We start from the raw sequence: 72,089 nt of genomic DNA, 5'->3' as shown, positions 1-72,089 counted from the left end.
TCATGACATCGGCTACATCATCGTGTCGGACATATCGGTTGAGGTTTGAGACATCGGCTACATCATCGTGTCGGACATATCGGTTGAGGGTTCAGACATCGGCTACATCATCGTGTCGATCATATCGGTTGAGGGTTCAGACATCGGCTACATCATCATGTCGATCATATCGGTTGAGGGTTCAGACATCGGCTACATCATCGTGTCGATCATATCGGTTGAGGTTTGAGACATCGGCTACATCATCGTGTCGATCGTATCGGTTGAGGGTTCAGACATCGGCTACATCATCATGTCGATCATATCGGTTGAGGGTTCAGACATCGGCTACATCATCGTGTCGATCATATCGGTTGAGGGTTCAGACATCGGCTACATCATCGTGTCATACATATCGGTTGAGGTTTGAGACATCGGCTACATCATCGTGTCGATCATATCGGTTGAGGGTTGAGACATCGGCTACATCATCGTGTCGATCATATCGGTTGAGGGTTCAGACATCGGCTACATCATCGTGTCGGACATATAGGTTGAGGTTTGAGACATCGGCTACATCATCGGGTCGATCATATCGGTTGAGGGTTCAGACATCGGCTACATCATCGTGTCGGACATATCGGTTGAGGGTTCAGACATCGGCTACATCATCGTGTCGATCATATCGGTTGAGGGTTCAGACATCGGCTACATCATCGTGTCGATCATATCGGTTGAGGGTTCAGACATCGGCTACATCATCGTGTCGATCATATCGGTTGAGGGTTGAGACATCGGCTACATCATCGTGTCGATCATATCGGTTGAGGGTTCAGACATCGGCTACATCATCGTGTCGATCATATCGGTTGAGGGTTGAGACATCGGCTACATCATCGTGTCGATCATATCGGTTGAGGGTTCAGACATCGGCTACATCATCGTGTCGGACATATAGGTTGAGGTTTGAGACATCGGCTACATCATCGGGTCGATCATATCGGTTGAGGGTTCAGACATCGGCTACATCATCGTGTCGGACATATCGGTTGAGGGTTCAGACATCGGCTACATCATCGTGTCGATCATATCGGTTGAGGGTTCAGACATCGGCTACATCATCGTGTCGATCATATCGGTTGAGGGTTCAGACATCGGCTACATCATCGTGTCGATCATATCGGTTGAGGGTTGAGACATCGGCTACATCATCGTGTCGATCATATCGGTTGAGGGTTCAGACATCGGCTACATCATCGTGTCGATCATATCGGTTGAGGGTTGAGACATCGGCTACATCATCGTGTCGGACATATCGGTTGAGGGTTCAGACATCGGCTACATCATCGTGTCGATCATATCGGTTGAGGGTTCAGACATCGGCTACATCATCGTGTCGATCATATCGGTTGAGGGTTCAGACATCGGCTACATCATCGTGTCGGACATATCGGTTGAGGGTTCAGACATCGGCTACATCATCGTGTCAGACATATCGGTTGAGGGTTCAGACATCGGCTACATCATCGTGTCGGACATATCGGTTGAGGGTTCAGACATCGGCTACATCATCGTGTCGATCATATCGGTTGAGGGTTCAGACATCGGCTACATCATCGTGTCGTACATATCGGTTGAGGGTTGAGACATCGGCTACATCATCGTGTCGATCATATCGGTTGAGGTTTGAGACATCGGCTACATCATCGTGTCGATCATATCGGTTGAGGGTTCAGACATCGGCTACATCATCATGTCGATCATATAGGTTGAGGGTTCAGACATCGGCTACATCATCGTGTCGATCATATCGGTTGAGGATTGAGACATCGGCTACATCATCGTGTCGATCATATCGGTTGAGGTTTCAGACATCGGCTACATCATCGTGTCGATCATATCGGTTGAGGGTTCAGACATCGGCTACATCATCGTGTCGATCATATCGGTTGAGGGTTCAGACATCGGCTACATCATCGTGTCGATCATATCGGTTGAGGGTTGAGACATCGGCTACATCATCGTGTCGATCATATCGGTTGAGGTTTGAGACATCGGCTACATCATCGTGTCGGACATATAGGTTGAGGGTTCAGACATCGGCTACATCATCGTGTCGATCATATCGGTTCACAGTTCAGAAGAGGGGGATTAAAGAGAGAAATGTGCAGGGAGGGGGAGGATGAGCAGCAGAGATGGAAGAAACATTTCAGGACAATTTGTGTTATAGTCTTGGTAAGTGTTGGGTGTTTTAAGAGGGAGTGTCCTTACCTATCTTCCCTGACTATTTCATGAGACTCACTTGGCCCCAGTCTCAGTGCCCCAGTCTCAGTGCACCAGTCTCAGTGCACTAGTCTCAGTGCCCCAGTCTATGTGCCCCAGTCTCTGTGCCCCAGTCTCATCTAAGGACATCAGCTCCTTCAAGAGTATCAAGTGTCTTTTTTTGATTCAGTAAGTTGTTGCTAGGGCAATTGAATTCAAGTTACGATCCTCTATCTAGTAGCCTACTTAATAATTGTTGTTTGAGCTGTCTGATTGGTCAGTACTTGTGACTGTTGCTGTGGACATAGATTAGTTTTCAGGCCTGTTTATGTAATTGTCGTGCTAATTTGTAGGCCTGTTGTCATCTAGGGGGTATTTTTCTTCACCTCTGCTAGGTAATCGGCAATTAGACTGGGTACTTAGTGTCTCCCTTGTTTTTTCAGCAGCAGCTGTAAGCGGCGGTCTTGTCAAGCGGAGGTGTTGTCACCAAAACTAAGACTGTCTCCGAAACAAAAATGTTCTGAGTTATTCAAAGACGTAAAGAGTTATTCAGAGGAAGGAAAGAGAGGAAGGCTCTCTCACTTGAGTATCTTCGTTATTTTTAGTATTGTAGCTTTGTCAACTATGTGTGTGTTTTCTATCTCTGTTCGTTCCTCTACTTGTAGGTTTTGCAGACGTCCATGGCGCCCCACTGCCCGTGACTGCAACCCTTCTAATTTAGTGTACCCTGCGCGCACACAGCCCATGTGGAATTCCTGGCCTCCGGCAGTGTTTAGAACTGTCGATCTGCGGTCATCTGCAGTCATTTCAGACAGAGACGTGTATTACTTAAATGGAGATGATCTTTTCCCTCTCTCTCCTGTCCATCTCCTCATTTGAATTCCATGCTGTCACTGTAACTCAGCCCCTACCCACTCAGACCCTACCCACTCAACCCCTAACCCCCCGGCCCCTACCCACTTAGACCCTACCCACTCAGACCCTACCCACTCAACCCCTAACCCCCCGGCCCCTACCCACTTAGATCCTACCCACTCAGACCCTACCCACTCAACCCCTAACCCCCGGGCCCCTACCCACTTAGCCCCAACCCAGATGGACATGTGCCATCGCAATCTTTGCGCTCTCTCTCCCACTACTCTCCTCTATCCTATCATCTCTCCCTTCTGCTAAATCATTCTCCCTCCTATCTCCTGATTCTGCTCCTTCAACCCTACTCTCAATCAAATCAAATGTTTTATTCGTCACATGCTTCGTAAACAACAGGTGTGGACTAGCAGTGAAAAGCTTACTTACTTGCTCTTCCCAACAATGCAGAGAGAAACAACAGGTGTGGACTAGCTGTGAAATGCTTACTTACAGGCCCTTCCCAGCAATGCAGAGAGAAACAACAGGTGTGGACTAGCCGTGAAATGCTTACTTACAGGCCCTTCCCAACAATGCAGAGAGAAACAACAGGTGTGAACTAGCATTTTAGAGTGGCCTTTTATTGTCCCCAGAACAAAGTGCGCCTGTGTAATAATCATGTTGTTTAATCAGCTTCTTGATATGCTACACCTGTCCGGTGGATGGATTATCTTGGCAAATTCTCACTAACAGGGATGTAAACACATTTATGCACAAAATGTGAGAGAAATAAGTTTTTGTGCATATGGAACATTTCTGGGATCTTTTATTTCACCTCATGAAACATGGGACCAATACTTTACATGAAGCGTTTCTATATTTGTTTCAGTATAATAGTCAAGTCATAGTGTAAAAACAGTTGAACTGTTTCTAAACAGGTGAGCTGGTTAAAGTTTCTGGTGTTTTGTGTTGGAAAACGGAGTGGGTTGAGCATAACACATCAACCCTGTTACCCATAGATATACAGGCTAGAAATGTTTTAACAATTTCAACTACAAAAAATGTGTTGCTTGCATTCAATTGCCACTCCCTGTTACACACAACAAGCTTCACAAGGGGATTTATGGCTGATTTAAGATGAAATCGTCAACCCTGTTAGTCAACTCTTTTACAGTCAACCCTGCTACAGTCAACCCTGTTACTTTATTTGGCACATAGTAGGCACATACTATAGTATTTTTTTTATTTAACCTCTTGAGATTGGAAAACGTGTTTTTTATTAAGTTGAACATGTGCTTTTTATGACAGAATGTTAAAGCCCACATGCAGTATTTTTTATTTTCAAATCATCATTGTGTTTATTTAACGAAAATAACTCCAAATACATTTAAATGTTTTAATGATGCATCTTTCCAACAACCGCCGAAGATGTAAAAATGCGTTTCACAAAACACCACGCAGAGAGAACGGTCGCTAAGTGCGTCCTTGGAGCATGTGGATGTGTGTGGATACTGATAAAAGATCGGAAGAAAGGGAGCACTGCTCTCGGATCAGTTTTCTCCATTCAAATCTTACCTTTACATGACAATTATTTCACAATACCGACGACGGATCGGCTACTAGAGAGGTATTTCCACCTATGGCTGCACATTTTGATGTGGCTTATTGTAATCCTTACCCAATAAAACGGCACTAAATCACCGATTTGGCACATCATTGCGCACAGGTTAGGTTACCCGTCATGAAATAAATTGAGACAAATTACAGACAGTAGCCTACAAGTAGCAAAATATAACTCAATTAATTGAACATGAAGTGTATGTCAATATGATTGAAATAGGCCTATTTCCGCACACTATTTATATTGAATGCAGTCATCTCGTTTTTCATTTGAAGCGTAATTTCATATGTTGTTTGTTTGTATTAATTGAAAAGACATTGCCAACTTTGTATTTGTAGTCAACTTTGTTGTGGAGTTATCATCGGTCACAGAGAAACTGATAAACGATGATTCTATGTTTACCCGAGATGTGTATAAAGTGATGCAGAAGGGTAAAATAAACCCATCGAACGATGCAATTAGCTGTTGTTCCAGTGTTCGGAGGCAGTCGTTATATTACGAGTATTTTCAAGTGCAACGTCAATAGCGATGATTTTGGGAAACAGCTAGTAGATTTAACGACGCTCCTACGAAGGTTATAACGATGAATTTAGCCTTTAGATGCTTTTGGAAAACCTGGCCCAGAACGATATGTGCCGTGATAGCAATGATACAGTCATGTTCTCAAGACCGTCATGGCTGCGCGACATACGATGCGATCATTGTGGAACTTAACTAAATCGTTCTGGGATAATATTATATTTTTACAAAGTTGTTTGGAGGTTATGGTAATTTTCAGCTCAGATCGTATGTGAAACGGCTTGAAGACCGTTTTAATGGTTTGTCACGTCACCACTGTTGCAGCAGCCTAAAGCTGAGGGGAGGCATTGTAAATAATAATTTGTTCTTACCTGACTTGCCTAGTTAAATAAAAAAAGAATGCAAGTTCTTGCACTTCTTCTTTTTATTAGGGGTCATGGTTCCATCTTCTATTTGGGGGGTGGGGGGGGGGGGGGGGGGGGTAACTCAGTCTGTGTCAGAATAGACGCTAATATCACCCATTTCATTCATCACACCTTCACTGATATCTCTTCAAGTAGGTTAAGTTTAAGTCACCACGATAATACAAACAACAGGTATCCTGAATGATGCCCAAACTTAAACTGTCAGTTATGGGGAGGATGTGTTTGAGTGTGTCTGTTGGTCATGGGAAGAACACACCTGTAGTCCTGGGAGCTCCATGACTGGAGGTGGAGGGGGTCTGGGAGGGGGGTCTGGGAGTGGAAGGGGGTCTGGGTGGGGGTCTGGGAGTGGGAGTGGAAGGGGGTCTGGGTGGGGGTCGGGGGGTCTGGGAGAGGGGGGTGGAAGGGGGGCTGGGAGAGGGGGCTGGGAGGGGGTCTGGGGGTGGAAGGGGGTCTGGGGGTCTGGGAGAGGGGGTGGAAGGGGGTCTGGGAGAGGAGGCTGGGAGTGGAAGGGGGTCTGGGGGTGGAAGGGGGTCTGGGAGGGGGCTGGGTGGGGATCTGGGAAAGGGGGGTGGAAGGGGGTCTGGGAGAGGGGTCTGGGAGGGGGTCTGGGAGAGGGGGCTGGGGGCTGGGAGTGGAAGGGGGTCTGGGGCTGGAGAGAGCACAGGGTCTTGGTGGGGCGCTGGGTAAGGCTATTTAAACCTATCAAAAGCATATGCCTGACAAACCTGACTAACTTGAAAGGGCGGTTTACCAAACACAAGTTAAGCCTAAAAATAATTTTCAATGGAGATTTGTCCATTAGTTACTACAGGAGGACCCCCAGGAGACTGGTCACACTGGGTACCAGGTCAGCCCACAGCTCCCCCACCTGGAGAGAGAGAGAATTACAACAACACTCAGTCAATAACACAGTCATATTCTATTCTATTCATGCGTGTGTATATAGTAAAGATCATATATAGAATTTAATGGCAGGTTGTCGTTATAGGTGATATGTGTGTGTTTGTACTGAACTTTGTTGCTGTTTTTAATACTGTTTTTTTTAAATGTGAGAACTCAAGAGGGGTATACTACTTAGCAGGATTAATGATTTAACAACCAAAAACGCAAATTGAAGTTTATCTTTCTTAATTAACTTGAAAATCAGTCGGTCTTTTTGCTTATCAAAGTTAGCTGGCTAACTCATTGATTCTGCTGTGTAGTAGACCCCTCAGAGGTCTCACATTATATACAAATATATTAAAACAGCTCTCATATAGACCCCTCTGGTGATTGAGGTTTATAATGTATTTACTTCTTTGTCCAGAGTCCTCCTCTTCTTCCTTGACTGATCTCTCTTCTTCCCCTTCTTTCACTCCTCTCTCCTCCACTGCCTTTGTGACTCCTCTCTCCTCCACTGCCTCTGTGACTGCTCGCTCTTCCACCTCCTCTGTGACTGCTCTCTCCTCCACCTCCTCTTTGACTCCTCCCTCCTCCACCCTCTCTGTGACTCCTCTCTCCTCCTTTTTGAGTGCTTTCTTCTCAAACTCCTTTTCTTCATCTCCTGTCTCCTCCTCTCCAGACGTGTTAGTCTATGAGTTGGATCTGTAGCTAGTATGATCAAAACAAGACCAAACAGTAATATGAATTCCATATAGCTAGTTAGCACAAACTACTTTACAGAGTGGTTTTTTGAAGTTGTTCGCTACCTAGCTATGTGGTAGCTAGCTAGTAAAAGCTACATTGCATCACGGGTTGGAACCAGTTCGGTGAACAGAGCCGAAATTCGGAAAATAAATACATTTTTTGAGGAACAGAAAACAGAAACGGAAGTGATCTATAATGTTTTTCAATAGAACTGTTATTTTAAAAGCGTGTGAACCAGTTAATAATTTTTTTTTTACAGTCCCACAGAAAAACATGACAAAGTAGGCCTACCGAGTGGTGCAGCAGTCTAAGGCAATGAAATGCAATGAACTGGGCCTGGCAGAAGGTGAAACTCGTAGTAAACTGCTGATTAGTGTAAAAAGGGGGTGAATCTACTTCAACATTCTGGTCAATAACCTTAGTAATATCCGCAATGTGAATTTCACCACTAGTAGGCAGGAGGGGAACTCTAATCGTTATGGAAGTGTATATCTGCCAAAAATCTATTGGATAATGCAAATTGGCTAATGATAAATCAATATCACATTTGTAATTTCTTTTCCCATTTATGTGCGCATAATCTCGGTTAAACCCAGAACTAAAATGTAGCGTTATTTTGTCAGATGATCGTTAACCATTTTAAGGTCGTCTGTCCACGAGAGGTTAATGTGTGCCTAATCTGTGACAAAATTCAAATGCAAAATTCCTGTTTCCTGAGAACTTTTTTCTGAGAAGTGTTCCCTTTTAAATTGTTACCATGGTTTTGCCTATGCTTCTCATATTTTTTTTCTTTTAGAAACATTTAGATTTGGGCATGTCTATAGGGGCCAATTCCTCCAAGTGTAAAGAGTTAAAACTATAATTTTGATGTTTTGGATGGTCAGTCTTTACATCCATAGCTGTCTATGAATTTGAGAGTGGTTACATTTCATAGAGGCGCGTTGGGAATGGACAAGCAAAATACTTTGTGCCCCTGCCTTTGACAAAGTTGGCACTGGTTATCAAAGGGCGACATCAGAGCTCACCTAAAATGCCCATATGGCACTGGTTGAGAGAAATTGTCATGGTTTTTGGGCAGAATTATGTTTTATGTGTTGTTGGAGGTACGTCTTGGTCAGTTTAGAAAATGCCGCCCTGGTCAATCTGCCAACATAGGCAAACGCCTAATCCTGCCTAATGAGTGGGTCGGCGGTGGGATTAATTTAAATGTGATGTAAAGGAATCTGTTACTTTATTGTAACTATTCCCTATTCATTTGATATCGGTTAGATTTGGGGATGTCATTTTAGGTGAAAATTTAAGAAAAAAAGGGTCCGATCCTAAGAGAAGATAGATTGAGAAACGTTTTGTTTTGTAGGCAGTATATAGTCTTCATTTCTATTGCTGCTATTTAAACATGACATTTCTTATGTTGACTCGCCAAGAATCACCAGTCATGTGTCAGTGGGTGATAACTAAGTAGTGGATAAATGTGGATATACATTTTTTTAAATGATTAAACTTGTATTTAATGAGCAAAAAGCATTCAGTCGTGTCCACTTTGATCTGCGTGTAATCTAGATTTCTGACTGTTTCAGGAAGGAAAAGAGTTCAAAGATGCAGACATCTATGAGATGAACCCCCCTAAGTACGACAAGATTGAGGACATGGCCATGATGACCTACCTGAATGAAGCCTCTGTGTTGTATAACCTCAAAGAGCGTTATGCAGCATGGATGATCTATGTAAGAAACCTGCACATACAAACACACACATACATTAACATGAGATATACAGTGCATTTGGAAAATATTCAGACCCCTTGACTTTTTCCACATGTCTTTATGTTACAGCCTTATTCTAAAATGTATTCAATTGTTTTTCCACTTGTCAATCTACACACAATACCCCATAATGACAAAGCAAAAACAGGTTTTTAGAAATGTATTACAAATGAAAAACTGAAATATCACATTTACATAAGTATTCAGACCCTTTACTCAGTCCTTTGTTGAAGCATCTTTGCCAGCGATTACAGCCTCAAGTCTTCTTGGGTATGACGCTACAAGCTTGGCACACCTGTATTTGGGGAGTTTCTCCCATTCTTCTCTGCAGATCCTTTCAAGCTCTGTAAGGTTGGATGGGGACCGTTGCTGCACAGCTATTTTCAGGTCTCTCCAGAGATGTTTGATCGGGTTCAAGTCCGGGCTCTGGCTGGGCCACTCAAGGACATTCAGAGACTTGTCCCGAAGCCACTCCGCACCACTCATTGTCTTAGCTGTGTGCTTAGGGTCGTTGTCCTGTTGGAAGGTGAACCTTTGCCCCAGTCTGAGGTCCTTAGTGCTCTTGAGCAGGTTTTCATCATGGATCTCTCTGTACTTTGCTTGGTTCATCTTTCCCTCGGTCCTGACTAGTCTTCCAGTCCCTCCCGCTGAAAAACATCCCCACAGCATGATGCTGCCACCACCATGTATCACCGTAGGGATGGTGCCAGGTTTCCTCCAGACGTGACGCTTGGCATTCAAGCCAAAGAGTTCAATCTTGGTTTCATCAGATCAGAGAATATTCTTTCTCATGATCTGAGAGTCCTTTAGCGGCCTTTTGGCAAACTGTCCTGTGCCTTTTACTGAGGAGTGGCTTATGTCTGGCCACTCCATCATAAAGGCCTGATTGGTGTAGTGCTGCAGAGATGGTTGTCCTTCTGGAAGGTTCTTCCATCTCCACAGAGGAACTCTGGAGCTCTGTCAAATCAAATCAAATCATATTGTATTAGTCACATGCGCCGAATACAACAACCTTACAGTGAAATGCTTACTTACAAGCCCCTAACCAACAATGCAGTTAAAAAAAAAATACAAATAAGAATAAGAAATAAAAGTAACAAGTAATTAAAGTGCAGCAGTAAAATAACAATAGCGAGACTATATACAGGGGGTACAGAGTCAGTGTGCGGGGATAATTGAGGTAATATGTACATGTAGGTAGAGTTATTAAAGTGACTATGCATAGATAATAACAGAGAGTAGCAGCGGCGTAAAAGGAGGGGGGGGGGGCAATGCAAATAGTCTGGGTAGCCATTTGATTAGATGTTCAGGAGTCTTATGACTTGGGTGGTAGAAGCTGTTTAGAAGCCTCTCGCCATGTTCCGTTCAGCTGTTACTGAATGTTCCAACTTCAATTAGTTATTCTCAAATATGCTTTAAGATACAATTGTCAAATATATGTCAACAATCCTTCCTCCAAAGGACCCATCTGTGGATGGAATGTCATGAAAATCCATTTTTGTTCAAGTTTCGTGATGAATAGCTTTCTAATAGCTACAATAATGTGGCATACAGACAGGCTTTCTAGCTAACCTTCCTTTCTCAAGTTGTTAATGTTTCCTCTTTCAGAACCTATTCATAATCCACTTCCCTGCCAGTGACAAGCATACCCATAACATGATGCTGCCACCACAATACTTAAAAAATCCAAAAGGGATCAACATCATTGCATTCACTACACTCGCATTAACATCTGCTAACCATGTGACCAATACAATTTGGTTTGATTCACTCCATGTTACTGGCCTGATAAAGTGAAAAGGAAGAAGCGTGTGTTAAAGAATCCACTCCCATTCTGTTAGCAACAGGGCTGTTAAGTAATACTGCAAGACAAAACTTTTTGGCATAAATTAAAAACTACAGGGTTGGGTCAAATCCAATCCAACACAGACTGAAACAGTCTATTGTTAAGTATTGTGGTGGCAGCATCATGTTATGGGTATGCTTGCCGTTGGCTGGGAGTTGGGAGTTTGTCAGGATCCAATGAAATATGAAAGGTAAAAAGTTAGAGGAAAACCAGTCTCAGTCTTCTGAAAACCCTGGGATAGAATAAAACTCTTCAGCCAGACAATTACACAAATGTATTTTCCAAAGATACACCAAAATGGATTTCCAAGTGGTGTTATAAGTGTTCTGGAATCGTCTAATCTCAATCCTGATTTAAATTTGCTTAAAAATCAGAGACTAGGTTTGAATACTGGAATCCATCAATGATTCCCAACCAAATTTAATGAGCTTGAGCAATTTTGACAAAAACAATGGATATATGTAGCCCTAACAGTTGTGAAAATTTGGTCACATCTTATTCCAAATGATTCACAGCTGTAATGGCTGACAAAGGTACTTCCAACAAGTATTAACTCAGTGGAGTGGAGACTTATCCAATTACTATACATTTTTCTTCTTAATTTGGAAAATGGTATATCCTTCTTTCACTTTGAAAATGTGGAGTAAATCTGTAGGAAGAAGTATCTAATTTAATAATATTTCAGATTTAATTTTAAAGGCACCAAACTGAAAAAAGTTAAACGGGGAATTCAGGGCACAGCGAGCACTGCAGAGCAGCTAGCTAGCTAAAAGCTAGGCTAAGTTGAAGATACCATTGTAGCTAGCAACCTCCACCTAACGATCATCATCAAAACATTAACATCATTACTATCACAATAAACATCATTACTATCACAACAAACATCATTACTATCAAAACAAACATCATTACTATCACAACAAACATCATTACTATCAAAACAAACATCATTACTATCACAACAAACATCATTACTATCACAACAAACATCATTACTATCAAAACAAACATCATTACTATCACAATAAACATCATTACTATCACAATAAACATCATTACTATCACAATAAACTTAAACGGGAGGCGACAGTCATAATATAATTGGCTTAGCAGCCAATGTATATTATTTAACATTAGTAATAAAATAGTACTCTTATAGGAATGGGTAATTGTTTACAAGTTTCTAGCTATCCCATAAAGCCATCACTGAAAACCAGATATTTTAATCTTCTCTGTTTTGGTAACTTCCTGTTCTTCAACGGACTCTGGCTGGACTGAAGACAACGTCAAGTTTGAAAAATGTCAACGTATGAAGTGTCCGTCTCACAGCGGTACCTTGAACCACAAGGCGGGGTTGCGTTTTCACTCCGTTGTGGACATCTCCATTAAAATGCATGACATCCGGGGAAATGTAACGGAGTGTTTATGGGTGATGTGAACGAGGCTTAAGTTCCATCGCTATCGGGAAACCGGGCCCAGACTGATTACCACTGGAATCCGCATAGCGAAACAAAATGTAACCTTGCGAGACTTCCGCATGGTTGTACGACATTAAGCAACCTTTGCAGTGGCAGGCAAGAAAGGCTTCTTGCGTAGCCTCTTCTAGCCTGGGTGTTTATTCACCTTTATTGGAGAATAGTGATACTACATGTTGATTGGATATTTGCTATACACGGTTGTTTGGATATTTGCGATACACACCTACGTATTTATTTGGACAGTGAAGCTAAAACGTTTAATTTGTCTCTATACTCCAGAATTTTGTTTCATATGAGGTGACAGTACAGAATGTCACCTTTTATTTGAGGGTATTTTCATACATATATGTTGTACCGTTTAGGAATTGTCGTGGAAATTACCACCAGGGACACCTGAAGTCAATCTTAAATGAATCATTCTTTACTTTCAGCAAGCTGGAGAGGTTCCAACAAACTTAATGTACCATAGTACACATGACGATCAGGAGCTCCCCCGGGGCAGTCCCGTTAGTTCTCTTATATACTGCTTACACAGACAAGTTATATTTGCATGATTTAACTTATTCATTACTCATAATTAATTCATCATTAACATTTGGTTCATGTATGTGACCGACCATTACCTCACGAGGCCTCTTCGCTCCAAGCTGAGACCTTGAAACTAAGACATCTCTTTCAGTTGGCAAAACAATGTTATGGGCGTGCTGCCAAATTGCTTATACTGATAGTGAGGATTCCTCCCAGCCACGATCAATCAGTCACTTGCATGAACCCAGTCAAATTGGTTATTAGAAAACCACAAACATAAAATGTTCCTTCACAAAATGAAAGCACTTTATGTATCTAGTCCTCCCATTTGAAGGTGTCATAAGTATTGGGACAACCAGCATGGCTACCACAGCATTCTGCAGCAAAACGCCATCCCATCTGGTTTGCGCTTAGTGGGACTATAATTAGTTTTTCAACAGGACAATGACCCAAAACATACCTCCAGGCTGTGTAAGGGCTATTTGACCAAGAAGGAGAGGGATGGAATGCTACATCAGATGACCTGGCCTCCACAATCACCCGACCTCAACCCAATTGAGATGGTTTGGGATGAGTTGGACCGCAGAGTGAAGGAAAAGCAGCCAACAAGTGCTCAGCATATGTGGGAACTCCTTCAAGACTGTTGGAAAAGCATTCATACTGAAGCTGGTTGAGTGACTGCCAAGAGTAGGTGTGTTCAAACTTTTGACTGGGACTGTATGTTTTAAACTTTAATTCATAGGCCAGGTTGTAGCAACCTCACAATGGGTACAGGGAAAATGAGTATCATGTAGTAGCCTAAACCTATAGATGTTACATTCAACTGGGTGAATGGAATATGAATGACAATATCATGTAAAAGGCATAAACAAATCATCCTGTAATAGAAATAAGGCTCATAAAAAAATACAAATTATAATCATCCTCATCTTAAACAGCACCGACCGCCACTGCCTTACTTACAGTATAGCCTACCTGTAAAGCACCAGAAATAATGAACCTTCAACCCTCCATAATAAACTAAGACAGGAGACTGAGCTTAGTAATTGAAATACAATATGTTTATTAATTTTTGGTTATATTCCCGCTAATTAGAAGTTATTGTTGCATACATTTTTTTGTGACTAAATTATATAATTTTTACAAAAAAGAAAAAGAAAAAGTGATTATAGAAATCCAACTAGAATATATAATGTCTGATTACTGGGGATTCTCTATGGACAGATATTAGCTATGGATTCCACAATGGCAAATACATCTTCACTGAATTGTCCGCTGTGGCTGCTGAAGGTCTGCTGGTGTAGAAAGTATTGCCCAACAAGACAGCTGTATAGTGGAAATACTGACATTGACAGGACATGTCTGTTAAGCACCAACAAAATAAACACTGTTTCTGTCAAACTGCCTTTTCTCTGCATTTCTGACTTTTTGGTTTCCTGAAAAAGTGATATGATGATAATGGCTTATTGTGAACATACCAGCTTCATTTCAATAAACAATATTCAAACAACTCCAGAACACGGTAAGTCTTCTCTACAGTGGGAGTTAAATGCTGTGTCTTCAAATGTGATGCCTGACTGAAGCTTTCCACACAGACAACATGTTCCACACTCCTTTGCAAGTTTTAACCCCCTTTAAGTAACCAGGTAAGTTATTGTTAGTCATAATTAGTTGGTGTTATATTTTATTAGTATAAACTGGTGAAACTATCCCCATATTGACAGCAGAGTGTAGGCTTCTCCCCTATGTGAATAAGCTAGTGTCTTCAGCTTTGACGACACAGCTTTCTCCTGAGTGAGTTCTCTGATGTTTCTTCAAAGTTGATGACTGGCTGAAACTCTTCCCACACTGAGAGCAGCGGTGAGGCTTCTCTCCTGTGTGAGTTATCTGATGTGTCTTGAGAGTTGATGAATGACCAAAACTCTTCCCACACTGAGAGCAGCGGTGAGGCTTCTCTCCTGTGTGAGTTATCTGATGTGTCTTCAAAGTTGATGAATGACTGAAATTCTTCCCACACTGGGAGCAGTGGAATGGCTTTTCTCCTGTGTGAATTAGCTGGTGTTTCTTTAGGAAATATGAACTGGTGAAACTATCACCACATTGAGAGCAGTGGTAAGGTTTCTCTTCTGTGTGTGTTATCTGGTGTGCCTTCAGTTGATATAACCTGGTGAAACGCTTCCCACATTGAGAGCAGGGGTAAGGCTTCTCTCCTGTGTGAGTTAGCTGGTGTTTTTTCAGAGTTGATAACTGACTGAAACTCTTTCCACATTGGGAGCAGTGGAATGGCTTCTCTCCTGTGTGAGTCCTCTGGTGCGACTTTAAGTCTTTTGGATGACTGAAATTCTTCCCACATTGAGAGCAGTGATATGGCTTCTGTCCTGTGTGAATTAACTGGTGTGTCTTTAGATGGTGTAACTGACTGAAACTCTTCCCACAATGAGAGCAGCGGTAAGGCTTCTCTACTGTGTGGGTTAGCTGGTGTCTCTTTAGGTTTCCGACCAGACTGAAACGCTTTCCACACTGCGAGCAGTGGTAAGGCTTCTCCCCTGTGTGAGTTATCTGGTGTGTCTTCAGGCTGTGTAACCAACTGAAACTCTTTCCACACTGAGAGCAGTGGTAAGGCTTCTGTCCTGTGTGCGTTCTCTGGTGTGTCTTTAGTTGGTTCGACTGACTGAAACCCTTCCCACAAACAGAGCAGTGGTATGGCTTCTCTCCTGTGTGAGTTCTCTGGTGCGTCTTTAGTTTGCTTGGTGTTTGAAATCTCTTCCCACATTGACCACATGGGTACACCTTCCTCCTTTTTTGAGTCTGTTTTGATTTGAGGTGAGTTGGGCAAATAAAGCTGCCACTGCAATCTGAACAGGGGTGGGGCCTACAAGTGTGTCTTCTCAACTCCTCTGGCTCATAGAAACTAGTGAAGCAGTCCATGCAGTGGTGATGTTTCTGTCTTGAGTTCCTCTGTCTGTGTTGTTTATGGTTTCCTGATGCTGTGGAACTGGGCTCACTGTCTGAACCTGGGTTGGAGATCTCTCCTGTGGGAATAAGAACAGATATGGGGTTAGAATCAGGAACAGCATTGAAATGGTCTTTAAAATACTTGTTTAAAGGCCTAATGCAGCCGTTTTATATCAATATCAAATCATTTATTAGGTAACAATTAAGTACTTTACTTGAATATATTTAACAAAAATATAAAAATGCAACATGCAACAATTTCAAGAATTATACTTAGTTTCAGTTCATCAGGAAATCAGTCAACTGAAAAAGGCCCTAATCTTCATTAGGCCCTAATCTATGGATTTCACATGACTGAGAATACAGATATGCATCTGTTGGTCACAGAAACCTTTAAGAAAAGGTAGGGGTGTGGATCAGAAAACCAGTCCGTATCTGGCATGACCACCATTTGCCTCATGCAGAGCGACATCTCATTCGCATAGAGTTGATTAGGCTGTTCAAATGAAATTGTATTGGTCACATACACCTATTTAGCAGATGTTATTTCAGGTGTAGCGAAATGCTTGTGTTCCTAGCTCCAACAGTGCAGTAGTATCTAATAATTCACAACAATACACACAAATGTAAAAGTAACAATGTTATTAAGAAATATATAAATATTAGGAAAAGCAATGTCAGAGTGGCATTGACAAAAATACATGAAATGAGTAAAGCAGTATGTAAACATTATTAAAATGACTAGTGTTCCATTATTAAAGTGACCAGTGATTCCATCTATGTAAATGGGGCAGCAGCCTCTAAGGTGCAGGGTTGAGTAACCGGGTGGTAGCCGGCTAGTGATGGCTATTTAACAGTCTGATGGCCTTGAGATAGAAGCTGTTTTTCAGTCTCTCAGTCCCAGCTTTGATGCACCTGTACTGACCTCGCCTTCTGGATGATAGCGGGGTGAACAGGCCGTGGCTTTGGACTTCCTGTGACATCGGGTGCTGTAGGTGTTCTGGAGGGCAGGCAGTGTGCCCCGGTGATGCGTTGGGCAGACAGCACCGCCCTCTGGAGAGCCCTGCGGTTGCGGGGGGTGCAGTTGCCGTACCAGGCGGTGATACAGCCCGACAGAATAATCTCAATTGTGCATCTGTAAAACTTTGTTAAGGTCTTAGAGGCTAAGCCACATTTTTTCAGCCTCCTGAGGTTGAAGAGGCATTGTTGCACCTTCTTCACCACACTGTCCTTGTGGGTGGACCATTTCAGATTGTCAGTGATGTGTACGCCGAGGAACTTGAAGCTTTCCACCTTCTCCACTGTGGTCCCATCGATGTGGAAAGAGGCGGGCTCCTTCTGCTGTTTCCTGAAGTCCACGATCAGCTCCTTAGTTTTGTTGACGTTGAGGGAGAGTTTCTTGATTGTGGCCTGTGGAACATTGTCCCACTCCTCTACAAAGGCTATGCAAAGTTGCTGGATATTGGCGGGAACAGAACACGCTGTCATACAAATCGATCCAGAGCATCTCAAACATGTACAGTGGGTGACATGTCTAGTGAGTATGTAGGCAATGGAAGAACTGGGACATTTTCAGCTTTCAGGAACTGTGTACAGATCCTTGTGACATTGGGTTGTGCATTAGCTTATGCCTGCCCATATCGTAACCCCACCGCCACCATGGGGCACTCCACCCACACGACGCCATACACACTGTCTGTCATCTGCCCAGTACAGTTAAAACGGGGATTAATCTGTGAAGAGCACACTTCTCCAGTGTGCCAGTAGCCATCGAAGGTGAGCATTTGCACACTTAAGTCGGTTACGACGCCAAAATGCAGTCAGGTCAAGACCCTGATGAGGACAACGAGCACGCAGATGAGCTTCCCTGAAACCATTTCTGACAGATTGTGCAGAATTCTTCGGTTGTGCAAACCCACAATTTCACCAGCTGTCCCGCAGGTGAAGAAGCCGGATGTGAAGGTCCTGGGCTGGCGTGGTTACACGTGGTCTGCAGTTGTGAGGCCAGTTGAACATAATGCCAAATTCTCTAAAATGACGGTGGAGGCGGCTTACGGTAGAGAAATTAACATTCAATTATCTGGCAGCAGCTCTGGTGGATATTACTGCAGTCAGCATGCCAAGTGCTCCCTCAAAATTGCAGACATCTGAGGCATTGTGTTGTTTGACAAAAGTGCACATTATAGTGTGGCCTTTTATTGTCCCCAGCACAAGATGCACCTGTGTAATGATGATGTTTAATCAGCTTCTTGATATGCTACACCTGTCAGGTGGATGGAATATCTTGGCAAAAGAGAAATGCTCACTAACAGGGCTGTAAACAAATTTGTGCCCTAAATTTCAGAGAAATAAGCTGTTTGTGCATATGAAAAATACCTGGTATCTTTTACTTCAGCTCATGAAACGTGGGACCAACACTTTACATGTTGTGTTTATATTTTTGTTCAGTGTAGATTACCATTATAAACGGGAAAAATAATTGCTTTTTAGTAGAAAAAAAAATATTTCTCCAGCAAGAAGTTTGCCAGATGGGCTTTGAGATACGTAACCACTCAAATGAATAGACAGGTAATAGACGGCTCCACCGCCACACAAGCTCACAGAACAGGACCACAGAGTGGTAGGCCACACAAGCTCACAGAACAGGACCACAGAGTGGTAGGCCACACAAGCTCACAGAACAGGACCACAGAGTGCTGAAGCGCGTAAGATTAATCTGTCCTCGGTTGCAACACCGAGTTACAAACTGCTTCTGGAAGCAACATCAGCAGAAGAACCGTTCGGCGGGAGCTTCATGAAATGGGTTTCGAGGGCCGATCAGCCGCACACAAGCCTAAGATCACCACGTGCAATGCCAAACATCGGCTGGAGTGATGTAAAGCTTGCCGCCATTGAACTCTGGTGCAGTGGAAACACGTTCTCTGAAGTGATGAATCACGCTTCACCATCTGGCAGTCTGATGGACGAATCTGGGTTTGGCAGATGCCAAGAAAACGCTACCTGCCCGAATGCATAGTGCCAACTGTAAAGTTTAATGGAGGAGTAATAATGGTCTGGGGCTGTTTTTCATGGTTTGGGCTCGGCCCTTAGTTCCAGTGAAGAGAAATCTTAATGCTACAGCATACAATGACATTCTAGACGATTCTGTGCTTACAACTTTGTGGCAATAGTATGGAGAAGGCCCTTCCCTGTTTCAGCATGACAATGCCCCCGTGCACAAACGAGGTCCATACAGAAATGGTTTGTCTTGATCGGTGTGGTAGAACTTGACTGGCCTGCACAGAGCCCTGACCTCAACCTCATCGAACACCTTTGTTTTTGGAAAGCCGAGTGCGAACCAGGCCTAATCGCCCAACATCAGTGCCCAACCTCACTAATGCTCATGGCTGAATGGAAGCAAGGCCCTGCAGCAATGTTCCAACATCTAGTGGAAAGCCTTCCCAGAAGAGTGGAGGCTGTTATAACACCAAAGGTGGGGGCAACTCCATGATTTTGGAATGAGATGCTCAGACACGCAGGTGTCCACATACTTTTTGTCATGTCGTGTATTTCAAGGCACTCTCAGTAGACCATTTGAAACCACTTCATTCATAGGCTACTGGGCTAATGGCCAGGATAAAAAGAAGCACATACAGTAGTCAAAAGTTTGGACACACCAATTTACTGCTGGGGTTTTCTTAATTTTGACTATTTTCTACATTGTAGAATAATTAGTGAAGACATCAAAACTATGAAATAACAGAGGGATTACCGAGGGATTACCAGGACGTGTGCTCCGGGCATGTGCTGACCAACTGGCAGGTGTCTTCACTGACATTTTCAACATGTCCCTGATTGAGTCTGTAATACCAACATGTTTCAAGCAGACCACCATAGTCCTTGTGCCCAAGAACACGAAGGCAACCTGCCTAAATGACTACAGTTGCACTCACGTCTGTAGCCATGAAGTGCTTTGAAAGGCTGGTAATGGCTCACATCAACACCATTATCCCAGAAACCCTAGACCCACTCCAATTTGCATACCGCCCAAACAGATCCACAGATGATGCCATCTCTATTGCACTCCACACTGCCCTTTCCGACCTGGACAAAAGGAACACCAACGTTAGAATGCTATTCATTGACTACAGCTCAGCGCTCAATACCATAGTACCCTCAAAGCTCATCACTAAGCTAAGGACCCTGGCACTAAACACCTCCCTCTGTAACTGGATCCTGGACTTCCTGACGGGCCGCCCCCAGGTGGTGAGGGTAGGTAGCAACACATCTGCCACGCTGATACTCAACACTGGAGCCCCTCAGGGGTGCGTGCTCAGTCCCCTCCTGTACTCCCTGTTCACCCACGACTCCAACACCATCATTAAGTTTGCAGACGACACAACAGTGCTAGGCCTGATCACCGACAACGACGAGACAGCCTATTGGGAGGAGGTCAGAAACCTGGCTGGGTGGTGCCAGAATAACAACCTATCCCTCAACATAACCAAGACTAAGGAGATGATTGTGGGCTACAGGAAAAGGACAACCGAGCACACCCCCATTCTCATCGACAGGGCTGTAGTGGAGCAGGTCGAGAGCTTCAAGTTCCTTGGTGTACACATCACCAACAAACTAGAATGATCCAAACACACCAAGACAGTCGTGAAGAGGGCACGACAAAGCCTATTCCCCCTCAGGAAACTAAAAAGATTTGGCATGGGTCCTCAGATCCTCAAAAGGTTTTACAGCTGCAACATTGAGAGCATCCTGACTGGTTGCATCATTGCCTGGTACGGCAATTGCTCGGCCTCCGACCGCAAGGCACTACAGAGGGTAGTGAGTACGGCCCAGTACATCACTGGGGCTAAGCTGCCTGCCATCCAGGACCTCCCACAGGCGGTGTCAGAGGAAGGCCCTAAAAATTGTCAAAGACCCCAGCCACCCCAGTCATAGACTGTTCTCTCTACTACCGCATGGCAAGCAGTACCGGAGTGCCAAGTCTAGGACAAAAAGGCTTCTCAACAGTTTTTACCCCCAAGGCATAAGACTCCTGAACTGGTAATCAAATGGCTACCCGGATTATTTGCATTATTCCCTCTTTTACGCTGCTGCTACTCTCTGTTTATCATATATGCATAGTCGCTTTAACTATACATTCATGTACATACTACCTTAATCAGCCTGACTAACCGGTGCCTGTATATAGCCTCGCTACTGTTATAGTCTCGTTACTGTATATAGCCTCGCTACTGTTATAGTCTCGTTACTGTATATAGCCTCGCTACTGTTATAGTCTCGTTACTGTATATAGCCTCGCTACTGTTATAGTCTCGTTACTGTATATAGCCTCGCTACTGTTATAGTCTCGTTACTGTATATAGCCTCGCTACTGTTATAGTCTCGTTACTGTATATAGCCTCGCTACTGTTATAGTCTCGTTACTGTATATAGCCTCGCTACTGTTATTTTTCACTGTCTTTTCTGTTGTTTTTATTTCTTTAATTATCTATTGTTCACCTAATACCTTTTTTGTACTTTTTTTGCACTGTTTGTTAGAGCATGTAAGTAAGCATTTCACTGTTGTATTCGGCGCACGTGACAAATAAACTTTGATTTTGATTTGTCATCGAGGCAAAGGGGTGGCTACTTTGAAGAATCTCATATATAAAATATATTTTGGTATTATTTTGGTTACTACATGATTCCATATGTGTTATTTCATAGTTTCGATGTCTTCACTATTAAAATAGTAAAAATAAAGAAGAAAAGAATGAGTAGGTGGTATGTGTATGTGATGCTGCTAAACCAGCCATGATTTATAGGTGTGGGGGGGGTATGCTTGGTTTTTAGTCAAATTAAACGAAATGGGGGGGCGGAAACCAAAAATGTTTCGATGTTTGTAAATACGAGATTCACCAGCACAAAATGAACATCTCTCTACCATGGGCACTGTGTGTCATGGCTGGATAGGTTCCGCTCTCAAAATCAACTGTGTTACCTAGAAGACCTGCTGTTTGTGGGTCTGAAACATTCCCTTTAGCGCTGTATGAAACTGTCAGTTTTGCGTGATTTTAAGGACACGCCTCCAATATTGCCACCCCTCCCACCTCAGCACAAGTGAGCTGATGTTAGACAGGTACATTGCTGAACCTGGCGTTAGGGCTGGAAAATGCCAGCACTCATGTTTTTACATGACGAAATTCCAAACTAACATGTTTGACACTTGGGCCTCCTAACCACCAGCTGAAAACAGGCCCAGAATCTTAAAGCCCCAAAGCAGTATTTTTAAATCATCCCTGTATTTCTAATACATCACTGTGTGTGTTTTATTTCATGAAAATAACCAAATATATTTGTTATCATTGATTTCCCTGAGCCTCCTTTTGCCATTGAAATGCTCAGTCTGATCTTCTGGGCATGTGGATACAAATTAAAATATATTTACATACACAGCCCTGATTGGTGGACAGAGCATACCCCGCAAACCCCTTTAAATAAGGAAGATATAAATGCAAATAAACGATGCCTGGTAATTCAGATAAGATTCTGATGTCATGATCTGGGCCAAAAACTCCATCCAACCTGAAAAGGCTGAAATTCCAGGAATTCTTTTCAAAACAGGAATGTCACATTTTTAACTGCACTGCCCCTTTAAAATTAGTTGAAAGCAAGTTACTCTTCAGAAAATGGCACCAGATTGGTGGAAAGACTCAATAATAGTTCTGGAATCCCCTGTGGCTGTCAATACACTCAACCTCCCCATCCTACACAACTGAACTTACCTGGGTCAGTGTTACCATCTACTTCTTCCTCCTCTTCCCTGTTCTCCACTTCTGTGACTGCTCTCTCCTCCACCTCCTCTTTGAATGCTCTCTCCTCCGCCTCCTCCTCTTTGAATGCTCTCTCCTCCACCTCCTCCTCTTTGAATGCTCTCTCCTCCACCTCCTCTTTAATCCCTATCTCCTCTTCTTTGACTTCCCTCTCCTCCTCTTCCTCTTTGACTATCACATTGAGTTCCAGTGGTTGACTACAGTCCTCCAGCTTCACTAAGACCATCTCTGGGCCCCACTGTGAGCTTCTCTGTGCTGGAACACCACAGTAAGAACCCGGGGACTTGGGTTCAGACATGGAAGGCTATAGTAGGATTCAAAAGAGGCACAAACAAAATGTAAGGTGAGTTTCACAACTGGAACAGCTTAGTTAATAAAGGAATATAACTAAATATTCCAACCACTAGGAATCTACTAATACATTTAGCTAGCTAGCATTGCTGTGGTAATCGTACAGCTAGCGTTAGCAATGTTGAGCTAGTTGGGTTAGCTTTAGCTCACTGACACCTTTCTCACTAGGATGAAACGATCTAGCTAGATAACCAAATTACCAGCAAGAAGTTATATTGAAGCAACGGCGAACCAAAATAACATTTGATTTGTAATCTATAAATGACCAGTTAGCTAATGATTAGATACTGAAAGTAAATTAACTAGTTAGCTAGCCAGCCTTAGATAACGGCCAAGCTAACTAGCCATGCTCACTTATTAGCTAAGGGTGCCAATATATTTATGACATCTTGAAGATGGACAATTCACATTGCTGTCTTAATAACTAATAACGTTATCATTCACAACAGTGTCTTGAAGATAAACACATTTGCTTGGTAGGATAGATAGTTAGCTTGGGTAGCCATTTTACTGGCTAGCTAACGTTAGCACAAATGGCTATTGTTGACACATGATCTGGTGGACGTGGACAAATAATCCAACTCTTAATGTTTACATATGGAAACGTTTCAGAATATGTTAGAAATCTTGATTTTACCATCACGCGTGACTTTGAATTGGCAGCTGTTGTTGTTCTAGCTAGCGTAACTCCTTCTTTGGTGGGGTTTAACGGCGGTTGGCATACAATATAATGTTGCATTACCGCCACCAGCTGGACAGGAGAATATAGCCATTATACTTTGCGATAGAAAAATGTAAATTACCCTGCCAACTATTGTTGATGTTCTCCGTATCCACAGCCAGAATGATTTTGTAGTGCATGGTGATCGAAAATATGTCTTGTAGTATTCAGAAGTTTAGGGAGGGTGACGTCTGTGAATCCAAAAAACAGTAATTATACAGATGATTAACAAAACATGCACAAGACAGTATTCATACCTTGCTTTTTGTGGTGAATGTGAATGAAAACTGTTTTGATAATGGTTTTCATACACATGCCTTGTCCATAATGTAGAGGCCTATGGGATATTCATTGAAGAGGTAAGGGAAGAGGATGGTACATGTGATCTCGATAACATACCAAAACCAATTGACATAACTTTGTAGGCATCCTTGTCTGTATACCTGCAGACACAGACACAAAACTGAGCAGTTCAGTCATCTGCATCCAATAGAGCTAGCTTTCAACATATCGTTATAGCCTACATATTCTTACTGCTTTGTTGATTGATTTTCGGCTTTAGATAGATTTGCACAAATATGAAAAGATATTTAGCTAATTTCCTCAAATTATTTCAGATTTTGAAATTGTTTTAATTGTGTATTTATTGTATGCTAGCTGTCCAACTGGAGTTAGCATGCTAGAATTCCTGCTATTTATGACCAAATACTGCAAAAATGTCATTCTCATCACACGTCATTGCCACCACATAATGAACTGTGATGGTAAGGGCAGATGGTTATGACAAATGCATTAGTTGATACATTTTTACTTACCTTAAACCGCTACAGGATCGGTGGGCCCACCGCGGAACGGTTGAGCTAACGTAGGCTAATGCGATTAGCATGAGGTTGTAAGTAACAAGAACATTTCCCAGGACATAGACATATCTGATATTGGCAGAAAGCTAAATTCTTGTTAAACGAACTGCACAGTCCAATGTACAGTAGCTTTTACAGTGAAATAATACCATGCTATTGTTTGGAGAGTGCACAGTTATGAACTTGAAAAGTTATTAATAAACCAATTAGGCACATTTGGTCAGTCTTGATACAACATTTTGAACAGAAATGCAATGGTTCATTGGATCAGTCTAAAGCTTTGCACATACACTGCTGCCATCTAGTGGCCAAAATTATAATTGTGCCTGGGATGGAATAATACATTATGGCCTTTCTCTTGCATTTCAAAGATGATGGTACAAAGAAAAGAAAAGACGCATGTTATTTCTTTGTATTATCTTTTACCAGATCTAATGTGTTATATTCTCCGACATTCATTTCACATTTCCACAAACTTCAAAGTGTTTCCTTTCAAATGGTACCAAGAATATGCATATCCTTGCTTCAGGTCCTGATCTACAGGCAGTTAGATTTGGGTATGTCATTTTAGGCGAAAATTGAAAAAACGGGTGGATCCTTAATAGGACCTGAAAAGACAAACAAATTGCATATGATCATGGTTAAGTTGAAATTGAACACTTATTTGCTAAATAAGACCATCACATGTATTATGTTAGGATGATTGAGGGATTTTGATGTCTATTTATGTGATTTACAAAGTTTATTACTGACTTTATTTATTTTTAATGTTTCTATAAGATTCCCCCTAAATCAACTAAGGAGAGGACAAGGACATGCACTATATATACAAAAGTATGTGGACACCCCTTCAAATGAGTGGATATGGCTATTTCAGCCACACCAATTGCTGAAAGGTGTATAAAATCAAGCACACAGCCATGCAATCTCTATAGACAAACATTGGCAGTAGGATGGTCCATACTGAAGAGCTCAATGACTTTCAATGTGGCACAGTCATAGGATGCCACCTTTCCAACAAGTCGGTTTGTCAAATTTCTGCTCTGCTAGAGCTGCCCCGGTCAACTGTAAGTGCTGTTATTGTGAAGTGGAAACATCTAGGAGCAACAACAACTAAACGGCGAAGTGGTAGACCACACGAGCTCCCAGAACAGAACCGCTGATTGCTGAAGCATGTAGTGCATACAAATAGTCTGTCCTACGTTGTAACACTCACTACCGAGTTCCACACTGCCTCTGGAAGCAACTTCAGAAAAATAACTGTTAGTCGGGAGCTTCATGAAATGGGTTTCCATGGCCGAGCAGCTGCACACAAGCCTACATACAGTGGTAGCCTACACACTTCAATGCAAAAGATCAACTGTCTGTTCACCTGTTAAATTCTGCTGTATGTTATAAACAGAGTGCCATTTCGGATGCATAGACTATTATCATTTCTAGTTTTTGCTTTATCTAATAGGCCCAATTAAATGAGAGATGTGTATGGTAATTTGTTGTATGGCTACTTTGGGAATATGAACTCATGGCCAGAAAAGGTGAGGAAATGATTCTGCAATGTTTATGATATATGTATAATGTATTATGTTTATAAATTAAATATTGTCTACTTGATAAATTTGACATTACAGTATTCAGACGTAGCCTACAAACGTCAATGTAAAAGGTGAACTGTCTGTTTACCGTTTAACTTCGGATCGGAGCTATAGAGAGCAAATTACTTGAAATAGCTTATCTGTTTACTACTATTCAATTTACTACTGTGAAGTAGGTCCAATTAGAGATGGGGCGAATGGTAGGTGGCCTATCCTAACTTGTTGTAGGCCTATAGGCTATTTCAGAGTATGAAACCATGACAACCAGTGAAGGTGACTGTTTCAAGGACAGCTGTTTTCCATCTATGTAACATTGCAAAAATCAGACATTTTCTGTCCAAAAATGATGCAGAAAAATGAATCAATGCTTTTGTCACTTCTAGGTTAGACTACTGCAATGCTCTACTTTCCGGCTACCCGTACAAAGCACTAAATACATTTCAGTTAGTACTAAATACGGCTGCTAGAATCCTGACTAGAACCCCAAAAAATAATCATATTACTCCAATGCTAGCCTCCCTACACTGGCTTCCTGTTAAGGCAAGGGCTGATTTCAAGGTTTTACTGGTAACCTACAAAGCATTACATGGGCTTGCTCCTACCTATCTTTCCGATTTGGTCCTGCCGTACATACCTACACGTATGCTACGGTCACAAGACGCAGGCCTCCTAATTGTCCCTAGAATTTCTAAGCAAACAGCTGGAGGCAGGGCTTTCTCCTATAGAGCTCCATTTTTATGGAATGGTCTGCCTACACGTGAGAGACGCAGACTCGGTCTCAACCTTTAAGTCTTTACTGGAAACTCATCTCTTCAGTAGGTCATATGATTGAGTGTAGTCTGGCCCAAGGGTGTGAAGGTGAATGGAAAGGCACTGGAGCAACTAACCGCCCTTGCTGTCTCTGCCTGGCCGGTTCACCTCTATCCACTGGGATTCTCTGCCTCTAACCCTATTACAGGGGCTGAGTCACTGGCCTACTGGTGCTCTTCCATGCCGTCCCTAGGAGGGGTGCGTCACTTGAGTGGGTTGAGCCACTGATGTGGTCTTCCTGTCTTGGTTGGCGCCCCCCCTTGGGTTGTGCCATGGCGGAGATCTTTGTGGGCTATACTCGGCCTTGTCTCAGGATGGTAAGTTGGTGGTTGAAGATATCCCTCTAGTGGTGTGGGGGCTGTGCTTTGGCAAAGTGGGTGGCGTTATATCCTGCATGTTTGGCCCTGTCATCGGATGGGGCCACAGTGTGTCCTGACCCCTCCTGTCTCAGCCTCCAGTATTTATGCTGCAGTAGTTTGTGTCGGGGGGCTAGGGTCAGTCTGTTATATCTGGAGTATTTCTCCTGTCTTATCCAGTGTCCTGTGTGAATTTAAGTATGCTCTCTCTAATTCTCTCTTTTTCTCTTTCTTTCTCTCTCTCGGAGGACCTGAGCCCTAGGACCATGCCTCAGGACTACCTGGCATGATGACTCCTTGCTGTCCCCAGTCCACCTGACCGTGCTGCTGCTCCAGTTTCAACTGTTCTGCCTGCGGCTATGGAACCCTGACCTGTTCACCGGACATGCTACCTGTCCCAGACCTGCTGTTTTCAACTCTATAGAGACAGCAAGGGCGGTAGAGATACTCTTAATGATCGGCTATGAAAAGCCAACTGACATTTACTCCTGAGGTGCTGACTTGTTGCACCCTCGACAACTACTGTGATTATTATCCATTTGAACATCTTGGCCATGTTCTGTTATAATCTCCACCCGGCACAGCCAGAAGAGGACTGGCCACCCCTCATAGCCTGGTTCCTCTCTAGGTTTCTTCCTAGGTTTTGGCCTTTCTAGGGAGTTTTTCCTAGCCACCGCCTGCTTCTACACCTGCATTGCTTGCTGTTTGGGGTTTTAGGCTAGGTTTCTGTACAGCACTTTGAGATATCAGCTGATGTAAGAAGGGCTATATAAATAAATGTGATTTTATATTTGATCTCAAACCTAGACTTTCAAACCTCTTAATATTTGCTGTATTTCGGGCTCTTTATATCTGAATCCCACAGTTCTTACCTTTCTAATGTGTTTGTAGGACAGAAATGTACTTTATGAGGGTAGTATACAATATTAAGCGTCGGTTAGAAAGTGCCTTCAGAAGTGGTTAGAGGTTAACAGGTTAAGAAGGAAGTTTATACCCCAGAGAGCAGTGGAGGCTCCTCAGAGGAGGAAGGGGAGGAGCCACCTCCTCAGTGAATTTCATAAAAATCTAAATAATGAAACAGTATAGGTAAATCTATACTAAATATATTCACCTCACCAAATAATTGATTAAAACACTGTTTTGCAATGAATGTCAACTGTAGCCTCAACAGCACTCTGTAGGGTAGCACCATGGTGTAGCCAGAGGACAGCTAGCTTCCGTCCTCCTCTGGGTACAGTGACTTCAATACAAAACCTAGGAGGCTCATGGTTCTCACCCCCTTCCGTAGACTTACACAGTAATTATGACACCGTCTGGAGGATGTCCTCCAACATATCGGAGCTCTTGCAGCATGTATTGACATGTTGTTCATCCAATCAAAGGATCAGAGAATAAATCCAGTACTGAAAGCATAAGCTACAGCTAGCTAGCACTGCAGTGCATAAAATGTGGTGAGTAGTTGACTCAAAGAGAGAAATACAATATTTGAACAAATTCATTTATTTAAAAATTAAGGAGAAGTGAGCGAGAGGGAGAGCTAGCTATATCTGGTTGTATTTTTATTTTACTTTCACTCCGACCAGTGCACATATGTTTTAAACTTTCATTCATAGGCCAGGTTGTAGCAACCTCATGATGGGTAGAGGGAAAATTTGAGTATCATGTAGTAGCCTAAAGCTATCAATATTACATTGATCCGGGAGAATGGAATATGAATGACTGTCATCCAATATGCTGTAATAGAAATAAGGTCATGATCGATTTGGAGGTGGAGGGTCCGTCATGGTCTGGGGCGGTGTGTCACAGCATCATCGGACTGAGCTTGTTGTCATTGCAGGCAATCTCAACGCTGTGCGTTACAGGGAAGACATCCTCATGTGGTACCCTTCCCGCATGTGGTACCCTTGGAGTCTCCTATCTCAACTCAAAGAACATATTCTGGGCATTCTTCCAGATGGTCCTAAAGAGGGGGTCATGACACCATGCACAGGCAGGAACCAAGGATTGTTTATGACACCAAAGACAAGATTAAAATGTTCTAGGCTCTCTCTTCACACAATACAATTTTCTTCACACCTTCAACCCTCCATAATAAAGTGAGACAGGAGACTGCGCTTTACAATATGTTTATACATTTTTGGTTATTTTCTGCCATTTATGTTGCATATATTTTTTGTGACTAAATAAAATTATATTTTTTAAACTTGAAAAGAAAGAAAAAAAGAGCGATTATAGAAATCCAACTAGAAGATATTAGCTCTGGATTCCACCACGAACTACAACTTCACTGAATAGTCCATTGTGGCAGCGTCCTCTAGAAAATAATCTGGATGTTCTCTGCTGAAGGTCTGCAGGTATAGAAGTATTGAATTCCCAAACAGACAGCTGTTTAGTGGAAATGCTGTCAATGACAAACCATGTCCCCTAATCACCAATCAAATAAATACAGTTTCTGTAAAACTTCCTTTTCTCTGCAGTCCTTTTAGCTGATTCCTGAAATAGTGATATGTTCAAAATAACCCCTAATCATCATACCTGCTTTATTTAAATAAACTATTCAAACTCCAGAACATGGTAAGGATTCTCTCCAGTGCGAGTTAGCTGGTGATTCTTTAGGTCTCCTAGGAAACTGAACCTTTTCCTCACACAGAGCAGAGGTACGGCTTCTCTACTGTGCCAAGTGAAAAGGTAGGTCTTCAAATTTGATGACTGACTGAAGTGTTGTGGAAATTCTTACACGGGGACACTCAAAGTCAATATTAAATGAATCACCCTTTATTGTCAGCAAGCTGGAGGTCACAGTCAAACTTAGATGCATAAGTACCAGTTTATGACACCAAAGATAAGATGCACACAGAACATTTCATTCAGTACAGAACCTTTCCACAGCTGGTGTTTTTGGGGGGGAATATAAACTGGTGAAACTACCCCCACATTGATAGTAGAGTTAAGGCTTATCCCCTTTGTGAGCAAACTGGTGTCTTCAGATTTGATGACCCAGCTTTTATCCTGTGTGAGTTCTCTGGTGTTTCTTAAAAGCTGATGATTGACAAACTCTTCCCACAATGAGAGCAACGGTAAGGCTTCTCTACTGTGTGGGATAGCTGGTGTCGCTTAAGGTTTCCTACCAGACTGAAACTCTTCCCACACAGAGCAGCGGTGAGGCTTATCTCCCGTGTGAGTTATCCGATGAGTCTTCAGAGTTGATGAATGACTGAAACTCTTACCACACTGACGGCAGTGAAACGGCTTCTCTCCTGTGTGAGTTATCTGGTGCGTCTTCAAAGTTGACGACTGACTGAAACTGTTCCCACACTGGGAGCAGTGGAATGACTTTTTTCCTGTGTGAATCAGCTGGTGTTTCTTTTGGAAATATAAACTGGTGAAACTATCCCCACATTGAGAGCAGTGGTAAGGCTTCTCTCCTGTATGAGTTAGCTGGTGTTTTTTCAGAGTTGATAACTGACTGAAATTCTTCCCACATTGGGAGCAGTGGTAAGGCTTCTCTCCTGTGTGAGTTCTCTGGTGTGACTAAGTCTCTTGGATGTCTGAAATCCTTCCCACACTGAGAGCAGTGGTATGGCTTCTCTCCTATGTGAATTAACTGGTGTGCATTTAGGTTGGCTAACTGACGGAAACTCTTCCCACAATGAGAGCAGAGGTAAGGCTTCTCTCCTGTGTGAGTTAGGTGGTGTTTTCTCAGAGTAGATAACTGACTGAAACTCGTTCCACATTGGGAGCAGTGGTAAGGCTTCTCTCCTGTGTGAGTTCTCTGGTGTGTCTTTAGTTGATCCGAATGACTGCAACCCTTTCCACAAACAGAGCAGTGGTATGGCTTCTCTCCTGTGTGAGTTATCTGGTGCGTCTTGAGTTTGCTTGGTGTTTCACATATCTTCTCACATTGACCACACGGGTATGTCATAATCCTTTTTTGAGTCTGTTTTGATTTGAGGTGAGTTGGACAAATACAACTCCCTCTGCAATCTGAGCAGGGGTGGGGCCTACAAGTGTGTCTTCTCAACTCCTCTGGCTCATGGAAACTAGTGAAGCAGTCCATGCAGTGGTGATGTTTCTGTCTTGAGTTCCTCCGTCTGTGTTGTTTATGGTTTCCTGATGCTGTGGAACTGGACTCACTGTCTGAACCTGGGTTGGAGATCTCTCCTGTGGGAATAAGAACAGAGTTTTGGATGTGTTTGGATGCATTGCACCCATGGTCTCAATATCACACACTACTCGATGCTGAGATGCTATCACACCACTCTGGAGAATGTTTTCTCTCCACTTTTTCCTTACATGTATGTAACACCCTGCCTTGTCATTTTGTTGTTTGTGTATGTACATTACACAATCTGTAGGCTTGGTAACTTATTACCATTTCCTTTGCCACATTTAACCATCTGCCTTTCCTATGTTGTTCTCTAGAACTAAACATTGGCAACTAAATTGTAATAGCTTGAATTCATACAATTCAGGAATAGCATTGAAATGGTCTTTAAAATACTTGTTTAAAGGCCTAATGCAGCTGTTTTTATATCAATATCAAACCTTTACTTTAATACACTGAACAAAAATATAAAACGGAAGAAGCAATCGTTTCTAAAATTATACTCAAACGGAAATCAGTAGATTTAGGCCGTAATCTTTGGATTTCACAACTAGAAATACAGATATGCATGTGTTGGTCCCAGAAACCTTGAAGAAAATGTAGGGGGGCGAGGATCAGAAAACCAGTCAGTATCTGGTGTGACCACCATTATCCTCATGCAGAGCAACATCTCCTTCACATTGAGTTGATTAGGATGTTGATTGTGGCCTGTGGAACGTTGTCCCACTCCTCTTCAACGGCTGTGTAAAGTCGCTGGATATTGTCGAGAACTTGAACAAGCTGTCATACACATCGATCCAGAGCATCCTAAACATATTCAATGAATGACATGTCTGGTGAGTATGCAGGCCATGGAAGAACTGGGACATTTTCAGCTTCCAGGAATTGTGTACAGATCCTTGTGTCATGCATTATCATGCTGAAACGAGGTGATGGCGGTGGATGAATGGCACGACAATAGGCCTCAGGATCTCGTCACGGTATCCCAGTGCATTCAAATTGCCATTGATAAAATGCAATCGTATTAATTGTCCGTAGCTTATGCCTGCCCATACCATAACCCCACCGCCATCATTACCACTCTGTTCACAACGAAAAAACAGTATATAATTCTAATCAAATTTGAATACAAATAGGCTGTCTAAATACAGTTACAGTCCCACCTCAACAGCCAGTGAAATTGCAGGGCGCCAAATTCAAAACAACAGAAATCCCATAATTAAAATTCCTCAAACATACAAGTATTATCCACCATTTTAAAGATAAACGTCTTGTAAATCCAACCACAGTGTCTGATTCCAAAAAGGCTTTACTGCGAACGCACACCATGCGATTATGTTAGGTCAGCACCTAGTCACATAAAACCACAGCCATTTTTCCAGCCAAAGAGAGGAGTCACAAAAAGCAGAAATAGAGATAAAATTAATCACTAACCTTTGATGATCTTCATCAGATGGCACTCATAGGACTTCATGTTACACACTACATGTGTGTTTTGTTCGATAAAGTTCATATTTATATCCAAAAATCTCAGTTTACATTGGCGCGTTATGGTCAGAAATGCATTGTCTCAAACAAACATCCGGTGAAAGTGCAGAGAGCCACATCAAATTACAGAAATACTCATCATAAACGATACAAGGGTTAAACATACGAATAAAGATAAACTTCTCCTTAATGCAACCGCTGTGTCAGATTTCAAAAAGGCTTTACGGAGAAAGCACACTTTGCGATTATGTTAGGTAAGCACCTAGCCACAGAAACCCATACAGCCATTTTCCAGCCAAGGAGAGTGTCACAAAAGTCAGAAATAGCATTAAAATGAATCACTTACCTTTGATGATCTTCATCTGGTGGCACTCCCAGGTCTCCATGTTAGACAATAAATGTTTGTTTTGTTCGATAATGTCCCTCTTTATGACCAAAAACCTAAATTTTGTGCTAAAATTTCTGCACTAAGTCCAGACGAAAAGTTTTTTAAAAGTACAATAAAAGTTAGTAGAAACATGCCAAACAATGTTTAAAATCAATGCTCCGGTTGTTTTTGTCATAAATAATCAATAATATTTCAACCGGACAAAAGCTTCGTAAATAGGAAAAGAGAAACAAGAAAGGCGCATTCCCGATCAGGCGCATGGCAGATGAATGGAAATTTCCACTGGCCACTGATTGAAAGGGCTGTATATCCCTCATTTTTCAGAGTAAAAGCCTGAAACAATGCCTAAAGACTGGCCACATGTAGAGGAAGCCACAGAGCTCGTGAACTGGGTCCTAAGTCTTTGTATGGTGGATAGGCTTTCAAAGGAAAAATAGCCTTTCAAAATAATAGTATTTCCTGGTTGGATTTTCCTCGGGTTTTTGCCTGCCATATCAGTTATGTTATACTCACAGACATTATTTTAACAGTTTTGGAAACTTTAGAGCGTTTTCTATCCAAATCTACTAATTATATGCATATCCTATCTTCTGGGCCTGATTAGCAGGCAGTTTAATTTGGGCACGCTTTTTATAAATTCCGAATGCTGCCCCCTACCCTAATGAGGTTAAAAGCATCTAAACTTTTCACAGGAACTGGATAAAGATCCAATATAAAGAGACAGGGGGAATGTCCACTCACCTTTATACTGCTGTAATGTTGTTTTATAAACATCCTTCAACCATCTAACTGATCAAATTAGCACTTTTCCATAAATAGAAGGGAAATTGCATTGCATTGGAGCCATGTCCAATCTCACCATGAACCCACAGACGCTGAATCTTTCTAATAAGTTTGGGTTTTAATCAAATTAAACTAAAACCAATCTACTTGTTAAACCAACAACAATATTTCTAAATAGGATTGGGTCAGAAACATCAACTCATAAATCGCTTCTCTGTGCACACGCCTAAATGTCTTTACGCATAACATTTGCACGTCTATACAAAATACTCGGCTTCTATCAATAGTTTTTGGCATTATAGGAGGATGGAATAGTTTGGAGGAGAGTCCATGTCTTTGGTAATCAGAAAATGGGCGCCATTTGAAAATGGGGCTGGATAGCTTACTCAAAACGAGGAAAATGAGGTATGCTGGTACGTGAACTGTGAACAATGAAAAAAACATTAAGGCAAATATTTCAAGGCACTCTCAGTAGACCATTTAAAACCTCTTTATTATTAGGCTACTGGGCTAATGGCCAGGATGAAAAGACACCTATGTGATGCTGTTAAACCAGCCAGGATTTAGGAGTAGGGTAGGTTGTGTTTCTAAATACGAGATTCACCAGCACAAAATGAACATCTCTCTACCATGGGCACTGTGTGTCATGGCTGGATAGGTTCCGCTCTCAAAATCCACTGTGTTACCTAGAAGACCTGCTGTTTGTGGGTCTGAAACATTCCTTTTAGCGCTGTATGAAACTGTCAGTTTTGCATGTTTTTAAGGACACGCCTCCAATATTGCCACCCCTCCCACCTCAGCACAAGTGAGCTGATGTTAGACAGGTGCATTGCTTAACCTGGCGTTAGGGCTGGAAAATGCCAGCACTCATGTTTTTACATGACGAAATTCCAAACTAACATGTGTTTCACACTTGGGCCTCCTAATCTCCAGCTGAAAACAGGCCCAGAACATTAAAACCCCCATGCAGTAATTTTATTTTTTAAATGTTTTTATTTAACTAGGCAAGTCAGTTAAGAACAAGTTCTTATTTACAATGACGGCCTACCAGAAGGCAAAAGGCCTCCTGCGGGGATAGGGGCTGGGATTTAAAAAAATATAGGACAAAATACACATCAAGACACCACATAAAGACAGACCTAAGACAACAACATAGCATGGCAGCAACACATGAAAACACAGCATGGTAGCAACACAACAAGGCAGCAGCACAAAACATGGTACAAACAGTATTGGGCACAGACAACAGCACAAAGGGCAAGAAGGTAGAGACAACAATACATCACGCAAAGCAGCCACAACTGTCAGTAAGAGTCTCCATGACCAAGTATTTGAATGAAGAGATTGAGATAAAACTGTCCAGTTTTAGGGGTTTTTTGCAGCTCGTTCCAGTCGCTGGCTGCAGCGAACTGAAAAGAGGAGTGTGCTTTGGGGACCTTTGACAGAATGTGACTAGCAGAACGGGTGTTGTATGTGGAGGATGAGGGCTGCAGTAGGTATCTCAGATAGGGGGGAATGAGGCCAAAGAGTGTTTTCTAAAGAAGCATCAACCAGTGAATCATGCAACAGGTATACAGACATGACCAGTTTACAGGGAAGTATAAAGTACAGTGATGTGTCCTATAAGGGGCATTGGTGGCCAGTCTGATGGCAGAATGGTTAAATCATCACTGGATGTCTAATAAATCACTGTGTTTATTTCATGAAAATAACTTCACATATATTTGTTATCATTTATTTCCCTGAGCCTCCTTTTGCCATTGAAATGCTCCGTCTGATCTTCTGGGCATGTTGATACAAATTTAAATATATTTACATACACAGCCCTAATTGGCAGATAGAGCATACCCTGCTTACCCCTTCAAAGTAGGAGGATACATATGCAAATAAAATAACTGGTCATCAATATCAAATTGTGATGTCATGATCTGGGCCAAAAAACTCCATCCCACTTGAACAGGCTGAAATTCCAGGAATTATTTTCGAAACAGGAACATCCAATTTTAACTGCACTGCCCCTTTAAAATTAATTGAAAGCAAGTTACTCTTCAGAAAGAGGCACCAGATTGGTGGAAAGACTCAATAATAGTTCTGGAATCCCCTGTGGCTGTCAATGCACCAACCTCTCCATCCTACACAACTGAACTTACCTGGGTCAGTGTTACCATCTACTTCTTCCTCCTCTTTCCTCTTCTCCACTTCTGTGACTGCTCTCTCTTCCGCCCCCTCTTTGAATGCTCTCTCCTCCGCCTCCTCCTCTTTGAATGCTCTCTCCTCCACCTCCTCCTCTTTGAATGCTCTCTCCTCCGCCGCCTCCTCTTTGAGGGCCATCTCCTCCGCCGCCGCCTCTTTGAGGGCCATCTCCTCCGCCTCCTCCTCTTTGAGGGCCATCTCCTCCGCCTCCTCCTCTTTGATCTCTACCTCTTCTTTGACTTCTCTCTCCTCCACCTCCTCCTCCTCTTTGAACGCTCTCTCCTCCACCTCCTCTTTAATCCCCATCTCCTCTTCTTTGACTTCTCTCTCCTCCTCTTCCTCTTTGACAATCACATTGAGTTCCAGTGGTTGACTACAGTCCTCCAGCTTCACTAAGACCATCTCTGGGCCCCACTGTGAGCTTCTCTGTGCTGGAACACCACAGTAAGAACCCAGGGACTTGGGTTCAGACATGGAAGGCTATAGTAGGATTCAAAAGAGGCACAAACAAAAATGTAAGGTGAGTTTCACAAACAGGGTGAGTTTCAAAAAATACTGGAACAGCTTTGCTAACAAAGACATATTCCATCCACTTGGAATATACGAATACATTTTGCTAGCTGGCATTGTTGTGGCGATAGTACAGCTAGCGTTGACAATGTCGAGTTAGTTGGTTTAGCTTTAACTTACAGACGAATTCAAATGTCACCTTTCTCACTAGGATGAAACGATCTAGCTAGATAGACATTTTACCAGCAAGAAGTTAGCTTTACGCAATCGCGAACCAAAATATAATTTCATTTGTAATCTCTAAATGAAGTTAGCTAATGATTAACGTTAACAAACTTAATTTCAGTAGCTATCTAAAGCTGACTAACGGCGTTGCTAACTAGCCATGCTAACTTACTAGATAAAGGTTGCCATTTATGCCATTTTAAAGATGGGCAATGCACATATCACATAGTTGACATTGCTGTCTTAATAACAAATAACGTTATCATTCACAACAAAGTCTTGAAGATAAACTCACTTGCTCGGTATAAAAGATAGCTAGTTAGCTTGGCTAGCCGTTTGAATGGGTAACTAAGTAAGCAAGCTAGCTAACGTTAGCTCAAATGGATATTGTTTACACATGATCTGGTGGACGTGGATAAATAATCCCACTACTAATGTTAACCTAAGGAAAAATTACAGAATATGTTAGAAATCTTGATTTAACATTCACACTGGAATTGGCAGCTCTTGTTGTTCTAGCTATCTAGCATAACTTCTTCGGTGAGGGTTAACTTCTTCTTTGGTATAATGGCGTTCGCAACAATTATATGTGCGTTCCGCCACCTACTGTACAGGTGGATAATAAGGATCCAAAAAGGAAACCAATGCGTGGTAAAAAAAAAAAAAAAAACGTATACAAAACTATGAGTAACGAAATGTTAACTAAATCGGCCTGCTTTTCTGTTTAATCAGCTCATAAGGATCCTGTGATGGCGGGACATTTCCTGGCAACAGTCGTCCATGCAGTGCTTCATCCGTTAAATCTTGGAGGCCCAAAAACTTATCGGTTGCAGATGTGATATCCAGCTTCTTGGACACTTGTGCAGTACAATTAATAACCGTGGCTCTAAAAGCTACAAAATCCACCTTCTTCACAATAAGCGTATCCAGATCACTGGATTGACGAATAACATTGGCAACTGGTTGTGGTGCATCCACCGCCATATCTTCTTCAGAACTGTGGCTTCTTGCCCCTTCAACTCTCTTGCACCCCAACAGGGCACTAAGGGAATTCAGAAATATGATCCCCACCACAGTTGCAAAATGTTACATTCACACTCTTCAATAACATATTTCTTCCATCTGCAAACACTTGACAAATGGCCAAACTTTTTACACTTCTTGCATTACATCGGGTTTTGCACGAACGATCTTACCGCGTATCTTATATATCCCAACTTTACATAGGGTGGTAAATACTCATCAAACATCAATATACAGATAAACTTAGCTCCTTTTCCCCATTCTCCAAAAGAGTCAAGCAACGTGCATGAACTAATCCTGGAATTTTGTCTGACATATTGATTATCAATGTCCAACGGGACACCATTGGCGCCGGAGGAGATGGCTGCCGTTTTACGGTCTCCTAACCTATTGTGCTATTGTGTGTGTTTTTTCACGTTATTTAGAACTTATTTTGTACATAATGTTTCTGCCACCTTCTCTTATGACCGAAAATAGCTTCTAGATATCAGGACAGCAATTAATCACCTCGTACTGGACAAATATGTTTTCTTCAACGAGTCGGATGAGAAGGATTTACTTCAGACACCGGACAAGGCCCAAATCCCTGTGATTCGCATGAGAAAGATAGATATTGGAGATATCAGGGACATAGGTCGGGGTGCCTTGTAAGGATCCAACAGCGAGTGGGTAATCTGCCTCTACCATCAGTCCTATTTGTCAACGTACAATCATTGGATAACAAAAGAGATGATCTACAATCACGGATATCCTACCAACGGGACATGAAAAACTGTTATATCTTATGTTTCACAGAGTTGTGACTGAACAACAACATGAATAACATACAGCTAGGGGGGTTTAAACTGCATCAGCAAGATAGAACAGCCACCTCCGGTAAGACAAGGGGTGGCAGTCTGTGTATATTTGTAAACAACAGCAGGTGCACGAAATCTAATAGTAAGGAAGGCTTAAGGTTTTGCTCGCCTGAGGTAGAGCATCTCATGATAAGCTGTAGACCACAGCTTACATCACTGGGGCCAAGCTTCCTGCCATCCAGGACCTCTATACCAGGCGGTGTCAGAGGTAGGCCCTAAAAATTGTCAAAAACTCCAGCCACCCTAGTCATAGCCTGTTATCTCTACTACCGCACAGCAAGCGTTACCGGAGCGCCAAGTCTAGGTCCAAAAGGCTTCTTAACAGCTTCTACCCAAGCCATAAGACTCCTGAACAGGTAATCAAATGGCTACCCAGACTATTTGCATTGCCCCCCCTCAACCCTCTTTTACGCTGCTGCTACTCTCTGTTTATTATCTATGCATGGTCAATCCACCTACATGTACATATTACCTCAATTACCTCGACTAACCGGTGCCCCCGCACATTGACTCTGTACCGGTACCCCCTGTATATAGCCTCGCTACTGTTATTTTATTGCTGCTCTTTAATTATGTAATTTTTAACTTAGCAATTTTTTACTTCAAATGTATTTTTCTTAAAACTGCATTGTTGGTTAAGGGCTTGTAAGTAAGCATTTCACTGTAAGGTCTACACCTGTTATATTAGGCACATCTGAGAAATAACATTTGATTTGAAAACCTTTAACCGGTGCCCTGCTTCTAAAATCAAAGCTGTTCACTTCATTCGTCGAGAATTCCCCGAGCCACAATGCACACTCCTTTTGCTCTTTAGATACACACGATGTCAACACCATACCACTCCTGGTTACTATGACCACACGCTATCAACACCATACCACTTCTGGTTACTATGACTACACGATATCAACACCATATCACTCCTGGTTACTATGACTACACAATATCAACACCATATCACTCCAGGGGCCTGTTGCACAAAAGTAGAATTAAGACATCCGGGATAAATGACTCAGCTGAGCTCAATGAAGCCAAAACATGTGCGTCCAGGCTTAATTGGTTGCACAAAGACCAAGCCAGGATGAGCAGACACGGATTCATTAAGCCAGGTGAAACCAATCCTGGATAGGTGCGCGCTCACGGCTCACTCAAATAGACCCCGCCACAGATCACAGATTAACTGATTTACCATGGCAACTAGAGCCGCGTACTTTTCCCCGTCGGAAGCACAAATCCTCATGGAGGCATACGAGGAGGTAAAAGATATAATTAAGAAGAAAGGCAACACCGCCACAGTGATAAAGCAAAGAGAAAAAGCGTGGCAAAGTATTGCAGACCGCCTGAATGCGTAAGTAGTGCACAATTACACACTCACCGCTCCGCTGAAACATCACAATTACAATTCAAATATTTAATTCACATCTCCAAAAATGCAGTTGTACTGTAATTATGAAACGGTTAAATTTTTTATTGAAATGCACTGCAGATATGAGTGAAATTGTGTAAAGTAACTCCATCACACTGTATAAAGCTATGATAAATTTTTTGATATTTTTACTGAAAACAAGACAAAAATACCAAGTAATTTTTTGCAGTGTGACTCCATTAAATGTGTGTGTGTGTGTGTGTGTGTGTGTGTGTGTGTGTGTGTGTGTGTGTAGATTAAACATGAACGGGCCAAAACGGACATGGCAGCAGGTCAAAATCAAATACAAGAACATTCTGCAGAATGGTATGGTCCCTGACTAATATTTAACAAAGCACAAGCATATATTGTACCCAGAAGGTGCCTGCTCACACATTGTCTGTACTGTTTTAGCAGTGAAAAAGAATACCCACAGACAAGGCACGGGTGGTGGGTCACCAAAGGCTGACCTTACCCCAGCAGAGGACATGGCCTTGGAGCTAAATAAAGGCAGGCCCGTCTTAGAGGGGATCCCTGGGGGGAAAGAGACGAGCATAGGTTCCTCCCAAGATGCCACCCGCTTCATTCAAGGTATGTCCTTCCATCTCTACATGGGATACAACCACATTCATATTGAATCAATTTGGACTGTCTGACTTTGGTTTACCTATTGCCTTGCAGTGTCTGGCAGCACTGTGTTCCTGTTAGAGCCACCAGCACAAGCACCAGACGATGCTGATCCAGTGAGTACTCCATCAAAGGCATACTGTAGGCCTGGCATGTCTTGTCTACTAGCTTCAATATGAATCCGATTAAATGTGATAGGGTGAAGGCCCCAGTGCAGCAGCAACAGCACATGATGGAGACGATGATGAGGAGGAGACCATCTCTCTGGATTCCAGAAGGCATGAGGTATCATGTTAAGACTGTGAAAGTACTATTTACTCTACAATGGTGAGGAGTCCTCATCAAAATCAAAAAATCTAATTTCTTTTACAGGACCCAGATGCTATACAGTGGGAAAACCAGCCTGGCAACATAGTGCGTATTAATAAAAGGACACCACATCCTGCCAAATTCCAGCTGCGCTAATTGTATTGTGTTCACAGAGCTCACAAGCTATCAGAAAGTTGTATGGCAACCACCTCCGGCGCCAAATAGAACTGGCAGACATAGACATTCAGTACAAGAAGAAAAAGATGGAAAATCTTGCACTGGAGTCCGAAATAAAAAAGAGGACAATTAGGAAACTGGACCTTGAAATAAAAAAACTTGAGAGGGAGGTGAGATATGCCTTCAATGTACACTGTATGCTAACTGTAACACAAATGTATTAATCATTATTTTTCTTTCCTCCCCCAGCTCCAAGAAGATGACACAGCTCAAAATAAAAATTAGGTATATTCTCGTAAAGTCAAGTGAGCCATGACATATGAGCTCTTATTGTGAGCACACAGGACAGTGGCATCTTTCTAAGTTTTTTTTTATTTTCCCAGCAATCAGTACAACCAAGTCATCGTTATAAGGCATCGCCCTCTTTTGCCCACCCCCCCAGCACCAGGTGTGGCCACTAGCCTATATGAAGGCCCAAAATTGTGTGTTCCTTTCTGCTCTGACAATGGCATGCCCATTCGTGCGAGATGTGGTGGATGAAGAAGCACTTGTGCTGAGGAGAGCCTTCAGGCGAGAAAGGGTCTTCAGGGACCGGTTGGACCCACTGGCCTTCCCTGATGACCATCTATATGAAAGATACAGGTTTTCTGCAGATGGCATCAGGTATCTATGCAGACTACTGGGTCCCAGGATTAAGCACCGCACTGCACGGAGCCATGCACTGAGTGTGGAGCAAATGGTTTGTGTGGCCTTGCGCTTTTTTGCTAGTGGAGCCTTCCTGTACTCAGTGGGGGATGCAGAACAGCTGAACAAGGCCACAATTTGCCGCACAATAAGGAGTGTGTGTCTGGCTATCAAAGCATTAGCAGATGTCTTCATCTCCTTCCCTGGCCACAGAAGACTCTGTGACATCAAAGAGGAGTTCTATAGGATTGCAGGTAAGAGGATCTACAAATTACAGGACAACTGTTAACACATAGTAGGATACTCATTACTTTGTGTGACAGGTTTCCCCAATGTCATTGGTGCAGTGGACTGCACACACATAAGGATAAAAGCCCCCTCAGGTGCCCATGAGGCCGATTTTGTGAATAGGAAATCCTTTCACAGCATTAATGTTCAGGTGAACATAACTTTTTGATATTGTCCATTGACGAACACTCTGCATTGCCAGTGATGTGCATTGATTGGTGTAATATTCCTCATCTTATGATTTCAGATGGTCTGCAATGCTGACTGTGTGATCAGCAATGTTGTGGCAAAATGGCCTGGCTCAGTCCATGACTCCAGAATCTTTCGGGCCTCTGAAATCTATCAGTGCCTATCACAAGGTAAGCCACACAACCCCTATTTATAACCATCATGGCTGTGTCAAGAATATCACTGTGTTTGAGGTAGTAATGATGAGATTTTGTGTTGACAGGTGAATTCTCTGGTGTGTTGCTGGGAGACAGGGGGTATGGCTGCCAGCCTTTTCTCCTGACACCTTTCACAGACCCCCAGGAAGCACAGCAGGCCTACAACCATGCCCATGCCAGGACCAGGGCCAGAGTTGAAATGACCTTTGGCCTCCTGAAGGCACGCTTTCACTGCCTTCACAAATTAAGGGTCAGCCCTGTTAGGGCATGTGATATTACTGTGGCTTGTGCTGTCCTCCACAATGTGGCCTGCCTGAGGAAGGAGAGGGCCCCCAGAGTGCCACCAGCCATGGACTGGGACAATCCGGCAATCTTCCCTGATGACGACAGTGGTCGGCTGCTGAGGGACCAATATGTGTTGAATTATTTTAGTTAGTATGTGTGCTTTCAATTTTGGTTAAATATGTCCTGCGGTGGCAGAGGAATTTGGGTTTTTTTGGGTTCGTTTTTTTTACGAATTTGGCCTCTTATGATGTTTGTGCGGTATACTGTGTGTAATACAAGGCTGCAGGGAGGCTACTGCATCCATTCATTTGTCTGTTCAGTTGATGTGTATGGATTTGTCCTGCATTTATTTTAGTGTGCAGACATGCAGGGTGTGTTATATACAGACCTTTGAATGTGTATGTATCATTTTGTATAATATGCTTGGATTCTGTGCTTTCCATCTTGTAGAGTCACTGTGACTTCAGTTTCGAAAGGAGCTGATGGTTTACCTGCTTTGTTTTGTCCTTATTCAATAAAGGAACATAATGTTACACATTGTGTTTTTATATTCATATGGAATGTGTATTTGTTTATATGACAGAGTACTAGGGCCACACTGAAGAAAAAGGATAAAGTCATAAATTTATGAGGCTGGTTCTTTCTGCAGAAAAGCTACATTGTTTTTACAGTTTTGATACTTATGACAATGTGATACTTAATATTCTGGCACATCAGCATGTCTTTGTTTATGAAACCATACTGAAGTACAATTTCACGAAATGCCCCACATCTGTCATTTTAACAACTGTCCTCCTTTAAAACAACTGGTTACAATATTATGACTTGTGTTTTTTTCCCCTCTGTGGCCCTAATATTCTATCATTTTATATATAGCCTTATAGTCTATGGGAAACTGTAAATTATCTAATGATAGCAACATCATCTAAAAATCATTTTTTATCCAAAATCATTGAAATTAATGGTCACAAACGTTTAAATAATGACAGTGGGTCTAGTTATATGTGATAACAATGTATAGTGAGCAGTGAAATAACTATTGGTTTCCATTTGTGGTGACTGCTGACTGACATTAGGGATGAGATTAAATAGATCCTGGAATTTAGCCTGGTCTGGAGCAGGCTAGCTCCACAGAATAAATCTCCATGGTAATTTATACCATAACATATCCTCCTGCCCCCTATCCATCTTTAGTGCAACCGGATTACGGATCAATTGAGCCAGGATCACCAAGATATCCTGGCTTAATCCCTTATCCTAGTTTTGTGCAACAGGCCCCGGGTTACTATGACTACACGATGTCAACACCATATCACTCCTGGTTACTATGACTATACGATATCAACACCATATCACTCCTGGTTACTTTGACTGCATTCACTTTTCCTGAAGCCTTCTTCACCATCCTCGTGACTTCGAAAGAGTTTCCCAAATAAACATCATTATCCAAAAAACATACTCCAACAAGCAACGATTCATCAGACTCATGTTCCACAACAATTGTTTCCTTTTTTGTTCCATTCTTGGACTTCACTGTTGTCCACTCATCGTTTTCGCTAACTGTAGCTCGACGTGCTTTCAGCACGACACTTCTGCTTCCGCCATCATCCCTACAGTGTCATCCCAGGGTTTAACTTATTCAATGAGGTTTAACAGAGGTTGGAATCCAATAAATATTGCATTACAGCCACCTACTAGAATGGAGAATATCTCTATTAATTTTTTCAAGCAAAGTATAATGAACAAATACTCTGCCATCTAACACTACACTCAGAAAAAAAGTATATACAGTGGGGAGAACAAGTATTTGATACACTGCCGATTTTGCAGGTTTTCCTACTTACAAAGCATGTAGAGGTCTGTAATTTTCATCATAGGTATCCAGAAAATCACATTATGATTTTTAAGTAATTAATTAGCATTTTATTGCATGACATAAGTATTTGATACATCAGAAAAGCAGAACTTAATATTTGGTACAGAAACCTTTGTTTGCAATTACAGAGATCATATGTTTCCTGTAGTTCTTGACCAGGTTTGCACACACTGCAGCAGGGATTTTGGCCCACTCCTCCATACAGATCTTCTCCAGATCCTTCAGGTTTCGGGGCTGTCGCTGGGCAATACGGACTTTCAGCTCCCTCCAAAGATTTTCTATTGGGTTCAGGTCTGGAGACTGGCTGGGCCACTCCAGGACCTTGAGATGCTTCTTACGGAGCCACTCCTTAGTTGCCCTGGCTGTGTGTTTCGGGTCGTTGTCATGCTGGAAGACCCAGCCACGACCCATCTTCAATGCTCTTACTGAGGGAAGGAGGTTGTTGGCCAAGATCTCGCGATACATGGCCCCATCCATCCTCCCCTCAATACGGTGCAGTCGTCCTGTCCCCTTTACAGAGCAGCATCCCCAAAGAATGATGTTTCCACCTCCATGCTTCACGGTTGGGATGGTGTTCTTGGGGTTGTACTCATCTTTCTTCTTCCTCCAAACACGGCGAGTGGAGTTTAGACCAAAAAGCTCTATTTTTGTCTCATCAGACCACATAACCTTCTCCCATTCCTCCTCTGGATCATCCAGATGGTCATTGGCAAACTTCAGACGGGCCTGGACATGCGCTGGCTTGAACAGGGGAACCTTGCGTGCGCTGCAGGATTTTAATCCATGACGGCGTAGTGTGTTACTAATGGTTTTCTTTGAGACTGTGGTCCCAGCTCTCTTCAGGTCATTGACCAGGTCCTGCCGTGTAGTTCTGGGCTGATCCCTCACCTTCCTCATGATCATTGATGCCCCACGAGGTGAGATCTTGCATTGAGCCCCAGACCGAGGGTGATTGACCGTCATCTTGAACTTCTTCCATTTTCTAATAATTGCGCCAACAGTTGTTGCCTTCTCACCAAGCTGCTTGCCTATTGTCCTGTAGCCCATCCCAGCCTTGTGCAGGTCTACAATTTTATCCCTGATGTCCTTACACAGCTCTCTGGTCTTGGCCATTGTGGAGAGGTTGGAGTCTGTTTGATTGAGTGTGTGGACAGGTGTCTTTTATACAGGTAACGAGTTCAAACAGGTGCAGTTAATACAGGTAATGAGTGGAGAACAGGAGGGCTTCTTAAAGAAAAACTAACAGGTCTGTGAGAGCCGGAATTCTTACTGGTTGGTAGGTGATCAAATACTTATGTCATGCAAATTAATTACTTAAAAATCATACAATGTGATTTTCTGGATTTTTGTTTTAGATTCCGTCTCTCACAGTTGAAGTGTACCGATGATAGAAATTACAGACCTCTACATGCTTTGTAAGTAGGAAAACCTGCAAAATCGGCAGTGTATCAAATACTTGTTCTCCCCACTGTATATACACACACAGTGTCAGTCAAAAGTTTGGACAAACATACTATTCAAGGGGTTTTCTTTATTTGGACTATTTTCTACATTGTAGGATAATAGTGAAGACATCAAAACTATGAAATAACACATACTGTACAGAATCATGTAGTAACAAAAAAAGTGATTAATAAATCAAAATATATTTGATTTGAGATTCTTCAAAGTAGCCACCCTTTGCCTTGATGACAGCTTTGCACACTCTTGGCATTCTCTCAACCAGCTTCATGAGGTAGTCACCTGGAAGGAATTCAATTAACAGATGTGCCTTGTTAATTAATTTATGGAATTTCTTTCCTTCTTAATGCGTTTGAGCCAATCAGTTGTGTTGTGACAAGGTAGGTGGTGGTATACAGAAGATAGCCCTATTTGGTAAAAGACCCAAGTCCATATTATGACAAGAACAGCTCAAATGACATGAAGGTCAGTCAATCTGTAAATTTTCAAGAATTTTCAAGAAAGTTCCTTCAAGTGCAGTCGCAAAAACCATCAAGTGCTATGACGAAACTGGCTCTCATGAGGACCGCCACAGGAAGGAAAGACCCATACTTACCTGTGCTACAGAGGATAAGTTCATTAGAGTTAACTGCACCTCAGATTGCAGCCCAAATAAATGCTTCACAGAGTTCAACTAACAGACACATCATAACATCGACGGTTCAGAGGAGACTGCGTGAATCAGGCCTTCATGGTCAAATTGCTGCAAAGAAACCACTACTAAAGGACACCAATAATAAGAAGAGACTTGCTTGGGCCAAGAAAGACAAGCAATGGACATTAGACCGGTGGAAATCTGTCCTTTGGTCTGATGAGTCCAAATTTGAGACTTCTGGTTCCAACCCCGTGTCTTTGTGAGACACAGAGTAGGTGAACGGATGGTATAGCGTATCGCTGCAGAATTCTGTGTTAGCCATGCTGGTTAAGCGTGCCTTGAATTCTATATATCACATATATCACAGGCAAAGGACCCCCACACAATCACACCTCCTCCTCCGTGCTTCACGGTGGGAATCACAGTGGGACTATCATGTTTTTCAACAGGACAATGACCAAAAACACACCTCCAGGCTGTGTAAGGGCTATTTGACCAAGAAGGAGAGTGATAGAGTGCTGCATCACATGACCTGGCCTCCACAATCACCCGACCTCAACCCAATTGAGATGGTTTGGGATGACTTGGACCGCAGAGTGAAGGAAAAGCAGCCAACAAGTGCTTAGCATATGTGGAAACTCCTTCAATACGTTTGGAAAAGCATTCCTCATGAAGCTGGTTGAGAGAATGCCAAGTGTGCAAAGCTGTCTTCAAGGCAAAGGGTGGCTACTTTGAAAAATCAAAAATCTAAAATATATTTTGAGATGTTTAACACTTTGTTTGGTTACTACATGATTCCATATGTGTTATTTAACAGTTTTGATGTCTTCACTATTATTCTACAATGTATAAAATAGTAGAAATGAAGAAAAACCCTTGAATAGGTGTGTCTAAATGTTTGACTGACACTGTATTCAACAAGCAAAGTGATCATGCTGTTTTTATGTGGCTGCTATGAAAGTGAACTGTTTAAGTGTGATCAGTGGCGTGTTCATTCCACCCATTCTGTTGAATAACTTTTCTTAAATGGAACGAAACAGGGATAAACTTACCTTTGTCCAACAGAAACTCTAGTTGTGCAACTGTTGGACTAATGACTAATGATTAAACCCTAGATCAGCTAGATGCAGGCAAGTGTGCAAGGCAGTATTGAATGTGTCACTGTCTGTCACCTTGATTACTCAAAATGATCTCGACCTGTTTTTTAAACTTTAATTCATAGGCCAGGTTGTAGCAACCTCATGTTGGGTACAGGGAAAATGTGAGTATCATGTTGTAGCCTAAACCTATCGATGTTCCATTCATCCAGATCAATGTAGTATGAATGACAGTCATCCAGTATGCTGTAATAGAAATAAGGCTCATACATTTAAAAAAATATATTCCTTCTCATCTTAAAACAGCAACCGCCACTGCCTTACTTACAGTATAGCCTACCTGTAAAGCACCAGAAATAATGACTCTTCAACCCTCCATAATAAAGAGAGACAGGAAACTTACAATAGTCATATTTATTTTCTGCCATTTCAAAGTTTTTGTTGTATACATTTTCCGTGACTAAATTCTCTCTCTCTATATATATTTTTTTAAATAAGCGATTATAGAAATCCAACTAGAATATATGATGTCTGATTACTCAGGATTCTCTATGGACAGATATTAGCTATGGATTCCACAATGTCAACTTCACTGAGTTTTCTCTGCAGTGTTTCCTTTTTTGGCGATTCCTGAAATAGGGATATGTTCACAATAAAGCGTTATCATACCAGCTTTATTTTAAGAACATGGTAAGGAATCTCTCCAGGGCGAGTTAGCTGGTGTTTCTTTAGGTCGCCTAGGGGACTGAATCTTTTCCTCACACTGTGCCAGTGAACTGGTGGGTCTTCAGATGTGTTCACTGACTGAAGCCAGGGGAGCAGCTGCCACACTCCTTTGCAGGTAATTTTTTACCCCCTTTATCTAACCAGGTAAGTTATTATTAGTCATAATTAGCTGGCGTTTTTGGGGGGAAATAAACTGGTGAAACTATCCCCACATTGATAGCAGAGTTAAGGCTTCTCCCCTATGTGAACAAACTGGTGTCTTCAGATCTAATGACACAGCTTTTCTCCTGTGTGAATTCCCTGATGCTTCTTCAAATTTGCTGATTGACTGAAACTCTTCCCACACAAAGCAGTGGTATGGTTTCTCTCCTGTGTGAATTAACTGGACTTTGGGTGGTGTAAATGACTGACACACTTCCCACAATGAGAGCATCGTTAAGGCTTCTCTACGGTGTGGGTTAGCTGGTGTCTCTTTAGGTTTCCTACCAGACTGAAACTCTTTCCACACTGAGAACAGTGGTAAGGCTTCTCCCCTGTGTGAGTTATCTGATGTTTCTTCAGAGTTGATGAATGACTGAAACTCTTACCACACTGGGAGCATTGGAACAGCTTTCCACCCGTGTGAATTAGCTGGTGTTTCTTTAGGAAATATAAACTGGTGAAACTATCGCCACACTGAGAGCAGTGATAAGGCTTCTCTCCTGTGTGAATTAACTGGTGTGTATTTAGATTGGCTAACTGACTGAAACTCTTCCCACAATGAGAGCAGAGGTAAGGCTTCTCTCCAGTGTGAGTTAGGTGGTGTTTCTTTAGGAAATATAAACTGGTGAAACTATCCCCACATTGAGAGCAGAGGTAAGGCTTCTCTCCTGTGTGAGTTATCTGGTGTGGCTTCAGTTCAGATAACGTGGTGAAACTCTTCCCACATTGAGAGCAAAGGTAAGGCTTCTCTCCTGTGTGAGTTAGTTGGTGTCTTTTCAGACTTGATAACTGACTGAAACTCTTTCCACATTGGGAGCAGTGGAATGGCTTCTCTCCTGTGTGAGTTCTCATGTGTGACTTTAATTCTCTTGGAGATCTGAAATCCTTCCCACACTGAGAGCAGTTGTATGGCTTCTCTCCTGTGTGAATTAACTGGTGTGTATTTCGGTTGGCTAACTGACTGAAACTCTTCCCACAATGAGAGCAGAGGTAAGACTTCTGTCCTGTGTGAGTTAGGTGGTGGTTTCTCAAAGTTGTTAACTGACTGAAACTCTTTCCACATTGGGAGCAGTGGTAAGGCTTCTCTCCTGTGTGAGTTCTCTGGTGTGTCTTTAGATGGTCCGAATGACTGCAACCCTTTCCACAAACAGAGCAGTGGTATGGCTTCTCTCCTGTGTGAGTTCTCTGGTGCGTCTTTAGTTTGCTTGGTGTTTCACATCTCATCCCACATTGACCACACGGGTATGTCGCCATCATTTTTTGAGTCTGTTTTGATTTGAGGTGAGTTGGACAAATACAACTGCCTCTGCAATCCGAGCAGGGGTGGGGCTTACAAGTGTGTCTTCTCAACTCCTCTGGCTCATAGAAACTAGTGAAGCAATCCATGCAGTGGTGATGTTTCTGTCTTAAGTTCCTCTGTCTGTGTTGTTTGTGGTTTCCTGATGCTGTGGAACTGGACTCACTGTCTGAACCTGGGTTGGAGCTCTCTCCTGCGGGAATATGAACAGATATGGGGTTAGAATCAGAAACAGCATTGAAATGGTCTTTAACAGTCGTTTTTATATCAATATCAAACCATTTATTGGGTAACAATTAAGTACTTTACTTGAATACACTGAACAAAAATTATACTCATAAGGAAATCAGTGAACTGAAAAACATTCATTAGGCCCTAATCTATGGATTCCACATGACTGAGAATACAGATATGCATCTGTTGGTCACAGATACCTTTAAGAAAAGGTAGGGGCGAGGATCAGAAAACCAGTCAGTATCTGGTGTGACCACCATTTGCCTCATGCAGAGCGACATCTCCTTCACATAGAGTTGATCAGGCTGTTGATTGTGGCCTGTGGAGTGTTGTCCTATTCCTCTTCAATGGCTGTGAGAAGTTGCTGGATATTGGTGGAAACTGGAACAAGCTGTCATACACGTCGATCCAGAACATCCCAAACATATTCAATGAATGACATGTCTGGTGAGTATGCAGTCCATGGAAGAACTGGGACATTTTCAGCTTACAGGAATTGTGTACAGATCCTTGTGTCATGCATTATCATGCTGAAACGAGGTGACGGCGGTGGATGAATGGCACGACAATGGGCCTCAGGATCTCGTCCCGGTATCCCAGTGCATTCAAATTGCCATCGATAAAATGCAATCGTATTAATTGTCCGTAGCTTATGCCTGCCCATACCATAACCCCACCGCCATCATTACCACTCTGTTCACAACGTTATCAGCAAATCGCTCGCCCACACGACACCATACGCGCTTTCTGCCATCTGACCGGTACAGTTGAAACCGGGATTCATCCGTGAAGAGCACACTTCTCCAGCGTGTTTATGGTAGAGAATTGAACATTAAATGATCTAGCAACAGCTCCGGTGGACATTCCTGCATGCCAACTGCTCCCTAAAAACTTGAGACATCTTTGGCATTGTGTTGCGTGACAAAACTGCACATTTTAGAGTGGCCTTTTATTGTCCCCAGTTCCATGGGCACCTGTGTAATGATCATGCTGTTTAATCAGCTTCTTGATATGCCACACCTGTCAGGTGGATGGATTCTCTTTGCAAAGGAGAAATGCTCACTAACAGGTGTATATAAACAAATTTGTGCCCCAAATTTAAATAAACCTTTTGTGCATGCACATTTATGGGATATTTTATTTCACATCATGAAATATTGGACCAATATTTTACACTTTGCGTTAACATTTTTGTTCAGTGTAGATTTCCATATTTAAAAAAAAAAAAAAGCTTTTTAGCAAAAAAAAACAATTTCTCCAGCAAGAACTTTGCACAATTTACCACATGATATCACTGATATCACTGATATCACTATGGAAAGCCTAAACTCCCACCCACACAAGTCTGCTGATTAGAAGGTCCTGTATAAAACAGCAACTAACAGGAAAAAACTTCTTTTTTTTATCACACTTTTACAGTGTTAGTTTCATCAGCTGTCATACAAAATGATATAAAACACAGGAAAAACTGAATTTTGACTGCACTTGGACTTTAAAAGCTAGATTCCTTAATTAAACCAATAACAAAAAAAACAACCCATCTCTGTTTTGGTAAAACTCAGAGGAATGGGCTTTGAGAAATGTAACCACTCTCAAATGAATAGACAGATCTGAAGATGCAAGGACTGACCATGCATGATATCAAAATGATAGTTTTAACCATGTTTAGAGGCTATGCAGTGTTTGGTTACATTTAACTTTGTTTACAAATATTGGAGTAAAACAAGCTTGTTGGGTTCTGATGGGGAACGACCGTCGAACTACGCTCATGAGCCATTTCTAAGTTACACTCTTCAAGAATCAATGGGTATATATCATTCATTTCAAAGTCTAAAAATGGCTGTAGCAACTAAGGATTCTAGATTTAAGAATTTGCCCAATTTTATACAAGGTCCAATGAAAATGTTTACTTCTGCTTTATCCCTGAAAGACACACACACAGGTTGGAGAGGTTGGAGCAGGGGACTTCCATACTATGGCGCCCGTGGAACAGTTGTTGTGGAGGTTAGGTGCCTTACTCAAGGGCACAACAGCAGGTGATGACATCTAGGATTTGATATCAGATACCAGCAACCTTCCGACAGAGTTGTGGAATCCCCTGGGGCTGCCAAAGCACCAACTTCTCTGCAGGACCCGGAATTCAAACTGGCAATCCTTGGTCGCTGGCTCACCTCTCTAACCGTTAGGCTACCGGCCGCCCCTTTAAACAAACACAACCACAATAGGGTTGTTCCAGGAAAAATGTGTCTTCTGCGTCGCATGATATTTTAAGTAGAAATTGTGCACCAATAATGACTTTTTAAAGCTTGTTATATTAAATGACCACAGAGAAGTGCAGATATGTAGCATTTTGTCCCTCCTGTGCACCTCAGTGGCGTCTTGGAAGATTTTAACCCATCTAACACCAACATGTATCAACATTTTCACCATCATTGTAAAGCCCTAGTGGTGATGTTGATGCTTTTAGAAAGTCATTTCTGAACGTTATTATTTATTTCATGCGATTAGTGACTCATTACGACTGTCCCTCATTGTAAGGTCAACCCTGTTACGTAAACTGAACTCTCGTTTTAAGATGGTGAAACTATTCCTTTTGGACAGAAGAGGAGGTGCAACCAAAATAAAATAAAATCATCATTGCATAAAAAAAGGCACAACACTGGCACTTCCCTTTGTGGGATTATTCTGATGAAGGCCAATGTACGCTGAAACATTGATCTTTAACCGAGCTTAAATAAAACAAAGACACTATTCCTTCTAAATATTTTTTTCTAGAGACATTGACCATCTAATAGTCAAATCACAGTGTAAAAGCAGGTGAGCTGGTTCTACTCTTTATGTAAAAGCTGGTTCTACTCATTATGTTAAAGCAGGTGAGCTGGTTCTACTCTTTATGTTAAAGCAGGTGAGCTGGTTCTACTCTTTATGTTAAAGCAGGTGAGCTGGTTCTACTCTTTATGTTAAAGCAGGTGAGCTGGTTCTACTCTTTATGTTAAAGCAGGTGAGCTGGTTCTACTCTTTATGTTAAAGCAGGTGAGCTGGTTCTACTCTTTATGTTAAAGCAGGTGAGCTGGTTCTACTCTTTATGTTAAAGCAGGTGAGCTGGTTCTACTCTTTATGTTTAAGCAGGTGAGCTGGTTCTACTCTTTATGTTACAGCAGGTGAGTTGGTCCTACTCTTTATGTAAAAGCAGGTGAGCTGGTTCTACTCTTTATGTTAAAGCAGGTGAGTTGGTCCTACTCTTTATGTTAAAGCAGGTGAGCTGGTTCTACTCTTTATGTAAAAGCAGGTGAGCTGGTTCTACTCTTTATGTAAAAGCAGGTGAGTTGGTCCTACTCTTTATGGCCATTTTGTGTTTTGTGGTGGAAAACTGAGTGGTTTAGAATAACACGTCAACCCTGTTATCCGTACAGTGCCGTGAAAAAGTATTTGCCCCCTTTCTGATTTTCTCTATTAATTGGGATTAGGTCTGGACTTTGAATAGGCCACTCCACAACTACAAATTTGACAGAGGGCTCTATTTTAACAAACCTAACGCAATGGTAAATATTTGTGCTATTTTCAGAACCGGAATTATGGGCGCAGTAGCTTGTGGTGGCGTGAAAGAGTTTTGATGAATAAACAAGTTGTGGGGGTTGGAGACTTGGCCCCTCACTGGCCAATCAGTAAGTGCTCCATGGCTAAATATGTGGTTCCTTCAAGTTGTGTTTTTACAGTTTTATTTATTGCGTTGTCATCAACTCCAACTCCGCCTAGTTCGTTAAACAGCTTGCCCCATATTTGCTAAATATGTTGAACATGTTTGTAGTCAACAATGTTCTTATTGCCTCAATATGGGAATACATTATTAAACATAGGCTATAGCATTAACACTGATATAGGGGCTAGGCCTAGTGTAAATTGCAGTCTGGACATGCCAAACAGTCAATAAGCAAGATTAAATTCACTAGGCTATTGATAAGGCCTAAAAAGACATAAGTATAATTATAAGCTAATTCGAATCAAAATAGGCTAAATACGGTTACAGGCACCATAAATTGTTCCCCGTGCGTTTAATACAGACAAGGCAACAGACTATGGAGGGTTTCACATATAAACTTTTCACAGGAGCTGGATAAAGATCCAATATAAAGAGACAGGGGGAATGTCCACTCACCGTTATACTGCTGTAATGTTGTTTTATAAACATCCTTCAACCATCTAACTGATCAAATTAGCACTTTTCCATAAATAGAAGGGAAATTGCATTGCATTGGAGCCATGTACGTTCTCACCATGAACCCACAGACGCTGAATCTATCTACAAAATATTTTTATGTTTTATTTTATTAAAACCCAATCTACTTGTTAAACCAACAACAATATTTCTAAATAGGATTGGGTCAGAAACATCAACTCATAAATCGCTTCTCTGTGCATACGCCTAAATATCCTTACACATAACATTTGCACGTCTATACAAAATACTAGGCTCGTATCAATAGTTTATGGCATTATAGGAGGATGGAATAGTTTGGAGGAGCGCCCATGTCTTTGGTAATCAGAAAATAGGTCTGGATAGTATTCTGGTATATGAATTGTGAATAATGAAAAAAACATGAAGGCAAATATTTCAAGGCACTCTCAGTAGACCATTTAAAACCCCTTTATTATTAGGCTACTGGGCTAATGGCCAGGATAAAAAGACACCTATGTGATGCTGCTAAACCAGCCAGGATTTAGGAGTAGGGTAAGCCATGTTTGTAAATACGAGATTCACCAGAACAAAATGAACATCTCTCTACCATGGGCACTGTGTGTCATGGCTGGATAGGTTCCGCTCTCAAAATCAACTGTGTTACCTAGAAGACATGCTGTTTGTGGGTCTGAAACATTCCTTTTAGCGCTGTATGAAACTGTCAATTTTGCTTGTTTTTTAGGACACATCTCAAATATTGCCACCCCTCCCACCTCAGCACAAGTGAGCTGATGTTAGACAGGTACATTGCTGAACCTGGCGTTAGGGCTGGAAAATGCCAGTGCTCATGCTCTTACATTAGGAAATTCCAAACTAATGTGTGTTTGACACTTGGGCCTCCTAATCGCCAGCTGAAAACAGGCCCAGAATGTTAACTTCTTATGGCTGAAGGGGCAGTATTGAGTAGCTTGGATGAAAGGTGCACAGAGGTGCCCAGAGTAAATGGCCTGCTCCTCAGCCATAGTTGCTAATATTTGCATATTATTATTAGTATTGGATAGAAAACACACTGAAGTTTCTAAAACTGTTTGAATTATGTCTGTGAGTATAACAGAACTCATACGGCAGGCAAAAACCTGAGAAGTTCCACTTCCTGTTTGGATTTTTTCTGGGGGTTGCAGATTTTCAACCAAGCTCTCATTGAAATTACAGCGAGATATGGATGAGTTTTCCTATGGCTTCCACTAGATGTCAACAGTCAATAGAACTTTGTCTGATGACTCTAATGTGAAGGGGGGCCGAAGGAGACAGGAATTAGTCAGGTCTGCCACGAGCTGACCATGCTTTCACCACGGCGCGTTCACATGAGGAGGACCTCCGTTCCACCGCTCATCTGAAGTCAATCTAATTCTCCGGTTGGAACGTTATTCAAGATGTATGTTAACAACATTCTAAAGATTGATTCAGTACATCGTTTGACATGTTTCTACTGACTGTTACGGAACGTTTGGACATTTCGTCACGTTATAGTGGACGCGCTTTGTGACTTTGGAATTGTTTACCGAACTCGCTAACCAACGTAGCTAATTGGACATAAATAACGGACATTATCGAACAAATCAAGCATTTATTGTGGACCTGGGATTCCTAGGACTGCATTCTGATGAAGTTCATCAAAGGTAAGGAAACATTTATCATATATTTTCTGGTTTATGTTGACTCCAACATGGCGGCTAATTTGACTTGTTCTGAGCTCCGTCTCAGATTATTGCATGGTTTGTTTTTTCCGTAAATTGTTTTTGAAATCTGACACAGCGGTTACATTAAGGAGAGGTATATCTATAATTCAATGTGTATAACTTGTATTATCATCTACATTTATGATGAGTATTTCTGTTGAAACGATGTGTCTATGCACTATCACTGGATGTTTTTGGAACTAGTGAATGTAACGCGCCAATGTAAACTCAGATTTTTAAATATAAATATGAACTTTATCAAACAAAACATGCATGTATTGTGTAACATGAAGTCCTATGAGTGTCATCTGATGAAGATTATCAAAGGTTAGTGATTAATTTTAGCTATATTTCTGCTTTTTTGTGACTGCTATCTTTCGCTGGAAAAATGGCTGTGCTTATTGTGGTTTGGTGTGACCTAACATAATCGTTTGTAGTGCTTTCGCTGAAAAGCATATTTGAAATCGGACACTTTGGTGGGATTAACAACAAGAATACCTTTAAAACGGTATGAAACACATGTATGTCTGAGGAATTTTAATTATGAGATTTCTGTTGTTTTAAATTTGGTGCCCTAGACTTTCACTGGCTGTTGTCATATCATCCCGTCACCGGGATTGCAGCCATAATTAAAGCCCCGAAGCAGTATTTTTAAATCATCACTGTATGTCTAATACATCACTATGTGTTTATTTCATGAAAATAACTCCAAATATATTTGTTATCATTGATTTCCCTGAGCCTCCTTTTGCCATTGATCTTCTGGGCATGTTGATACAATAAAATATATTTATATACACAGCCCTGATTGGCGGATAGAGCCTACCCCGCTTACCCCTTCAAAGAAAGAGGCACCAGATTGGTGGAAAGACTCAATAATAGTACTGGAATCCCCTGTGGCTGTCAATGCAACAACCTCTCCATCCTACACAACTGAACTTACCTGGGTCAGTGTTACCATCTACTTCTTCCTCCTCTTCCCTGTTCTCCACTTCTGTGACTGCTCTCTCCTCCGCCTCCTCAGTGACCGCTCTCTGCTCCGCTGTGAATGCTCTCTCCTCCACCTCCTCCTCCTTTTTGAATGCGTGCTCCTCCGCCTCCTCTTTGAATGCGCGCTCCTCCTCCTCCTCCTCTTTGAATGCTCTCTCCTCCACCTCCTCCTCCTTGAATGCTCTCTCCTCCACCTCCTCCTCCTCTTTGAATGCTCTCTCCTCCACCTCCTCCTCCTCTTTGAATGCTCTCTCCTCCACCTCCTCTTTGAATGCTCTCTCCTCCACCTCCTCTTTGAATGCTCTCTCCTCCACCTCCTCTTTAATCCCTATCTCCTCTTCTTTGACTTGCCTCTCCTCCTCTTCCTCTTTGACTATCACATTGAGTTCCAGTGCTTGACTACAGTCCTCTAGCTTCACTAAGACCATCTCTGGGCCCCACTGTGAGCTTCTCTGTGCTGGAACACCACAGTAAGAACCCGGGGACTTGGGTTCAGACATGGAAGGCTATAGTAGGATTCAAAAGAGGCACAAACAAAAATGTAAGGTGAGTTTCACAACTGGAACAGCTTAGTTAATAAAGGAATATAACTAAATATTCCAACCACTAGGAATCTACTAATACATTTAGCTAGCTAGCATTGCTTTGGCCATTGTACAAGCTAGCGTTAGCAATGTTAAGCTAGTTGGGTAAGCATTAGCTTACTGACGAATTTTACTGTCACCTTTCTCACTAGGATGAAACGATCTAGATACCTAGATAGACAAATTATCAGCAAGAAGTTCGTCTGAAGCATTGCCGAACCAAAATGACATTTGATTTGTAATCTCTAAAATGACCAATTAGCTAATGATTAGATACTGAAATTAAATTAACTAGCTTGCTAGCTAGCCAGCCTTAGAAACAGCCTAGCTAACTTACTAGCTAAGGGTTGCCAATAGATTTATGCCATCTTGAAGATGGACAATTCACACATCACACAGTTGACATTACTGTCTTAATAACAAATAACGGTTATATTCACAACAGCATCTTAAAGAGTTGCTTGGTATGATCGATCGGTAGAAACGTTCGTTAGCTTGAGTAGGCATTTTAATGGCCAGTGAGTAAGCTAGCTAACGTTTGCTAAATTGGCTATTGTTTACACATCATTTGGTGGACATGGACAAATAATCCGACTACTAATGTTTACATATGGAAACGTTACAGAATATTAGAAATCTAGATGGTACCTTGACACTTGACTTTGAACTGGCAGCTGTTGTTGTTCTAGCTAGCGTAACTCCTTCTTTGGTGGGGTATAACGGCGGTTGGCATCCAATATAATGTTGCATTACCGCCACCAACTGGACTGGAGAATATAGCCATTATACTTTGTGATAGAAAAATACAAATCACCCTGCCAACTATTGTTGATGTTAATGTGTTGATGTTCTCCGTATCCATAGCCAGAATGATTTTGCAGTGCATGGTGATGGAAAATATGTCCTGTTATATTCATCATACCTTGTTTTTTGTGGTGAATGTGATTATTATTTTTATTTTTTTATAATGGTTTTCATACACATATATTGTCCATAATGTAGAGGCCAATGGGATATTAATTGGCAAGGTAAGGAAGGAGGATGATACATTTGATATGCATAACATACCAATACCAATTAACATACTTTTGTATTTTTTGGATTCACAGACTTCCCCCTCCCTACACCTCTGAATATAACAGAAAACCTGTTCAAACACCATACACTGCAAAGTCGTTATGGATACGGAGAACATCAACACATTAACATCAACACAGACGATATACCGAGTGGACTTGGGGCTCTGCTGGGAGTTTACCTCATATTTAGATTATTTTTATTCTGCTTTGCCACTAAAATCATAATTAACACTGAGAACTAAAATATTGTGTTATTGTTGTTATTGTTATGCATATTAATAATAATATGGGGGAGGGGGTTACATTTTTACCCCAAAAGGTTATTTAAAAAGGTTATTTGAAGAACTTATAGGGCTTCCCCCACAGTTTCAATTTGAAGAACTCCTAAAGGATACACAAGGAACCTTTTCTTCTTAGAGTGTACAGTTGATAACCATGACAATGAACACTAAAAAGTCAAACTTAGCCAACCTTACTGAAGCACGTCACTCTGTACTGGCAACATTCTACTACTCACAGGGGCCTCGTTCATAACCGTTGCTAAATGTAACAGTACATATCTGCATGCACCATTTCTGACAAATCTGCACACATATACACAGTTTAAGATTTATAAACTTGGCACATGCCATACAATCTAAAAATAAGAAGTTCCTGGAGTATCCTTTAGGGGCTCTTCAAATTTAAACTGTGGGGGAACCCCTGTAAGTTCTTCGAAGAACCCCTTTCGCGAGGGAAGAAACGTCGCTTCCTTCCTTTACACAATGGTAATCACAATTGTGAATGGTATTCCCCCCCAGAAGTAAAACAGGAAATGACAAAATTTGTGAGAGAAATGTAGTTCTGCGTAAGCGACATTACTCCCCCACTGGAGACGGGAGTTCAATCCTGTGTCCTTCCTATTGATCTCCTTTCTGTTTCCAGCAGTCTGAATAAAATGGTCACGTCTCCCTCTCCCCTCCAGCATTCGACGTCGCCGCAATACTAACCCTCTTCCTCTGTCGGTATTGTTCCTGCTATATCGCCACTGTTACGCTGTCTCGTTTTCATGTTTGTTGTTTTATTAAACGTTTCACCTGCACCTACTTCTCAACTCACAGCGTCATTGTAATAAAAAAAAAAGCTAAAGGTAAAACACACACAAAAGGTTTAACAGAATAATGACATCAACAGTCAGTCAATACTAGGTAGATATGTACAGAGCCTTCAGAAAGTATTCATACCCCTTGACTTACTCCATATTTTATTGTGTTACAGCCTGAATTGAAAATGTTTTAAAAAATGATCGTTGTATTTCTAACCTATCTACACACAATACCCCATAATGACAAAGTGAAAACATGTTTTCAGAAATGTTTGCATATTTATTGCAAATGAAATACAGAAATATCTCATTTCCATAAGTATTCACAGCCCTGGGTCAATACATGTTAGAATTACCTTTGACAACGATTACAGCATTGCACAACTGGATTGTACAATATTTGCCCATTATTCTTTTCAGAATTCTTCAAGCTTTGTCGAATTGGTTGTTGATCATTGCTAGACAGCCATTTTCAAGTCTTTCCATAGATTTTCAAGCAGATCTAAGTCAAAATTGTATCTAGGCCACTCAGGAACATTCACTGTCTTCTTGGTAAGCAACTCCAGTGTAGATTTGGCCTTGTGCTTTAGGTTATTGTCCTGCTGAAAGGTGAATTCATATCCCAGTGTCTGGTGGAAAGCGGACTGAACAAGGATTTCCTCTAGGATTTTGCCTGTGCTTAGCTCCAACCCATTTCTTTATCCTAAAAAAAGTCCCCAGTCCTTAATGATTACAATCCCACCCATAACATGATGCAGCCACCACTATGCTTGAAAATATGGAGTGGTCTTCAGTAACGTGTTGTAGTGGATTTGTCCCAAACATAACACTTTGTATTTGAGACAAAAAGTGAATTACTTTTGCCACATGTTTTGCAGTATTACTTGAGTGCCTTGTTGCAAACAGGATGCATGTTTTGGAATATTTTTTTATTCTGTACAGGCTTCCTTCTTTTCACTTTGTCTATTAGGTTTGTATTGTGGAGTAACTACAATGTTGTTGATCCATCCTCAGTTTTCTCCTATCAAAGCCATTCAACTCAGTAACTGTTTTAAAGTCTCCATTGACCACATGGTGAAATCCCTGAGTGGGTTCCTTCCTCTCCAGAAACGTTAGGAAGGACGCCTGTATCTTAGTAGTGACTGGATGTATTGATACACCTTCCAAGTGTAGTTTATAACTTCACCATGTCAAATGGATATTCAATGTCTGCTTTTTGTTTTGTTTTACCCATCTACCAATAGGTGACCTTCTTTGAGAAAACCTGGAAAACCTCCCTGGTCTATGTGGTTGAATCTGTGTTCGAAATTCACTGCTCGACTAAGGGGCCTTACAGATAATTACTATATATTCTGAAAGTAACGCATTGCTAACTACAGTGGCTATAGTTTTTATTACTCAAATACAAAAAGTAATTTGTTATGGTACCTCCTTAAGGACAAATTTAATATTTATAGTATTGACTTATGCAGAAAGAAACTGAATTGATTGTCTGGAAGAAAATACACTTTATTCAAATGTGACCCTCTTGGCATAATTAATACTCTTTAATACATTTTCATATGAGAATACTGAAAAACATTTATCATTCCCACAATGTGAGAGCAGTGGTGTATTCTATAATGTTTCTTTAGGTCTCCTACCCGAGTGAAACATTTCCCACACTGGGAGCAGTGGTAAGGCTTCACTCCACTGTGTATTTTCTGATGTTGCTTTAGACTTCCTTCAACACTGAAGCTCTTCCCACATTGGGAGCAGTGGTAAAGCTTCTCTCCCGTGTGCATTTTCTGGTGTTTTTTCAGAAAATATAAACTAGTCAAACTATCCCCACATTGAGCGCAGTGGTAAGTCCTCTTACCTGTGTGAGTTAGCTGGTGTGTCTTCATATTTGATGACTGACAAACTCTTCCCACACTGAGAGCAGTGGGAAAGCTTCTCTCCTGTGTGAGTTCTATGGTGTTTCTTCAGATCTGATGATTGAATGAAAGCCTTGCCACACTGAGAGCAGTTCTCCACCTCCTCTTTGACTGCATTCTCCTCCACCTCCTCTTTGACTGCTCTCTCCTCCACCTCCTCTTTCACTCCTCTCTCCTCCTGCCCTTCTCTCACTCCTCTCTCCTCCACCTCCTCTTTGACTGTGTTCTCCTCCACCTCCTCTTTGACTGCGTTCTCCTCCACCTCCTCTTTGACTGCGTTCTCCTCCACCTCCTCTTTGACTGCTCTCTCCTCCACCTCCTCTTTCACTCCTCTCTCCTCCTGCTCTTCTCTCACTCCTCTCTCAACTGCTCTCTCCTCCACCTCCTCTTTGACTGCTCTCCCCTCCACCTCCTCTTTGACTGTTCTCTTCTCCAGCCCCTCTTTGACTCCTCTCTCCTCTTCTTTAACTTCCATCTTCTCCTCCTCTTCAGACGTGGTCGGCCATGAAGTGGATCTGTAGCTAGTATGATCAAAAGAGGCCCAAACAGCAGAAGGTGAATTCCACATAGCTGCATAGTACAAGCTACATTACAGAGTGGTTTTCCAAAGTCGCTTGCTAGTAGATAATAGGTAGAACCTACCGCACAACCAGAGCAGATTTGTGAAGGTGCTGGAGACAAAAGGCAAAACTGGAGAAACAGAAAAAAGACTCGGCACAATTTAAAGTTGTTTGCTACCTCGCTATGTCGCGCAGCGGTCTAAGGCACTGCATCTCAGTGCTGGAGTCATTACAGACCCTGGTTTGATTCCAGGCTGTATCACAACCGGCCGTGATTGGGAGTCCCATGGAGCGGTGCACAATTGGCCCAGCGTCGTCTGAGTTAGGGTTTGGCCGTGGTAGACCATCATTGTAAATTAGAATTTGTTCTTAACTGACTTGCCTAGTAAAATAAAGGTTAAATAAAAAAAATAAAAAAAAATGTGGTAGCTACCAGTACAAGCCACATTCCATGGAGTGGTTTTCTAAAGTCGTTTGCTACCTAGCTATGTGGTGGCTAGCTAATATAAATATACACTCCGGCCAGTTTATTAGGTACACCGCCCAGTTCACAAAAATGGTTCGCTCCTACAGACAGTGAGTCATGTGGCCTTGGCTTGCTATATAAAGCAGGCAGACAGGCATTGAGGCATTCAGTTACTGTTTGATTGAACGTTGCAATGGGCAAAATGAGTGACCTAAGCGACTTTAAGCGTGGTATGATCACCGGAGCCAGGCGCGCCAGTTCCAGTATCTCAGAAACGGCCGGCCTCCTGGGCTTTTCACGCACGACAGTGTCATGATGGAGCAGTATAACGGTGGTCTACTGTTGTCGCGATTCTAGGAAGTAAGGAAGCAAAGGAAACAATACTAGATGACCCGGTACTAGATGGATGTACCTAATAAACTGCATATTACATTAGTTATTTTTTTCAAGTTGTTTGCTACCTAGCTATGTGATAGCTAGCTAGTACACGCTGCATTCCATAGTGTTTGCTAGCTATGTGGTAGCTAGCTAGTACACGCTGCATTCCATAGTGTTTGCTAGCTATGTGGTAGCCAAGGTGAATGTATATTTAATTTATTTCCGGTATGGGACCTCCTATGTGTACATACGCTTGCACATGCACCAAAATAATTAATGGGCCTAATCATATAATTACATATAGAATCCCTATTAATTCAATAGCATCTATGTGGGCTTAGTTATATAATTACATTAAGAATCCCTTTTAATTCAATAGCATCTCTGTGGACCTAGTCATTGTCATGACTCTCTCTCCTTGGTGAGGATCATAGGCGCCAGATCAGCTCGGCACAGGGCTGACAGATAGCCAGACCCCCCCCCCCCCCCCCACCACCAGAGAGGAAAGGGGGGGGAGTATGGCCGGTTTTATGACTTAACGCCGGTCATAAACTCTCTCTCTCTTGCCCTGCAATATTGAGAAGTTAAAAATAATTTTGCTACACAGAGAGACTTTGCCGCCAAAACTTCAACATCAAACAACAGACACTGGGACAATATATTTCAACATCCAAACGTTGGGGATGATGAGGGATGGAATATGGAAATTGTATGTCTATTTTGTGATGTCATTAAAATTATCAGAAAGACTGTATAAGGAAAATACTGTAACTTAGGAAGAAAACACATTCTAGCTGTAAAGTTTCCACCCTATAGGATGTTCATACAATATGAAGAACGATGATACTATGTTCGAAAAGATAGAAATGTGAGTTTATTCTTATAATGAGACAATGGTTTTTCATGTCTGTTCGCACTCACTAAGCCACGCCCCTAATGAGGTCAGAGTTTGTGTCCACATGATGGAACCGCCCTCCAAGGCCAGAGTGCTTAAAAGGACTCGCTGAGAATTTAAATACAGACCAGAGAACGTGAGGACGTGGTCCACGTGTTGAAATGGTTAAAACTACATGACCAGAAAATGGTAAGACCCTCTGAAAAGACGAGAGGGAGGAACAGAATCCTCTCACCACTGTGTGGGTCATGTGAAGTATCCATTCCTAAGAACACTCCAAGACAAAGAAGCCACCAACTAAGAAGGACATTGTGACCTCTGGTGGACAACCATAGACTTACATCGAACTACTCCCCATAGACGGATCGAGTGGTTTCAACAGAGACGACAGATAAAGACATCTACGCGTAAATATATGTTGCATTTCTAATCTGAATGAGCGGTTGTTAGGGTGCTAAATGTTCATATTCCAGGGAGCGTAGCTTCCAAATGCATGTAAGATAAGTTGACTCTTTTTTGTCTCCCTCATCCCTTATCACCCCTCCCTTTCCATGGTGTTAGTCCACTAGGGACCTGTTTTCATTGCAATATGTTAGTAATCAATAACCTATACCGTGTGTGTTTATGTATTTCTGTGTGATTATTTAGCTAGTTAGGAAATAAATATTTAAGCTAATTTGTGTATTGCTGATTCATCACTTAGGTTAAGGGTTCTTGCAGATCCAGGAATAATGAGACTGATGAGGTAATAATTAATAATTGACTGTTATTAATATAAGAGATATTTATAGATCTTTAGAGTTTAAGTCGGGAGATAGAAACTCGGTAAACAACTTTTCCCATGGTGCCCCAAATTCCCAATGAGTTAATTGTTACATGATTAATTTTGAGTAACAATTAAACGTAGTAGGTAATTATTCGATAAATAGCTGTCATCACATTAATGATAGTCACGTCACGACATCATATAAATACATTAAGAATCGCTTTTAATTCAATAGCATCTCTGTGGGTCTAGTCATATAATTACATATAGAATCCCTTTTAATTCAATAGCATCTCTGTGGGCCTAGTCATATATTTACATATATACATATAATCACTTCAAAAGGTCTGCTTTATTAGGCTACAGTCGTGAATGGAAAGAGACATCTGTTACACAAAACACCAGAAAGTGTAATGACATTTGGCGATTGTCATTATGGCAGAATTTATCTTGCGTCTTGCGTCGGCAACTCATCTCTGCCTTGGCAAAATGTGATGTGGTTAGACGAGAACACTGACATTATGGAGCGTAGGCTACACCACCCGTTAAAGGCCATTGGCTCGTTGTTCATGCCTGACAGGCAGTAGTGATAAATAGTGGTCTACTAGCCTACAGTTTGACATTTTGTTTTAATTATTGTGAAAGGCTCATGTTTTACCGGTACGGCGTACCCCCACTATTTATTTTGCCGGGGACGTCGTACCGCCTTACTTTCCCCCTGGTGGTAGCTCAAGCTACATTACATAGTTGTTTTCTACATTTTTCTTTAGACCTTTGACAGCAAGGTGGCGATGCTCGACAGGGGACCTTGACAGCTGCACGGAATACTGGCTGGAGTTGTTCCGTCCTCTCAGGTCCCCAGATCTGTGTAGGGCACTGAGTGAATTTGAATGACTGAGGATTACTTTTTTGTTTGTTTTGTATGTTGTTTTTCAGACGTTTGAGGGGGTTACGTTTTTTTTTTTTTTCCCTTTTCTATTTTGGATTTCCACCCTTTGTTTTATGAATCCAGTAGAGGGCAGGAAAACAACTTTTCAGGTTGTAGTCCACCCTAAAACCCCACTGAAGAAGAAGACAAAGCTGAAGAAGACAAAGATTTGAGCAAGTATGGGTAACTGCAGCCCAATATGGCGACCGGAGTGTGGGTGTGTCGAAAGGGGGAACGAGGTTAAATAATGACGTTAGTGAACTTCAGGTCGGAGCTCTAAAAAGATGCACTAGTATCCGACTTGGATGACTGTTCAAAACGATTTTCCAAATCGGAGCGAACGTATTTTGACATTATAACAGTTGCAGAGCTGTCTAATGTGGCAATAGATTGTAAATTACTGGACAAGAGAGGAGATTCGGAAAATGAAATGTCTCCTCTACCAAGATACTGGTGCAGCTAGCTAACGTTAGCTAGTAACAAAAAAAAGCTACCTTTGGCTAGCAGCTAGCTACCTGCAGTAGGCCTAATGTTTACTGTGCGCCATGCAAGCTTTAGTCGCACATTATTCATCAACTCCTAAACTCACATTTTAACGTTGAAAAGTCTTTGCTATTAATCGTTTGGGGGAGAAAAGGTTGAGCTCCAGTAGGACTGTAAACTTCCGTTCCGTACTAAAACCGGAAGTGACGTAATACTTGTGCTACCATCAGGTAGGTGGCTAGCAACTCCGCTTTTTCCAAGTTATAATAAATATATTTATATATGAGACGTGACTTGATACGTTGCTGATTTAAGGATTACTGCCACTACTAGAATGCGAGATAATCTAAATAGCTAGAACTCTATGAAAAAGACCGTCACAGAGCGAGCAAGGTAACAGCAGTACTAGCATCGTTAGCATAGGTGGGTGGCTGTTTTGTTTGCTGCAGTGCTGTTAACGTCAGAAGCTGGCCTTTATTGGTGAGTGCTGAAATAGTGGCAACATGTTCACAAAAATAAACCGTGATTTTTCCGCCGTTATCATCATGTCACCTGTGCCTCCACATATCATTGCTAATTGTAGCCCTCTCTTGTATGTCTGTAAACATCAGTTCTGTAATAACGTCAAACATTATGCCTCTGCCTACCAGCTATATGCTGTGAGTAACTTATCTCCTTTCTGTCACTAGTTATGTTTCCATGAACTTGTCCAGTGATTTGTCGACTTTTACAAAGTTCGCATAGAAAATAGATGCGACAGTTGCCTGGAAACCACATTGAATTCCCTAGAATTCTACATCCATCCGAAATTAGCGTTTGAATCAGGAAAGTTTCCTCTCACGACCTCTTCAAGCGAGAATGTTGAATACAAATCTATTTTAAGGTAGGCCTACCGGTTGTCCGTGCAGTTGGTCCTTTTGGCGGTAGGAATGTGAGACACATCGACAGGAAAGTATGATTACATCAACCTTTGCACAGACACCGGTAAAGTACATTAAAATGTAATTGTATTCAACATTCTGGTCTATAGCGGGGCGGCAGGTAGCCTAGTGTTTGACTAGTAACCGGAAGGTTGCAAGATCGAATCCCCGAGCTGACAAGGTAAACATATGTCGTTCTGCCCCTGAACAAGGCATTTAACCCACTGTTCCTAGGCCGTCATTGATAATAAGAATTTGTTCTCAACTGACTCGCCTAATAAAGTAAAATAGAGGTCGTGAGAGGAAACGTTCCTGATTCAAAAGCTAATTTCTTGCTGACATAGAATTCTAACCAATTCAATGTTGGGTTTCCAGGCAAATGCGACAATTGCCTGTTATGGTGCGTTTCCATTCAACTATCTTGTCGAGAAAAACAGCTGGACATAATGACTTCACACCTAAAAAAAAACACTTTCGCTAAAACCTACAGTGTCGAATAAAAATGTAGTGGTTTAAGTGTTTCCATTACCCATTTTGCGCATTAATAAATTGTCGACCGCCTGTATACCCACCTATATGTTTCATGTCTCAGGTAGCCCGTAAAAGCCTGCATGGATAGAATGCAAGAATTGACTAATATTTGCCATATTCTAATAATTAATGTGCCAACATCGCCATGGTCCATGCAGTTCTCTCTAACCTTAGGTGGCACTCTGCCTTCACCCTACATGTTTCAGTGATTAGCTTCTCTAACAACTGGTTCATGTGAACTACAGTCTCGACCCTGTGTTTTAACGTTTAGAAACAACAACCACTGCTACTCTCTGTCATCTATGCATTGTCACTTTAATAACTCTACCCACATGTACATACTACCTCAAATAACCGGTGTCCCCGCACATTGACTCTGTATCGGTAACCCCCTGTATATATAGTCTCCCTATTGTTTTACTCCTGCTGTTTAATTGCTTGTTACTTTTCTCTTATTCTAATCTGTATTTTTTGAAACTGCATTGTTGGTTAGGGGCTTGTAAGTAAGCATTTCACTGTAAGGTGTACGTACACCTGTTGTATTCGGCGCATGTGACTAATACAATATGATTTGATAATCATCTCTCGCGATAAGGCTCTCGAAACATATGGCCCTTTCATTAGCGAGGAAAAAGTTACTTAAAATAAAGAATAACTTGCTGTAGCAGTTTTGCACAGATTCATACAGCGATGGTTGCCTCCATCTGACGAAACTACACTTCGAGTTACATTCTGACCAGACCGGACACGTCGCGTGCGTGAGCGTCGCAAAATAAATTTTGAAATCCATGTTATTCAATTATTGTGCCAACGAGCGTCTGCGAACTCAAAATAGCACTCATTCCTATTTCTGACGCAGATCGCGCTGCAAGTCCTGCCTCTCCCATCTCCTCATTGGTTTATAGAAGCAGGTACCCGTGTGCCATCTCCTCATTGGTTATACCCACGTGAGTGATAGAAAGACAAACTGTTTTGCTGGTAGTCGTGGTAATACAATGAAAGTTTAGATGCGATCACCATATAATTTAAACGATGAAAAGGCCTGGAAGGAGAGATGACTAGAAACGATTCGTTTGCCCGTTTTATGTGTGGATTAATTGTCGGAGTAGAGATCCTTGTGCATTTCAGGTAAAATAACAACTCAATGTTTATATCCTAGGACAAATTAGCTAGCAACAGCAAGCTAGCTAAATAGGGCAAATTAACGTTAGAGTCAACAGATTGATGTTTAGAAAAGTTCTCCTAGATCTGCCGTTTCCATTACACATGTCGCAATGATATTTTTTTGCGACATTGCTGGGTCAATGGAAACCTGCCTACTGTCGCCAAAACTAAACATTTTATTTTGTGTGTGTGTACGTGCCATCACACCTACAGATAAAGCACCATATATGGATCCTCACATCAGTGTTAAAGACGAACCCACTAGTGATGATGACGTTACACACAGCTGGTGCGACCCTGTCCAGCCCTCACAAATGGACTACAGTCACGAAGGTAAACTAAGGATATGTGTTGTTATGTGTTAATAACATTTAGACTACGTTACCCAGCAGGCTATGCGGGCGCAGGAGATGGTTAAAGAATGCCTTGCATGGCTAAACATGGAGTTTTCTAGCTGAAGTATATGTTAATTAAAAGTAGTTAAACCTACGCCCCGGTTTGTCACTATATAAGGAACAAACATAACAGGATATATAACATGATGTTTCCTACTTTAATTAACAGTGTTTAAGAAGTGGGGCAGTGCCACTCCTCTCATGTGTTATGTTTCATTGTGTAGGATAGAGTAGAGAGGAAAGAGTTCTGAAAGAGAAGTGGGGCAGTGACACTCCTCTCATGTGTTCTGTTTCATTGGGTAGGATAGAGTAGAGAGGAAAGAGTTCTGAAATAGAAGTGGACCGCAGCCATACACATGCTACTGGAGTACACGGTGGTGGGACGTTACTGCCTGAAAACATGTCAGATCTCACAACGGCTGGATGGGTGTTTAACATACCAGCTAACCACATCATGTGATTTATCAATTTGATGCCAGACTGAGCAGTCGATGATGTGGCACGAAACCATTGGTTGTCGCAACGCCGGTGCTGCTAAACCAACCTAGACCACATGTCTCATTTCCATGTTAAAGGACCCATGAGCACCAACATGTAAAGGTCATAGGAGAATGTCAAATCTGGTGTCAAATGAAAGCTGAGTCTATATTTTTGAGAAATTAAGGCATATACAGTTGAAGTCAGAAGTTTACATACACTTAGGTTGGAGTCATTAAAACTAGTTTTTCAACCACTCCACAAATGTCTTGTTAACAAACTGTAGTTTTTGCAAGTTGGTTAGGACATCTACTTTGTGCTTGACACAAGTAATTTTTCCAACAATTGTTTACAGACAGATTATTTCACTTATAACTCAGTGGGTCAGAAGTTTACATACACTAAGTTGACTGCCTTTTAACAGCTTGTAAAATTCCAGAAAATGATGTCATAGATTTAGAAGCTTCTGATAGGCCAATTTACATCATTTGAGTCAATTGGAGGTGTACCTGTGGATGTATTTCAAGGCGTACCTTCAAACTCAGTGCATCTTTGCTTGACATCAAAAGAAATCAGCCAAGACCTCAATTTAAAAAATTGTAGACCTCCACAAGTCTGGTTCATCCCTGGGAGCAATTTCCAAATGCCTGAAGGTACCATGTTCATCTGTACAAACAATAGTACGCAAGTATAAACACCATGGGACCATGCAGCCATCATACCGCTCAGGAAGGAGAGTCGTTCGGTCTCCTAGAGATGAATACTTTGGTGCGAAAAGTGCAAATCAATCCCAGAACAACAGCAAAGGACCTTGTGAAGATGTTGGAGGAAACAGGTACAGAGGTATATATATATCCACAGTGAAACGAGTCCTATATCGACATAACCTGAAAGGCCGCTCAGCAAGGAAGAAGCCACTGCTCCAAAACCGCCATAAAAAAGCCAGACTACGGTTTGCAACTGCACATGGGGACAAAGATCATATGGGGGTGGCAGCATCATATTGTGGGGGTGCTTTGCTGCAGGAGGGACTGGTGCACTTCACAAAATAGATGACATCATGAGGGAGGAAAATGATGTGGATATATTGAAGCAACATCTCAAGACATCAGTCAGGAAGTTAAAGCTTGGTCACAAATGGGTCTTCCAAATGGACAATGACACCAAGCATACTTCCACAGTTGTGGCAAAATGGCTTAAGGACAACAAGGTCAAGGTATTGGAGTGGCCAACACAAAGCCCTGACCTCAATCCTGTAGAAAATTTGTGGGCAGAACTGAAAAAGCGTGTGCGAGCAAGGAGGCCTACAAACCTGACTCCGTTACACCAGCTCTGTCAGGAGGAATGGGCCAAAATTCACCCAACTTATTGTGGGAAGCTTGTGGAAGGCTACCTGAAATGTTTGACCCAAGTTAAACAATTCAAAGGCAATGCTACCAAATACTAATTGAGGTATGTAAACTTCTGACCCACTGGGAATGTGATGAAATAAATAATTCTCTCTACTATTATTCTGACATTTCACATTCTTAAAATAAAGTGTGATCCTAACTGACCTAAGACAGGGAATTTTTACTAGGATTAAATGTCAGGAATTGTGAAAAACATAGTTTTTTAAATGTATTTAGCTAAGGTGTATGTGAACTTCCGACTTCAACTGTATACTTTCCCCAACCATTTTATATCCTTAATATTAGGAATAAGCAAAGGTTTGATTTCTGCTCAAACCACAGATAGAGGACTCTAGATGTATATCACCCGTTTTAGCATGGATGTTGCCATTGAGGGCTTCCACCATTTATATAAAAAAAATAGTCAACTGGGTGGGGATTCCTATGGGTTGGGAGCATAGAGATAGATGGAGGACACACCTTTGCATGGGCAATCTCCCTTTTGTGAAGTAGTCCATTTTCTTCTTCACGATTGGCTGATCCTGATGACCCGGTTGGAC

General features: G+C 41.9%; 3 protein-coding genes across 3 annotated transcripts in view; 1 reads left to right on the top strand and 2 right to left on the bottom strand.

Annotated features, from left to right (window-relative positions):
• Window positions 1-13,973: 13,973 nt before the first annotated feature.
• On the bottom strand, window positions 13,974-22,701 carry LOC120043663 (zinc finger protein 239-like). The gene is made up of 2 exons (XM_038988213.1): window positions 22,610-22,701; window positions 13,974-15,925 (listed from the first exon to the last, which is right to left on the bottom strand). Exon 2 carries the CDS (start codon window positions 15,819-15,821, stop codon window positions 14,637-14,639), a length of 1,185 nt encoding a protein of 394 aa, XP_038844141.1. The 5' UTR covers window positions 15,822-15,925; window positions 22,610-22,701; the 3' UTR covers window positions 13,974-14,636.
• A 26,258-nt stretch (window positions 22,702-48,959) lies between these two features.
• LOC120043664 (oocyte zinc finger protein XlCOF6-like) lies at window positions 48,960-57,602 on the bottom strand. Its single transcript, XM_038988214.1, has 2 exons — window positions 57,466-57,602; window positions 48,960-50,565 (listed from the first exon to the last, which is right to left on the bottom strand). Exon 2 carries the CDS (start codon window positions 50,459-50,461, stop codon window positions 49,310-49,312), a length of 1,152 nt encoding a protein of 383 aa, XP_038844142.1. The 5' UTR covers window positions 50,462-50,565; window positions 57,466-57,602; the 3' UTR covers window positions 48,960-49,309.
• Window positions 57,603-66,871: 9,269 nt separating this feature from the next.
• LOC120043668 (zinc finger protein 501-like) overlaps window positions 66,872-72,089 on the top strand; it is a 9,320-nt gene continuing 4,102 nt past the window's right edge. The window contains exons 1-2 of the mRNA XM_038988219.1: window positions 66,872-67,131; window positions 69,480-69,599. Coding sequence (XP_038844147.1) covers window positions 69,494-69,599 — 106 coding nt within the window. The 5' untranslated portion in view covers window positions 66,872-67,131; window positions 69,480-69,493. The remainder of the gene's footprint in view (window positions 67,132-69,479; window positions 69,600-72,089) is intronic.

This window comes from Salvelinus namaycush, unplaced genomic scaffold, assembly GCF_016432855.1.
Source record: "Salvelinus namaycush isolate Seneca unplaced genomic scaffold, SaNama_1.0 Scaffold99, whole genome shotgun sequence".
NCBI lineage: Eukaryota > Metazoa > Chordata > Actinopteri > Salmoniformes > Salmonidae > Salvelinus > Salvelinus namaycush.
This window is presented reverse-complemented; position numbering and strand designations above follow the sequence as displayed.

Coding starts and splice junctions, on each gene's coding strand:
- LOC120043663 (XM_038988213.1), bottom strand. CDS start 15,821: ATGGACTGCTTCACTAGTTTCTATGAGCCAGAGGAGTTGAGAAGACAC.
- LOC120043664 (XM_038988214.1), bottom strand. CDS start 50,461: ATGGATTGCTTCACTAGTTTCTATGAGCCAGAGGAGTTGAGAAGACAC.